The sequence below is a fragment of the Bubalus kerabau genome, chromosome 22 (genome assembly GCF_029407905.1).
Source record: "Bubalus kerabau isolate K-KA32 ecotype Philippines breed swamp buffalo chromosome 22, PCC_UOA_SB_1v2, whole genome shotgun sequence".
NCBI lineage: Eukaryota > Metazoa > Chordata > Mammalia > Artiodactyla > Bovidae > Bubalus > Bubalus kerabau.
Genome location: NC_073645.1, coordinates 22,981,822 through 23,039,131, shown reverse-complemented (window position 1 = coordinate 23,039,131; position 57,310 = coordinate 22,981,822). Strand labels below are relative to the sequence as shown.

The following is a 57,310-nucleotide window of genomic DNA, read 5'->3' as shown; positions in this document are numbered from 1 at the left end:
TAAACCTGGGTCTCCTGCATTGCAGGCAGATTCTTTCAGTTCAGTTCAGTTCAGTCGTTCAGTCGTGTCCGACTCTTTGTGACACCATGAACCGCGGCATGCCAGGCCTCCCTGTCCATCACCAACTCCCGGAGTCCACCCAAACCCATGTTCATTGAGTCGGTTATGCCATCCAACCATCTCATCCTCTGTCGTCCCCTTCTCCTCCTGCCCCCAATCTTTCCCAGCATCAGGGTCTTTTCAAATGGGTCAGCTCTTCACATCAAGTGGCCAAAGTATTGGAGTTTCAGCTTCAACACCAGTCCTTCCAATGAACACCCAGGACTGCTCTCCTTTAGGATGGACTGGTTGGATCTCCTTGCAATCCAAGGGACTCTCAAGAGTCTTCTCCAACACCACAGTTCAAAAGCATCAATTCTTTGGTGCTCAGCTTTCTTTATAGTCCAACTCTCACATCCATACATGACCACTGAAAAAACCATAGCCTTGACTAGAAGGACCTTTGTTGACAAAGTAATGTCTCTGCTTTTCAATATGCTGTCTAGGTTGGTCATAACTTTCCTTCCAAGGAGTAAGCGTCTTTTAATTTCATGGCTGCAGTCACCATCTGCAGTGATTTTGGAGCCCCCAAAAATAAAGTCTGACACTGTTTCCACTGTTTCCCCATCTATTTGCCATGAAGTGATGGGACCAGATGCCATGATCTTTGTTTTCTGAATGTTGAGCTTTAAGCCAACTTTTTCACTCTCCTCTTTCACTTTCATCAAGAGGCTTTTGAGTTCCTCTTCACTTTCTGCCATAAGGGTGGTGTCATCTACATATCTGAGGTTATTGATATTTCTCCCGGCAATCTTGATTCCAGCCTGTGCTTCTTCCAGCCCAGCATTTCGCATGATGTACTATGCATATAAGTTAAATAAGCAGGGTGACAATATACAGCCTTGACATACTCCTTTTCCTATTTGGAACCAGTCTGTTGTTCCATGTCCAGTTCTAACTGTTGCTTCCTGACCTGCATACAAATTTCTCAAGAGGCAGGTCAGGTGGTCTGGTATTCCCATCTCTTTCAGAATTTTCCACAGTTTATTGTGATCCACAAAGTCAAAGGCTTTGGCATAGTCAATAAAGCAGAAATAGATGTTTTTCTGGAACTCTCTTGCTTTTCCCATGATCCAGCAGATGTTGGCAATTTGATCTCTGGTTTGTCTGCCTTTTGTAAAACCAGCTTGAACATCTGGAAGTTCATGATTCACGTATTGCTAAAGCCCGGCTTGGAGAATTTTGAGCATTACTTTATTCACGTGTGAGATGAGTACAATTGTGCGGTAGTTTGAACATTCTTTGAGATTGCCTTTCTTTGGGATTGGAATAAAAACTGACCTTTTCCAGTCCTGTGGCCACTGCTGAGTTTTCCAAATTTGCTGGCATATTGAGTGCAGCACTTTCACAGCATCATCTTTCAGGATTTGAAATAGCTCAACTGGAATTCCATTCTTTACCATCTGAGAAACCCCATGTTTTGGGGCCTCTCTCAAGCCTTTTGAGACAGACCACATTCTGTCTGTGGAGTGTGGGGTATATTTCTCTCAATAAATCTATCACTCTGCCTCTTACTAGGAGGCAATCAGGAAGCTGAGATATAAAACACCTGAGCTTCAGTAAGTCCTGAGGCCAGGTGTGCAATTTCAATGAAAAGTAAATGGGTTCTGGTCTTAGCTCATGGGTTCAAGTCCCAATCTGAATTTTGGCTGGGTTTGAATATCATGTGACCTGTGCGGTTTCAGAGTTAAGAATGTGTTCAAACCCTAGCAATGCCCATCACTAAGTGGCTGTGAGACTTCAGGCTGGCCAAATCGGTCCACACCTCCAAGTATCATTTCCTTCCTATATAGGGTTTCAGGGAAGATCGAAGAGGTACATACACACAGCATTCAATAACCTCTCCCATAATGTTCTGCTATCAATGAGCCTGAGTTGGGTGTCAATACTCCAGTTTCACAGATAAGGCAGCCTTTGAAACAAGGTCTGCTGTGATCAAGGCCCATGTTCTTTCCATCTCCCCACTGCTGTGACCCTCATGTGAGCACTTGTTCACATACTGTCTTGCACCGTTACCAGACTGTATTTGAGGAGGCCAAAACAGCCTTAAGTAAACAATTGTTTGAACTGCATGCATGAATGCCCATGTTAGTAAAAGGAGAGGAAATGATTTGAATTTGAGAGACAGAAAAAGCTCTGTACCAGAGGCTAATAGAGTAATTCGTTTAGACAGTCAGTTAGTTAATATTTACTGAGTATTCATAAGATACCTGGCCCTATTCATATAGATTGTACAATTTTGGATGCCTGGAGGGAGTGGGTAAGGCAGGTTAGGGGGATTGGAGGAATGGGGAAGTTGGCCTAAAAAAATTCTGAATTATAAATTTTAATATTTATTATTATTTTCAGATAATTGGAAACCTCAAACTGGGTTAAAAACTATTATTAGAGATAGTAAAGACTGATATTATAGTATGATTTATAATAAATATATTATTAACATAATAAATGTATTAATAGTAGCTGTTATGTGAAAACATTTCTGTCCTCTTTCTATTCCCAAATCTGGTTGCTTGCAAACTTTGCATAATCTCTCAAAACTAGCCATTTTAAATTCTGAATTAGCCAAGTGCAAGTAAAGGCTTTTATTGGACTGTTGCTATGGGCAGAAAATACTTGAAAAGAAGACTTCACTTCTTGGATAGGAGGTGCACAGAGTCTTCCAGAGAGCAGGACTTCAGGTTTGGAAGGAGGGTTATGTCATTCAGTTTATGAAAGAGACAAGCAGCACAGGTAGGAACCCAAAGGTCCCAGGTACGTGTAGTTAGTTGAGGGTAACACCAGCCTTGCTGGTGGTTAAGTCAGGATGTGGTTAAGTCTGGATGAATTGGTAGAAAGTGGTGAAGAGAAGCAAGAATCCAAGGCCAAGGATCCCTCCATGTCATCTGCAGGTTCAGGCAGGTAGGAGAATGACGGGTTAAAGCAGGTTGGATCACAAGTGACACAGTGAGGAAGGGCTCAGGGGAGTGGCTCCCAAGCTTGAATCCTCAAAGTGAGTGTTGAAATGGGAATGGGATGACTCTAGGGACCTCTCTCCTCTTTCTGTCATTCTTGACTCATTAAATGGATTCTAGGTGATGCAGAAAGGGGATGAAGGAAGGCAGTCTAATCAGGTGCCTCCAAGCAAATTTGAATCCCAGTCTGTCATAGGCTGAGCTATCTTGGTAAATCATTTAATCTTCAGGCTTCCATTTCCTCATCTGTAAAGTGGGGATAATAACAACAGTACCTTCCTCCCAAGATGGACTGTCACATGTTCAGCATTGTACCCAGCACCGAAGCACCTCGGTGCTCAGTACCAGGAAATGATGATGAATGTTGAACTGGCAGGATCTGGGGCTCCCACTTTTGGTTGCTAGCTCCTCCAGGGCAGGATTTAAGGTTTTATTTTTAGTGCTCAGTAAACTATTTAGTTCACCATCATGATTGTGAATAAAATAACATTCAGCTATTTTGTAACATGGCTTCTGCTCCCAATGATGACTAATACCTGATACCAAGCAACCTCTCTGTGGACTTGGAAGCAAGTCCTCCAGGTTTTTTTCTACCAGAACAAGAGACAGCTGAGCTATAGCAACACAGTTGTGTTTTCATGTGAGTCATCCCTGCTCCCACTGCTTATCCTTCCCTTAGTTCCTGAACCTCAGATCCTAATAAAAGAGCCAGCATAGAAAGAAAAAAGAAAGGAATATAACAGCAGAAGTAGAGAATGGTCCACCTGGAGGGTTGGAAGGCATTTCTGAAGGTTCTCCAGACCAACCACCCCATAGCCATAGTAACAGCAAAGTCCAGAAGGGGATGGAGAGAAGTGACAGGAGGAAGGAAGGGAGCCCTTCAAGGAAAGGCAGGTTACAGATGTTAAGGGGGTTCAACAGAAGCTTTGCTTCTAAATCTGATGTTAACAACTGATCTATGCTATGTTGGAATACCAGACCACCTTACCTATCTCCTGGGAAATCTATATGCAGGTCAAGAAGCAACAGTTAGAACCGGAAATGGAACAATGGACTGATTCCAAATTGGGAAAGGAGTATATCAAAACTGTACATTGTCACCCTGCTTATTTGACTTGTATGCAGAGTACATCATGAGAAATACGGGGCTGGATGAAGCACAAGCTGGAATCAAGATTTCAAGGAAAAGTATCAATAACCTCAGATATGCAGATGATACCGCCCTTACGGCAGAAGATGAAGAGGAACTAAAGAGCCTCTTGATGAAAGTGAAAGAGGAGAGTGAAAAAGTTGATTTAAAACTCAACATTCAGGGGGCTTCCCTGGTGGTTCAGTGGTGGGGAGTCTGCCTGACAATGCAGGAGACGTGGGTTCAGTTCCTGGTCTGGTAAGATCCCACATGCGAAGGAGCAACTTAACCCAAGCTCCTCAACTATTGAGCCTGTGCTCTGGAGCCTGGGAGCCACCTACTGAAGCTCCCATGCCCAGAGGCTAGGGCAGTGAGAGGCCCTCGCACCACAACTAGGGAGTAGCTTTCCACTTGCCAAAACTAGAAAAAGCATGCATGCAGCAACGAAGACCCAGTGCAGCCAATAAATAAATAAATAAATAACATTAAAAAAAAACTCAGCATTCAAAAACTAAGACCATAGCATCCGGTCCCATCACTTCATGGCAAATAGATGTGGAAGCAATGGAAACAGTGAGAGACTTTATTTTCTTGGGCTCCAAAATCACTGCAGATGGTGACTGCAGCCTTGAAATTAAAAGATGCTTGCTCCTTGGAAGAAAAGCTATGACAAACCTAGACAGCATATTAAAAAGCAGAGACATTACTTTTTACAAAGCGCCATATAGTCAAGCTATGGTCTTTCCAGTAATCGTGTATGGATGTGACCATACACGATTGGACCATAAAGTTGGACCGTAAAGAAAGCTGAGCACTGAAGAATTGATGCTTTTGAACTGTGGTGTTGGAGAAAGACTCTTGAAAGTCCCAGAAGGACTGATGCTGAAGCTGAAGCTCCAATACTCTGACCACCTAATGCAAAGAACTGACTCATTGGAAAAGACCCTGATGTTGGGAAAGACTGAAGGCAGGAGGAGAAGGGGACGACAGAGGATGAGAAAATTGGATGGGATCACTGACTCAATGGACATGCATTTGAGCAAGCTCTGGGAGTTGGTGATGGATAGGGAAATCAGGTGTGCTGCAGTCCATGGGGTCAGAAAGAGTTGGACACAACTGAGCGACTGAACTGAACTGAACTGATGCTATGTTGTAGAGGCTGAGATTCCTGGGGAGTAGACGGGAGGTCTCTTCCCCAGATTCTCTGACTGAGAATCTCTTTTGCAAAGAGTCATGTAACATCTTCTGTAGATATTCTCATCAGATAACTAGCTTAAATTATATTAGACTTTTTTCTCAACCCTAATTACTCTTTTCCACTTTGCTATTGTAGTACTCAATGTATGTTACTACTTTTCTTTCTTTGCCATCCCTTTCTTTTTTAAAATGTTGCTTCTCTACTTCTCTTTCATTCAAAGTATAAACTTTTTTTTTAAAAAAAGTCCCTTCATTTCCTTCTTTTCTCTCCCACTGCCTCTTCAACTCTCTATCTCCTGCCCTTTGCCCTTCTGTTCTTTCTGATTATTTATTTCCTTTTCTGTTTTACTTGCCATTTATCTTGCTCTAACACTGCATATGAGCCTCTACTCATATTCAGGTCTACATCTTCAGTCCAAGATAATTCCATCTCTTCACAGGGAGGAAAAAACTAGAAAAAAACGCAGAGCTGTGGGTTCTGGCTCTTCCCTTATTGTGTAGCTCTGTTATTCCCTCATGCTTTTGATTCTTAGTCTTAGCACTGAAAAGAGAGAATGATGCAGGAATACTGCTCAGCAATGTGCTTCACTAATTGTGTTTCAACTAAAGCCTTAGAAGGCACAGCTTCGTTATATAAGGTGCAAGATGTTCCAGGATGATATTATGCCACTGATATTATGCCTTTCAGGACTAGGTAATCTGCTAAAGTCCAGCCTCTGCCACTCTACTGCCCACATTGGGACACTATGTGATTCTGGGATTCACTTTGGAATTACAGAGATTTTGACAGAAAGCTTCTTCAAAGTCATCAGAGTCAATCTAGCCACTTGCCATTTATGTCCCTGAAAAGGGAAACTCACTACTTCTCGAAGCAGCCTAATTCATTCCATAACCAAATAAGAAAGCTAGGTTAAAAAAAAAAATTCATATATTTTATCTTGGTGGCTGTTTGCTTAGCAAACTCTCCTTCCATGAACTATAGTTATTTGTAATCTTCGGAAGCCATAGGTCATTCCCCTCCTATCAAAGTCTTTGCAAGAGAGGGCTTTAGAGTTATCAGAATACTGGATTATTTGTCTTTTTCAATTTTATAGATGTGGTAGTAAAAATGTGTTTGTAGTGCATGGATCCATCCTCAACAGCCTCATTGTCATGTATGATAATAATAGCTAATATTTCTATAGAATTACTATGTGCCAAGCATTATGTTTAGCATTTTGCATATATTAAATCAAGTAAATGTGATTTCTCTAAACAACTTTTCCTATTCGCTTCCCTATTGGGGAATTTGATGGCCTATCAAGAAAAGAAGGAATCTAGATGTCATCTGGAGAAGGAAATGGCAACCCACTCCAGTGTTCTTGCCTGGAGAATCCCAGGGACAGGGGAGCCTGGTGGGCTGCCGTCCACTGGGTCGCACAGAGTCAGACACGACTGAAGCGACGTAGCAGCAGCAGATGTCATCTAGCCCAATCCTCAACTTGTCCCATAAATCCCAGAGACGGTGTGTACCTTACCTTAGGTGGTAGTGTGGGATCTCAAGCATCTTACTAACAAGTTCATTGCTCATAGCCAGGATTAAGAAAGGTATTGTAGGAACCTGAGGGACTCTTTCATAAGAATTTGCCTTGCTTTGCTCTACTCGTGGCTAATACTCTGCCACAGGGTGCCCAAATCACCTACCTTACCTTGTTATCTTTTAAAGTAAGTCCTTCTTTGAATTTCTTTTAAGGCCCTTATATTATCTCTCTTTCCAGAATTTCCTTCCAAGCCATTGAGATTTCTGATTTGGAACAAAACCATTTCAACTGCTCTTCCATTAACTCCCCTATCAGAACAACTAACAGACACAGTTCAGTTGACCTATTAGAGGTCTGCCAGGTCTTTCTCCTGCCTGGCTTGTGGAAGGATGTAAGAAGCAGTGGGAGAACAGGTATCAGGAGAGGGGAACCCTGGGTGGAATTCTGAGACGTCTTAGCAGGCTTCATGTGAAACAGAGCACCTCTCTGGCAGGAAAGAAGGGAGCTGGATCCCTGGTTATTTGCTTCCATGGAAGTTCACCTGAATTCTCTGGGATGGAATTGGAAACTCCTGCCCAATGCTGATTGTGTACATTTCTTCTCAAGACACTCTCTATGACCCATCTACATTTGGAACCATGTCTGGCAGCATCAGTAGAGAGGAAAGATTTAAACTAGAAAGATGGAGTTTGTATGGATTTCAGGGTTACACACAGGTTTCCCTGGAGGTTCAGACAGTAAAGAATCTGCCTGCAATGGGGGAGACCTGGGTTGGGGAACATTCCCTGGAGGAGGGCATGGCAACCTGCTCCAGTATTCTTGCCTGGAGAATCTCCATGGACAGAGGAGCCTGGTGGGCGACAGTCCATGGGGTCACAAAGAGCTGGGCACAGCTGAGCAACTAAGCACAGCACATGATCACACACACATCTGTGTGTGTGTTCATTGTACCACTTAAAACTGTGGGAGCTTGTGTAAGTGACTTAATTCCCTGTCTCCAGTTCTTGCCTTGTGACTGATAGCACTGATCTCAAATGCCAAAGTGGGTTTCAAACGAGGTAACATGGAATAAATTTGCATAATGTTAGGTATAGACACTCAGTAAAGGTTAGTTTTCTTATCTCTCACTGTGTGTGTGTGTGTATGTGTGTTTGGAGAGAAGAGGAGGAAGATTTGATGAATATGAATTGGAGAGCTGGTCCAGAAATAAAGGATCTATAAATAGTCAAACACAAAAAGTCAAACACAAAACAGAAAAGAACAGAGGTAGAAGGAATGGAAAAAATAAGTTTAGAAAAATGTTACCTAAATTACCTAAATGCTACCTAAATGCTACCAAATATTAACTAAACACCTCCTATTTATATGTTTAGGTTCTCTACCAGTTAACCAGTGTATAGGACTAAAGGATTTTTTTTTTTTTTTGCTCTTAGTTCCCACCCGACTCCCCTACATCTGGCAGCCTCAAGTCTTAACCACTTGACCACCAGGGAAGTCTCAGGGTATTCTTGTCCTCAAAAAGCCTCAATACTTTTGAGAAGACAAAATTTATTCATTTGTAAAAGAGATAATTAAATTACAAAGGATCTGCTACTCTAGGAGTTAAGAGGCAAGATCTGTCTGTGTTTCTAGTCTCTGGAGACCAGACAGAGAATAGAAAGTTCATTGGTGCTGTGGGTGGGAGGCAAGGGAAGATGAGAAAATCTTTAAATGATTTCAGTCTGATGTCAAGGCTCCTCTTACACGGGGAGACCGTTGATTTTGTTAAAACTGCAGTGGTGCAAACGATCTTGGTATTCTTTGTGACAACAGAAAATCCCCAAACAAACCTAAATGGGGCCTGCTGAGGGGGAGGAGGGGGGTGGGGAAGGCTGAAGATGTCCAGTGCATTCTCCTGGTTTCCTTATTCAGTCTGAGAGATGCTGATACCCCTTGTTGAGTTACTTATCTAGATTCTCTCTAAGCTCCGTTTCTTTCTTTCCCCAGCAGATCCCTGGAGAGATGCCCTTTCAACCTTCCAACTCTGCTAAATGCCTTTTGGATCCCAGCAGTGCAGCCCATTGGGTGGTTGGATTGACTTAGAGCAGACTATTACTGAGGGCTGTTAGGGTTGGTGGAAAGAATTCTAGCCGAATCCTCTAGGTTAGAAGAGAAATGATAGCTCCTCCTCAAAGTATTCCCGTGACAAAGTACAGCAACCACCCTGCAAAGGGTTAATACCCCCCTTCCCTTGCCCCCCCCCCCACCCAACTTGCTGCCAGAGATCAGCTAATCTGATAATTATGGCAACAAACACAGTTTAGACAAACAAGACCTGACCCTGAGGGTTTGGAATGAAAACATTTACTCTCTCCCTCCCCAGAGAGGCTGTGCCTGGAGCATACACACAGAGAGACACTGGGAAAATACCCTTGTGCAGAGGGACAGGGTGAAAACATCTGTGTTCCTGAGCTGCTTAAGAAGATAGTTAATGGGGAGAAGGAAGGGGTGGGGGCGGTGTGGGGAGTGGGGAATGGTCCAGTCGGAGGGTGTGCATGTATGGAGCAGATGGAAAATGTACCCAGAACTGGAGATGTAAGCCAATTGTAATTGATTTTACAACAGAGGCAGAGTGTGAGGAGAAGTACAGAGGAATCTGCTGCTGCTGCTGCTAAGTCGCTTCAGTCGTGTTCGACTCTTTAGGACCCCCATGAATTGCAGCACGCCAGGCTTCCCTGTCCATCACCAACTCCTGGAGTTCACCCAAACTCATGTCCATCGAGTCGGTGATGCCATCCAGCCATCTCATCCTCTGTCGTCCCCTTCTCCTCCTGCCCCCAATCCCTCCCAGCATCAGAGTCTTTTCCAATGAGTCAACTCTTCGCATGAGGTGGCCAAAGTATTGAAGTTTCAGCTTTAGCATCAGTCCTTCCAAAGAACATCCAGGACTGATCTCCTTTAGAATGGACTGGTTGGATCTCCTTGTAGTCCAAGGGACTCTCAAGAGTCTTCTCCAACACCACAGTTCAAAAGCATCAATTCTTCGGCACTCAGCTTTCTTCACAGTCCAACTCTCACATCCATACATGACCACTGAAAAAACCATAGCCTTGACTAGAAGGACCTTTGTTGACAAAGTAATGTCTCTGCTTTTTAATATGCTGTCTAGGTTGGTCATAACTTTCCTTCCAAGGAGTAAGCGTCTTTTAATTTCATGGCTGCAATCACCATCTGCAGTGATTTTGGAGCCCAAAAAAACAAAGTCTGACACTGTTTCCACTGTTTCCCCATCTATTTGCCATGAAGTGATGGGACCAGATGCCATGATCTTTGTTTTCTGAATGTTGAGCTTTAAGCCAACTTTTTCACTCTCCTCTTTCACTTTCATCAAGAGGTTTTTTAGTTCCTCTTCACTTTCTTGGATTGTGGCTGGAGGGGGAGAAACATCTTAGAACTCCCAAAATAGGACTTCTCCCTGAAAACTGGAAGGGAAGATTATTCCAAATAGCCCATGATGCTAAGTGAATTTTTAATAATATCTACCTGCTAGGAGTGAGGCTCACAATGACTTGGTTGGTCATCCTTTTCTCATCCCCCGTTTTGCTTCTGAGCTGAACACACCCTTTCCCCCTCACTGTCTGCCTCAAAACTTGTCGAACTGATAATACTTTCCCCCCTTTAGGAATCTAAAATGATGCTTCCTAGCAGAAAACTTTCTGCTTAAACTGGAGATTCTGACCTTGGCTGGCTTTAACCTGGAATTCCAACAGTTTTTCCTTTCTCAACTACCCTCAAGTTTTGCCCCACGTACCCATGAACCTAATGTCATCCTAGAGCCAGATGTAATTTCTTTTTTACACACGGCTGGTGGTGTATCAGCTGGTAAACACGCCTTGCCCCTTAGAGCTCTCCAGAGGATCTCCAGGTATCCTAATCCTTGGAGATTTGCAGATCATATATATAGATGACATCAAGCTAAAAGGAGCAACTACTGTGATTGATGATAGGATCAAGGTTTAAAAGGAATTCCGTAAGGTGAAAGATGGCCTAAAATCAATAAGAGAGATGATGCGCCAGGAATGTGAAGCAGTGTGTTTAGGTCCACTAATCAATTTACGAGTATAGGATGGAAAGACCTACAAAACAACAGTTTATGTAAAAAACAAAACACAACAAACAAAACATTTTTTGGTCAATGACTAGTTCAATATGAGATAACAGTGAACCTATCTGTTTAAAGAGTGAATACAATCATGGTAAGTGTTAATAAATTACCATAATCATATTAACATTTTACTGTGTTCTAATCTAGGGAAGGGTAGAACTGAACAAACTTTTTTCTTCCTTTTTTTCCTAAAGTGTAACTGTTGGCTGACCAAATAGAGTCTAAGAGGTTATGCAGATCAATTTTCCTTTGTCTGTGTTTTAATTTAATTTCAGATTCAAGGGCCCAGTGGCAATCTACGTAGGATCCACCTTGGAAATCATCATGCCTTGTTCAGCTGGTTCCAATTGCCCCCGGCTTTTGAATCCCACTCGGGTCCACTTACCTGCTTCTCTACCGATCTGTTGGAGAGTCAGAGAGCCCTCTACTCCTCAAGGAAAGATGTGCCTATGTGTGTGCTCAGTCGCATCTGACTCTGTGACCCCACTGTGGGACTGTGTCCCACCAGGGTCCTCTGTCCATGGGATTCACCAGGCAAGAGTACTGGAGTGGGTTGCTATTTCCTCCTCTAGGGGATCTTCCCAACCTAAGGAAAGACACTTCTTTCCAAATAGGCCAGTTTTCTCACCTTTCCATGGTTGTTTGTTCACTTGTTCATTTATAAATTCGTTGACATCCACTATGTGCCAGGCACTGTACCAGGAACCAGGATTCACTAGTGTTAAGACCCAGTCCTTGCCTTCATCAGGCTTATGTTCTCAGGGGATTAAGCAGACCCTAAATAAAAACTAAGAACATTTCAGATAATAAAAAGATATGACAATTTGGGACTTCCCTGGCAGTTCAGTGGTTAAGACTGTGTTTCCACTGCAGGAGGTATGGGTGAGACCCCAGTTCCTGCAATGTGGCCAAAAAAAATGGTCTGAACATTTACACTGTACTTGAAAATCCTTGCATCTTCTGCCTAGAACTCTCAGAATGTTACCTTCTGCTTCCTAACCAGCTCAAGTTCCACCTTCCCCTTGAAGGCAAAATCAGGTCCTCCCTGATTTTCTGGTGTCCAGGGACTTGTAACACACAATTAACACTCAGTTGCTCTCTATTTGTTTCCCTTACACTAATTTTGCCTCCCAATAGACTGTAGGAGCCAGTAAACTTTGAAGTTAAAGGATATGCCTTCAATTTAAACATATTCGGTCAGTCTTTAATAATACACTGTTAAAAAGGAAATGAGAAGCACAAACATAACCTGAGGTTTTAAAGCTGATTCCCAGATAACAAGAGAACTTCTTCCAGTGTCTCCGAAATCCTCTAGAATAAGACAGTAAAGTCAAGATGGTAGTTTATTTGCTGAACTTAACTCCTCCAAAGAGTCCAAGACTCTGTAAGGAAGGGAGATCTTTAAAGCAACAAACATACCTTGAACAGTGTTAGTAAGATTAGAGAGAACAGCAGGAGAGAAACAGCCAGCAAGCTCAAAAAGGGAAAAAGGGCAAATTCAGAAAAATGCTCAGTCCAAAATGAAGCCCAGATAACATTCTTTTGGCCACTTCACACTCTCTAAAAGAAAAACGGCCCCCAAACAAAACAGAAATAGTACAAATGACCATCAATAGAGGACTGATTAAACAATAATGGCACCTTCAGAAGGTGTACAGGTATGTGGAAAGAATAAAGTGGGTAAAGCTATATACACGGATGTGAAGAGATGCCACTGTGTAGTTTAAGAAGCAATTCTCAGAATGATACAGATAATATGATTCTTTTCATTAAAAAATTTGTACTTGTGGAGAATATGCATTTAAGGATATATACACTAAATTGTTAACAATGGTATTCCTGGGAATGGGTTATAGACCATGGGTTTGGGGAGACAGGAGAGAATTTTAATAATTGTATAACTTTTATAATTTTAATAACTTTATAACTTCTGAACTGTTGTATATTCTTCACTTAATTATGAATACCTAGAGTGGTTCCTGGATTTGTATATGCCCCTTGTGCCTCATGGAAGGACTTCCGAAGAGAATTCCTGAGCACCTGCCGATGAACTGTGCATGGTTATGCTGTAGGGGCATTCTTAGGTAGAACCAGAGTGTGTCCCACCAGAGACGTGGCAGGGCACACGGAGAGCCATGAGGAGGTGACGAGAAGCGTGTTTTGTGTTTGCTTCCTTAATGCAACTCAAGGATGCACTGAACAAATTCCTCGACAAATTTCGTTGTTGTTGTTATTTAAAAGGACGCTGGGAAAAACATGTATAAATAGAATTTTTGCATCACCAGGCAGTAAGGGAAAACAATATTTAAGAGATGTTGAGGTCAAGAATGTGGCTTTGGAGGGACTTCCTTGGTGGTCCAGTTATTAAGACTCCACTGCAGGGGCCTCAGGTTCAATCCCTGGTTGAGGAATAAAGATCCTGCATGCTGCATGGTGTAGCCAATCAGAAGCAATTTAAATTTTTTTTTTTTTAAAGAGTGTGGCTTTGGAATGATGCAGACATTTTGAGTTCTAAGTTTGCTGCTTACTAGCTTTGTGATCTTGGACAAATTAAATCACCTCTCATTGTTTTCCTTCTCCTTCTTCTGAATCTTTTTGCTGCATTGACTCCTTTTCTTTCCAACACTTTCCTGAAATGCTAGTGTTCCCAAGGCTGCTGTCCGAGGCCCTCTTCTCCCTTCCTTGGGTGATATTATCTTCTGATGGCTTCAGTTACTACTGTATGCCTGTTAACATAAAAGGCAATGGATAAGACCAAATCTCTCTTCTCAGCTTCATGCTGTGCCTAATACCTTCTAATGGATCTCCATTTCCCTCATGCCAAAACCCTTTAACATGCATAATATAGTCAGTCTTTCAATATCTTGGCCAGGTTACTTTTCCAATCTCATCACTGATACATTCCCTCTTCTCTCTCTGCTCCATTCAGACCAAACTATTTTTCATTTCTTCCACTAACCATGTTATGTGCTCCTTGAACTTTGGACTTTTACAACTGTTTGGTCCTCCTGCTGTAGCCTACAGAGAAGGCAATGGCACCCCACTCCAGTACTCCTGCCTGGAGAATCCCAGGGGCGGGGGAGCCTGGTGGGCTGCAGTCCATGGGGTCGCTGAGGGTCGGACACGACTTCACTTTCACTTTCATGCATTAAAGAAGGAAATGGCAACCCACTCCAGTGTTCTTGCCTGGAGAATCCCAGGGATGGCAGAGCCTGGTGGGCTGCCGTCTACGGGGTCGCACAGAGTCGGACACGACTGAAGTGACGCAGCAGCAGCAGCAGCAGCTATAGCCTCCTGGTCTAGCACCTACCCTGGTGGGTTCCCAGTACTGCACTCTTCACACTGCACTGAATGACCTGTTTACACGTCTGGTTCGCCCATCAGATCATGAACCCCAGAAAGCTGGGACCATTTTTGTCTTGTTTGTCACTGTATACTTAGAATGTTATGCCACCAATACTGACACTTGATAGTCTATCAGTTCAGTTCAGTTCAGTCGCTCAGTCGTGTCCGTCTCTTTGCGACCCCATGAATCGCAGCACACCAGGCCTCCCTGTCCATCATCAATTCCTGGAGTTCACTCAAACTCACGTCCATTGAGTCGGTGATGCCATCCAGCCATCTCATCCTCTGTTGTCCCCTTCTCCTCCTGCCCCCAATCCCTCCCAGCATCAGAGTCTTTTCCAATGAGTCAACTCTTGGCATGAGGTGGCCAAAGTACTGGAGTTTTCAGCTTCAACATCAGTCTTTCCAATGAACACCCAGGACTGATCTCCTTTAGGATGGACTGGTTGGATCTCCTTGCAGTCCAAAGGACTCTCAAGAGTCTTCTCCAACACCACAGTTCAAAAGCATCAATTCTTCGGCACTCAGCTTTCTTCACAGTCCAACTCTCACATCCATACATGACCACTGGAAAAACCATAGCCTTGACTAGGCAGACCTTTGTTGCAAAGTAATGCCTCGGCTTTTGAATATGCTGTCTAGGTTGGTTATAACTTTCCTTCCAAGGAGTAAGCGTCTTTTAATTTCATGGCTGCAATCACCATCTGCAGTGATTTTGGAGCCCAAAAAAATAAAGTCTGACACTGTTTCCACTGTTTCCTCATCTATTTGCCATGAAGTGATGGGACCAGATGCCATGATCTTTGTTTTCTGAATGTTGAGCTTTAAGCCAACTTTTTCACTCTCCTCTTTCACTTTCATCAAGAGGCTTTTTAGTTCCTCTTCACTTTCTGCCATAAGGGTGGTGTCATCTGCGTATCTGAGGTTATTAATATTTCTCCTTGCAATCTTGATTCCAGCTTGTGCTTCTTCCAGCCCAGCATTTCTCATGATGTACTTGGCATATATGTTAAACAAGCGGGGTGACAATATACAGCCTTGACGTACTCCTTTTCCTATTTGGAACCAGTCCATTGTTCCATGTCCAGTTCTAACTGTTGCTTCCTGACTTGCATATAGGTTTCTCAAGAGAAACCTCTAATTATAGATATTTGTTAAATAAAGCCCTATTGTTATTAACATGAGCAAGGTAATATAATGGGTAAGAATTGTGAGCAAGGTGATATAATGGGTAAGAATCGGGATCTGGGTTCAAATTTTAGTTCTACTGCTTAACAGCCGTGCAACTTTTGGTGAGTGATTAACTCGTCTGTGCCTCAGTTTCCTGTTACCTTCTGTGACTCCATCTAAAATGCTTAGAGGAAATGAAGGACTAAATGAAATAATTGTTTTTATTACCAAGCAAGTGCTTAGTAAATATCAGATAATTTAACACTTAGAAAATGCTTAGAACAGTTTCTGTAACATAGTAATAGCATAATAAACATTATTTATTATTATTACTATACTTTTTGTAATGATAAAAATAATCTCTAGTTTTAAAACTTTAGATTTCTGTGTATAGCTTTCACTTAAACCACAGAATATTTGTGTTTAGTAAGTTAGGTAGTCTGATATCTTTTCCCCTCTAGGAAGGTATTTGAATGCTCGAGTGGAAAGTTATTAGGAACTGTGAGACAGCAAGGGAGGAGATTCAACTGTGTTTGGTGTTAATAGTGTAGATTTCAGTTTTTCAATACAGTGGTTGGACCTTAATGTTTCTATGATTGTTGCTTTTGGTCTGATGTCTGTTCTCAAGCTTTGGTGTGCATTGGCATCACCCAGTAGCTTGTTAAATTATCCATCAACTATCTCCATTGCTGGTTCTGGGACAGGGCCTAGGTCCATGGACATTTACAAAGAGCCCCTGGTCATTCTGATGCAAAATGAGGTTTAAGACCGTGTGAGCTAATAAAAAGCAATTGGTTAAAATCAAGAACTACTATGTCTGGGTGGCAGCTTCAGGCTCGGTAGGACTTTGTTGAAGTTGCCTTCTGGAAAGGGCCCTGAGAGATTGGTGTCCCAGAGATGCCTCTGCTGGTGGGCTCGATCTTTTCCTCCAGGAGACTCCTAAGGATGGCTGGTTTCACCTCTAACAGGAACAGCTGCCAAGGAACCGCCCTAGGCTTGTTAGGGGAGGGGAAGAGGAGGTCCCCCAGGAGGTGTGCTGGAAGCACCATTGGAAGCCCTTGTGGAGGCGCCATCCTATAGCAGCAGGTAACAGCAGTGCTTCTCAAAGCCAGACCCCAGGATCACCTGCATCCAGAATCACCTAGAGAGTTTGTTAAAATGCAAGTCCTTTGGTCCTACTCCATACCTACTGAATCAGGATCTGCACTTTAAACAAGCTTCATAGATTTGTCTGAGACATGTTGTTGTTCAGTCACTCAGTCATGTCCGACTCATTGAGACCCCATGGACTGCAGCACGCCAGGTTTCCCTGTCCTTCCCTAACTCCCGGAGCTTGCTCAAACTCATGTCCATTGAGTCAGTGAGGCCATCCAACCATCTCATCCTCTGTCATCCCCTTCTCCACTTGCCTTCAACCTTTCCTAGCATCAGGGTCTTTTCGAATGAGTTGGCTCTTTGCATCAGGTGGCCAAAGTAGAGTCAGAGAACTTGAGTTGATCCCAGTGCATCCCAGCCTCTGCCATCTGAAATGGAGAGGTGTTTTTGTTTTGTTTTGTTTCGTCACACTCTCCTTCCCAGCAGACTGCACAGAACCTAAACTGACTTCTCGGATTGTATTTTAACATTTTATTCACTTATTTATTTTTCAGCTGTGCTGAGTCTCCACTGCTGTGCGAGGGCTTTCTGTAGTTGCAACGAGCGAGGGCTACTCTTTGTTGTGGTGCACAGGCTTCTCACTGCAGTGTCTTCTCTTGTGGCGGGGCAGCGCTCTAAGGCCAGGCTTCAGTAGTTGCAACACATGGACTTCAGAAGTTGCAGCATGTGGGCTTCAGGGGTTGCAACATGTAGGCTCAGCAGCTGTGGCGCATGGGCTTAGTTTCTCTGTAGCATATGGGATCTTCTTGGATCAGGGATCAAACTTGTGTCCCCCACACTAAGGCAGATTCTTATCCACTTTGCCACCAGGGAAGCCCCAGACTTCCCAGAGCTTACATGATCACCAGCCCTCAAAGACCAGGTGGAAGGTGTAACTTCGAAAAGACTTTTGTAAATCAAAGCATAAGTTTCTTTGAATTTTTAGATGTTATGCCCTTTTCTGAGGGCAACTTGAGTGGGCATTTGGTTTTCAGGGAGTGTCCAGTTAAAAGGATTTTCTGTAGAGAAATCTCAATTGTGGGCCATGTCTGGATTCCTCCTGTGGGTCCTGCGAGGGCGGCAGGGCCATCCTGGTGCACTTGGCTCCGCTGAGTGAAGTGTTTTGTAGGTGACATCTATTCTCCTTATCTGTCAAAGAGACATGAGCCGGGACTGGGTTGCCGCGGGGGATGTTACCGCCTTGGTTTTCCCATCAAACTCTGTCAAGCTTTGTAACTTGAAGAAATGAAAGGGGGGAGTGGGAGAGGGACAGTTTCTAACAAGCTGTCAGCAGGGCCCCACCAGCTTGCCTCTGCCCTGACTTTGTTCCAATGCTATTAGGGTAAAAATCTTTGAGTTTCTCTCAGAGAAAGAGAAATGGCCTGGGGCTGAGAGGCACAGATTCATTAGTAATTTCCCTCATAATACACTTCCAGTGCTTAATCACCATTTCAAAGAGGAAGAGCCATCTCAGCAGACTTTGAAAACTGCCCGAGACAGGATGCACTGCCCTCGCACTGTAGCTTCATCAGTGTGCCCTTCTCAGCTGCCTAAACGGGGGGAGACCTGGCTCTCAGCAAGGCTGAGATATAGGAAGCCTTCTCTCCCTAGTGATTCTTAGGACTGGGACAAGGCCTAAAAATGCTTGTCCCACTTTTACAAAGTGCTCGTGCGGAGATCGCTCCAGAAGTAGGATCTGCTTGCACGGGTGAGTTTTCCAAGGAACCACAGAGGTGGTCTGAGTCAATGCCAAGTGTAACATTGGATGGGAAGGTATCTGGAAAAGTCAGAGCAACCCAATTCCAGTAATCCCAGAGTTGAAAAGCAACAGGTTTAACAGCAAAAACCTCTGTACACTAGCCGTTTTTGTTTGGTGTAGGAATTATAGATTTATTTTTGTCAGTCACTCTATTATTTATTATAAAATTACACACTCAAGATTATAATGTTAAAAAATCATAATTATCTTAAATAATCTGTAATCCAGGATTACAGATGGTATGACAACCAATAGCCCTGGAATGCACTTGGAATATTTACACAAGTAGTACATGGATACATTCTTGTAAAATATTTAGAAGTTTACACAGCAAAAAGTCCCTTTCCCTCCCATTCCTCTTCCCAGAGGTAACCGCTGTCAACAGTTTGGAAAGTATCCTTCAGTCATCTTTCTAAACATTTATATACACATGTATGTATATATGCACACTCATCTTTTCACATAAATGAGAATATATATCTCATATTGTTATGTAACTTAAAAAACCCCAAATAGTGTATATATCTTGGAGATATTTTTATTTCCTCATTCATTTTCACATCAGCACAGTACTGTATTATAGGGATGAACCCTTCTTAGGGAATCACTCACTAACTGGTGGGCATCAACATTTTTTCCAATGTGTTTGCTATTTTAAACTTTTAAAAACAATGTATGCCCAAGCTGCACCCAGACCCACTGATTAAGAATCTTTGAGAGTAGGGTGTACATTTTGGATTTTTTTTGGAAAAAAAAAAACAACAAAACCTGGAAAATTCTAATGTGAAGCAAGGATTGAGAATCATGATCTATACATCAAACAAAATAGAACTCTAGAGCATTTTAAGGTAGTACAATTACTATGGAAGCAATCAGAGACTATCAAATAGTCACTGATGAAATTTGAATCATTTACTTTGAAAACAGCTTGAGTGAATCAAGTTATCCAGGTGAAAATAAATTTGATGTTTAATAGCTGCATAACATTTTTAATCTTTGGAAATGCTTTCCTTTTTTATCTCAGCATCTTGGATTTGAAGCTGTGAGCAAGGTAGGCCAGGAATGAAACAGTCCAGGAAGCTGATGGGGGTAAAAATGATGCTTCTCAATTTTAATGTGCTTAGTAAAAGTCTGGGAATCTTCTAAAAATTCATATTCTGACTTAGCTGGTCAGGGGTGGGGCCTGAGATTTTGTGTTTCCAACAAGCACGTGTGTGACACCGATGCTGCTGCTGAGGACTATACTCATTACTAGTAAGCACCTGGGTAAAAGGTAGTGCATACAATGGAGAACCCAATTCAACAGAAGAAACTGAGTGTCATCAAATGATGGACACTTGGCATGACAAAGAAAAGGATGAAAGGAGAAGGGAATACAGGGTGGGGAAGGATGAAGGGCAAAGAAGCTCTTCCTCTACATTAGCTAAACAAGGATACCTTCCATCTTGGAATCCCATGCCCTAGACAGGGGCACATCCTGAATATGGTACTAAAAGCATTCCAAGACTATTGGCTGTCATACCAGCTGTAATCCTGGAGCTTGCCCAGTACTGTTTCTTGTCTCTGTAACTTTCCCTTCTGGGGAATCCTGATGGTAGCCCATGGGTCCTGACGTGCTCATGCCACAGCCTTCCACCTCAGTTGCAACCCACTCCCTCCCCTGGGAACCAGAGGCCTAACTCTGAACTTGACTTGCGTCTGCCCATCATTTACTCTCTTGGTCAGTGGTCTTCCAGAGGAGACTTTGCGGCCCAGCACTGGCTGTCATACCCATCAGACATGAAGTAGGCACCACAAGTCTCTTGGCAGTACCCACTCACGATCTAGGATAGTTCTGGCCTCTTTGGGCAGTGCCTGTCATCAGTTTTCCTCTCACCCTTTAGAGATTCTTGTTCTGTGTAGAATAAAAATAATAAGCATGTAAGTACGTGTTTCTGATCCTTCCTTTTTCTTGATGTTTGTTTTTTTCTTTAAATTAATAAAGATCTATATGATTCACAGTACACTTTTTTACTTGCTTCGCACTTCTTAACTGAGTCACAAAGATAATATACTTGTATCTTACTAATAGAAATTAGATTTTTATTTTATTTTTTTTTGGTTACATTTCAATTTAAAAAAAATATGGAACGCTTCACGAATTTGCATGTCATCCTTGCGCAGGGGCCATGCTAATCTTCTCTGTATCGTTCCAATTTTAGTATATGTGCTGCTGAAGTGAGCACAGAAATTAGATTTTTAAAATACTATTTTTGTGTTTTTATCATTGGAAGCTGGGAGCACTAATACAATGATAAAGGTATTATTTTAATGGTCCATTTTCTCTTGAAAATATTGGCCACCAAAACAGATTCCAGAAATTCAAGATTAATGTGTGCAAGCTGTAAGGTCTGAGAGGTGCTACTGGGGTGGGAATTAGAAGGGGAATGCCATCCATACTGGAGGGAACATTCTGAGGGGGAAAGAACTGGCCTCAACTAGATGAATTCCTTATTATATGCTTTCAGTTCCTTTTCCATGAAAAGACAAACAGCACTCACTATGGCTGTAATTTTAGTAATTTTATTTGTACCTTGCTTTTATTGTCTGTCTTCTCCATTAGATTAGCGAATTCATGAGGACAGGTACTTTGTCTTTTTTTTTTCCCCATGTAATCTCTTTTTGGCCCTGCTAAATGGCTTGTGGGATCTTATTGTTTCCCGACCAGGATTGAACCCAGGCCATGGCAGTGAAACCACCAGGTCCTAATTACTGGGCTGCCAGGGAATTCCCTCACCATGTTGTCTTTAGAACCTAGTGAAGTGCCTGGCACATAGTATTAACAGAAGGTCAGTAAGTATTGATACAATGAATAAGTGAATGGGAAAAATAATGAAGAAAAGAAACAGTGCTATTATAAGATGAAGTTAAACTGGGTTAAACTAAAATTAAAACTAAAAAAAGGCTCTCAAGTTTACAAAGCTAATAAATGTATTATTGCCTGCCATATTAATAAACAAAGGACTACACTGTCATCAGTGACTGGGGCCACAGCCTAGGTTGAACTGGTGAACCCCGAGGAAACTCAGGAAGGAAAAGAATACCAGCCATCTACCTGCCATTAGACTGCAGCTACTCTCTATGGTGAGCTCTGCGAAAACTCAGGATGTGAAAACACAGTATATTGGCCCCAGATAGCTGAGTACATATCAAAGGAATGATTTCAATGAGCCCAAACTCTTGCATCTTCCTATATAGAAAAGCGCTAGATTCCTTAACTTGCAATTTCTATTAGTAATTTTCTTTAATTAACAGTAATCTTTTGTTCCTACTACCTGCCCTTTTTGTGAAACTCCTATATATCCTAGCTCCCTGCTCACCTCCTTGGAGCAGTTTTCTCAGGGTTCCTAGAGGGTTGCTACCTCCCTGGCTTGAAGTCCTAAACATTCCCACCGAATGAAACGTAACACTTGACTTTTAGGTTGTGAATGGTTTTTTAGTTGACAAAGCTTAGCTTCGGAAGAAAGATTCCTGATTCGAAAAGTTGGAGACCCATTCCTTCAGTCATGTGGAAGATTGAAACATAGCGTACCCCTTTCAAATAATTTTGACATTGTTATGCCATTCTTTGTAACTCCTATGCCTCTTCCATGTCTAGAGCACAATATTTTTCTGTTCAGAACTTGGAACTCTTGTATGGAAATTAATATGATGTCAGAAAGCAAATACAGGGACTTCATTACAGAATAAGGACTTCCTGTGGTCTTTTTAAACACAATTAATGAACCAGTAATACATTTAAAATGTTTTTTTAAAAATACAATTTAACTTAAGGAGAAATTATCAGATTAATATTTGGTATGCATTAACATAAAATATTCTTTGCTCCCTGGAATAAAAGCATAATATGATATCTCATATCAGAGCATCTCATTCACCCTCTCATTCAAGAAAATTTTTTGAACCAGAGGCCACATGGCAGAGTGGAGCAGGGACCCTGAAGATAGACTACCTACATTCCTATCCCCACCATGGTATCAGTTCAGTTCAGTTCAGTCACTCAGTTGTGTCTGATTCTCTGCAACCCCATGGACTGCAGCACACCAGGCCTCCCTGTCCATCACCAACTCCCGGAGTTTACTCACACTCATGTCCATTGAGTCAGTGACACCATCCAACCATCTCATCCTCTGTCGTCCCCTTCTCCTCCTGCCTTCAATCTTTCCCAGTATCAGGGTCTTTTCCAATGAGTCAGTTCTTTGCATCAGGTGGCCAAAGTACTGGAGTTTCAGCTTCAGAATCAGTCCTGCCAATGAATATTCAGGATTGATTTCCTTTAGGATGGGCTGGTTGGATCTCTTTACAGTCCCAAGAACTCTCAAGAGTCTTCTCCAAAACCACAGTTCAAAAGCATCAGTTCTTTGGTGCTCAGCTTTCTTTATAGTCCAACTCTCACATCCATACATGACTACTGGAAAAACCATAGCTTTGACTAGATGGACCTTTGTTGGCAAAGTAGTGTCTCTGCTTTTTAATATGCTGTCTAGGTTGGTCATTACTTTTCTTCCAAGGAGTAAGCATCTTTTAATTTCATGGCTGCAGTCACCATCTGCAGTGATTTTGGAGCCCCCAAAAATAAACTCTGACAGTTTCCACTGTTTCCCCATCTATTTCCCATGAAGTGATGGGACCATATGCTATGATTTTAGTTTTCTGAATGTTGAGTTTTAAGCCAACTTTTTCACTCTCCTCTTTCACTTTCATCAAGAGGCTCTTTAGTTCTTCACTTTCTGCCATAAGGGTGGTATCATCTGCATATCTGAGGTTATTAATATTTCTCCTTGCAATCTTGATTCTAGCTTGTGCTTCATCCAGCCCAGAATTTTGCATGATGTACTCTGCATATAAGTTAAATAAGAAGGGTGACAATATACAGCCTTGACATACTCCTTTCCCAATTTGAAATCAGTCCATTGTTTCATGTCCAGTTCTAACTGTTGCTTCCTGACCTGCATACAGATTTCTCAAAAGGCAGGTCAGGTGGTCTGGTATTCCCATCTCTTTAAGAATTTTCCACAGTTTGTGGTGATCCACACAGTCAAAGGCTTTGGCATAGTCATTAAAGCAGAAGTAGATGTTTTTCTGGAAGTCTCTTGCTTTTTCTATGATCCAACAGATGTTGGCAATTTGATCTGTGGTTCCTCTGCCTTTTCTAAAACCGGCTGGAACATCTGGAAGTTCACAGTTCACGTATTGCCAAAGCCTGGCTTGGAGAATTTTGAGCATTCCTTTACTAGCGTGTGAGATGAGTGCAATTGTGCGGTACTTTGAGCATTCTTTGGCATTGCCTTTCCTTGGGATTGGAATGAAAACTGACCTTTTCCAGTCCTGTGGCCACTGCTGAGTTTTCCAAATTTGCTGGCATATTGAGTGCAGCACTTTCACAGCATCATCTTTCAGGATTTGAAATAGCACAACTGGAATTCCATCACCTTCACTAGCTTTGTTCGTAGTGACGCTAGAAAGGCCCCACTGGACTTCACATTCCAGGATGTCTGGCTCTAGGAGAGTGATCACACCATCGTGATTATCTGGGTCATGAAGATCTTTTTTGTATAGTTCTTCTGTGTATTCTTCCCACCTCTTCTTAATATCTTCTGCTTCTGTTAGCTCCATAGCATTTCTGTCCTTTATTGTGCCCATCTTTGCATGAAGTGTTCCCTTGGTATCTCTAATTTTATTGAAGAGATTTCAAGTCTTTCCCATGTTTCCCTCTATTTCTTTGCATTGATCACTGAGGAAGGCTTTCTTATCTCACCGTTGTATGGATGTCCCTCTTTTGGCAAATTGTTCTAGTGCTTTTTGCCTCAATTTGTTCATCCGTTATATGGAATAATAAGACCACCTACTTCAATTGTTTTTGTAATTTAAATGAACTAGTTTTTATTGAGCTCTTAGGACAGTACCTGGAGTATAATAAGCAATATGTGCAGGTGTGCTCAGTTGCTCAGCAGTGTCTCTTTGCAACCTCATGGACTGTAGCTCACCAACTCCTCTGTCCACAGGATTCTCCAGGCAAAAATACTGGAGTAGGTTGCCATTTTCTTTCTCAGAGAAATTTTCCTGACTCAGGGATCAAACCTGCATCTCCTGCATTGCAGGTGGATTCTTTACCCATTGAGCAACTTGGGAAGCCTGTAAGCACTATGCACATGGTTTTAAATAAACAAACTCCTGTAATGTGCCAAGCAGGTATCAAGCACCAACAGGCTCCCGGGAAAGTTGTGAACTAGTATCTACTGAACACTTGCGATATATCAAGCACTAATCTGTAGCAGTTTTGCGTCAGTTTTTATGACAATTCTGACGGCGACATCATCCTTCCTCATTCCTTCAGCCAGTACTTACTGAGTGTCCACTAGATGTCAGGGGCTGTTTTCGGTCCTGAGGCATAGCATCTTGGGATTTATGTTTTTAAAAATTATTATTTTACTAACAAATGATTTTCAATAGCGCCCTCAATTTCCAGATCAGCTCTAAATTGTAGTGTATCTCACTAATCTCTATTAAAACATTCTTATAACTTCTGAAGTTTTAAATTACTACATTCCTAGAGCTTTGTAGAACTATTTTTTTCGCGTGTCTGTTCTACTTAATTATCATTGTTAGAGACTGTCTTAATTTTGTATTCTTGTGAAATAACTTTCAAATCTGTTATTTTTCAACAAAAACTTGATTTTTTTAGGTTATAAAACAATATATTTGTTGGAAAGTATGTCATTTTTCTATTGAAGCAATGCTGTAATGCATAGTTGTATATCTCTATGCCTATCTATCTTTGTAAACTTATGCAGAAGTCTTTAGGATAGATTCCTAAGAGGAGAAATTGCTTGGTGAAATGGTATATTCATTTTAATTTTGACTGATATTGCCAAAATGCCTTCTAAGAAGAGGCTTTTATCTATTGACACTCTCACCAATAGTGCACGAAAGTGCCTACACCCCTACACTCTCAACATGATTTAACAATATTTATAAATATTTTTGTCAGTCTCATAGGCAATAATGGATAAATTGGTGTGGTTTCAGTTTTATAATGAGAATGATTTTTGGTCCATTTATTGGCTATTTGTATTGATTCCTGATTGATTTCTCTATATCCTCAATTCATTTTTATACTGATACAATGAAGCTCTGAGTATCTAACAGATGTGACTGATAAGCAGGCTGCAAGTATTTTTTCCAAGTCATCATATTTTAATTTATGGTATCTATCATCAATTTTTTCTTTAGGGCTTCTGAGATTATGTCATGATTGGGAGAGTCTATTCCACCCCAGTACTCTTTCAAAAATCTCCACTATCTTCACTATTTTGTTTGTAGTTTAAAATATTTAAATCTCAAAAAACTGCTGCTGTGATAGCAATAATGATTAACAATAGTACTTAGTTTTCAGTCATTAGCAGAAGTCACATATTTTGAAAATCAAATAATAATAAAGCGAGTTTGTTTTAACGTGGTAAGTTTCCTTCATATAAATGTTTAATTATGTGCTAGACATAAATGACTTGTGAAAGCATTTTATAGAGGCGCCTCCTGTTTCTTGCATATATTCCCATGTCTACAGAAAATGGCTGGGGAGAGACCAGGGCAGAACCTCTATGAGGGGAATGAGAGTTTAAAACAGAGTAGAAGTCTTTTGATTACTTTGTTCTTCACATCCCTATCCACATAGTGAAAGTCCTATATTTTTTTCCTGTTTTTGCCCAATCAACAAAGACGTGCTTTGGAAAGCAGGTGATGTGGAAGATGGTTATTAAGAATTAATTCTGGGTGAAAAAGTCATAGAGATCTGCTGCACACAGTGTGCATGTAGCTAAATCGACTGTATTATACATTTTAAAATGGTTAAGATGGTTAGTTGCACGTTATTTTTTTTTACCATAATTAAAGAGTTAATTCTGCATTATAGTGTATGTTTTTAATCAATCAACTAGTATTTGAGTACCTATTATGTATCAAATATCTTGTGGTGGTGGAAGATACCGGGAAATATAATTGGTGATTTCAGTCCTCAGGGAACTAACAAGCAATCAAGTTGGAGAAAATAGTTGAGTATGCATGAAAATGTACAGTCTCAGGCAGTGTAATGATACCAAATGAGAAGAGACACAAATTCTTATAGGAGTTTTAAAAAAGCAGAAATCTGACTACAGTGATAGAAATGTTAGATACTTAAACAGCTTTCAATACACTTTAACATATATTTTCCAAATTGACCCTTTTACCAGATCTAGGAGGCATTATCTCCATTTAACAGATGAGGAAACAAAGGCTCAGAGGTTGTAATTTTTCCGAGTTCACATGGCAGAGCTGGGAACTAGATCCAGTGTTTTCCAGTTCTTACTCCTAGTGGGCTTTTTTTTAAGCTGGCACTGAAGATTTATTGCCTGAAAGTTTTGAAGGTTAGAGCAGAATACAAATGTGCTAGGGACACTGTGGTTATGTATTTGTTAGAATTATGATTATTCTCTCCTCACTGTCATCATGCCAAAGAATATAAAGTAATTTTTATTTATTTATTGGTTATGCTACACAGCATACGGTGTCTTAATTCTGCTACCAGGGATCAAACCTGGGTCCCTTGCATTGGAAGCTCGGAGTCAACCACTGGACCACCAGGGAAGTCCCTCAAGTAACTTTTAATATAAAGTAAGGAATCTTTTTTTTTCTTACTATTTACTGTATAGAGAAACTCAAATCAAACTGCAATTGAATGAGGACTAACATGCAAGTCTGCAGTCTCACTGCTGTATATACACAGCCGTTTGGCCAACTGCAGTCCATGACAGACATTCCTTACCCATCACGCCTGACATCATTCTTTAAAGTAATAATACATGCAGTACAGTTAAAATCATTCTGATCTGACCCAGGTGTGACAGAAAGGAAAACTAACACAGGTAACAGAATAAAGTCAGTGAATTCTAATTTAAAAGCAGTTCTCAGGGCTAAGACCACATGAGTTACACACATTTTCTTAAACCACATCCTGCTGGTTCAGAGAACTGACTTCTACCCAGAAAGTGCAGAGCCTTAGGTCTTTTCATACAATAACCCTATCTGATTGCCCAGGGTCAAGCTACTGTTTATCTTTGCCAGACACAACCCATATCCTGAACAGAACCCATATCCTAAAACCTGTGTTTTCACCAATTACTTCAGGGCAATACAGGCTCTGACATTCTTTCTACATAATCACCTAAACAAGAGAAATACTCTAATATTTTGTTTTTGTTTTTTTAAGTATTAGGTAAAAGTAGCTCAGTGGTAAAGAATCTGCCTGCTAATGCAGGAGCTGCAGGGGCTGCAGGTATGATCCCTGGGTCCCGAGGATTCCCTGGAGGAGGAAATGGCAACTCACTCTAGTATTCTTGCCTGGAGAATCTCACGGACAGAGGAGCCTAGCGGGCTATAGTCCATGGGGTTGCAAACAGGCAAACACGACTGAGTGACTGAGCACTACTACAAACACACGCACAGCGGTCAAGAGCTTTGCTTTTCATTTTCTTTCTCACGAGTGCTCAACATTTTGCAAAATAAGGGCCATGCTGCCCTCTACTGCAGGATGTTGAAATGTTCACAATACACTTTGATATCCGCCTGCCACCCCACACCACAACCCAGCCATGTGGGATAGAGGAAGACAATCTATTACAATTTTTACACTATCCCTTTAGGAGGTGTTTAAAAGAAATGTGAACAACAACAACAACAAACAAACAAAAAAGAAATGTGTTCTTGGAAAATACATTGAATTTGTTTCCATCATTATTTCTTTATCTACCTTCATTTTGTACCAAAGCGTAGGACTTTAGGACATGATCTAACAACAAAAAAAGGATATTACAACTTGGGTTGGGGGGAAGCTTAAGACATTGCTCTAGAGGTAAGAGGCTGTGTTTTGGTGCATTTAGGGAGAAACAGTGCAAAGGGAGGAAATTTAATTCTGACTTTAAGGTCTGTGATCTTTTGGTCTCCTTTCATTTGGAGTATTGTCATTAGCTTTCTGCTAATGGCACCCCACTCCAGTACTCTTGCCTGGAAAATCCCATGGATGGAGGAGCCTGGTGGGCTGCAGTCCATGGGGTCGCTGGGAGTAGGACACGATTGAGCGACTTCACTTTCACGCATTGGAGAAGGAAATGGCAACCCACTCCAGTGCTCTTGCCTGGAGAATCCCAGGGACGAGGGAGCCTGGTGGGCTGCCGTCTATGGGGTCGCACAGAGTTGGACACGACTGAAGCAACTTAGCAGTAGCAGCAGCAAGGTGATCTTACTAAGTGTCCAGTACAATTTTAAGCATTTTAGAGTCAATCGTTTAATAACATTAAATCATTTAATCCTCACAGCAATCCCATGTGGTAGAATTATTATTATCTCTGTGTCACAGGTAAGGGAACTGAGGTATACAGGGGAAATCTAGTCCCAGAGGCCATGCTTTTAACCATTATACTACACTGCTCCTTTAAGTAACATACAAAAATTATATAATGCAACAATTTTTAAATGGTGCTCAAGAACTTAGTTACATTAACAAGTAGATAAAGCCCAGCCATACTTCTCAGTCTTGTTGAAATCTCTGTTATACAAAGGCCTCAGTGGTTTTTAAAAAGTTCTGCCCATGTAGGTGCCTAGTTTAGGAACTAATGTTAGACATTGTCCACCCCAGGCCTCACTAGACACACCCTTCTATGAAACAGGAAACAGCAAGAGACCTTCACTTGGTCTAATCCATGTGTGCAGGTGGGAAGAGAAGTCATACATAGGGAGGGAGCGACTTCTCTGGTGGTCCAGTGGCTAGGACTCCAAGCTTCCAATGCAGGGGGCTCAGTCTGATCCCTGGTCAGGGAACTAGATCCCATGTGCTGCGATGCAGAGTTCAAATGCCACTGAAGATCCCGTGTGCTGCAGCTACAACCTGGCGCAGCCAAATAAATAAATACTTTAAAAAGTGTATGAGAGAGGAGAGAAGTGAGGGGAGAGATGCAAGGAGATGGTTCCACCAAGACACACCCAGGAAACAAACGAGTTAAGTTGAAGAGAGTGGTTGATAAGCGCTCACTTTCCTTAGCAAGCGTAATCTCAATACAGAAGGAGGACAGCATCAGCCTAGGGCCTCTACACTTACCTTCTCGGCCACAATTTAGCCACATGGTGACTACTGAACAGATCTCTTCTTACAGCTTTGATTTTTATTGTTTAGCACACAACTTAGATTCTAAATATCCTACCCTTTATGACAGCATACCCCCAAACACAATCATTCCAAAGTGCTTTTGTGCTTGAGTGCAAAGTGTGATAAACTCCTCTGTCCCTTGACTTCTTGCTAAGTGTAGATCTGGGTATCAGGAGCAAGATTGACTGCAATAAGCAGGTGTAGATTTACTTAGAGGTCCATGCAGTGCCCACTGCTGCCCTGGCTTGCCTCTTACACTACGGGGCAGTGCTGTCTAGCCCTGAAGGCTTCAGATTTCCAAGCGAGTATATTGTTAAAGGGATTCATTCCTGATCAAGTTGTTGCTGTATGGTTCCCACCTCTTCCCTTTCAATTCTTTTGAAGAAAAAAAAAAGAAAAAGGCAGAAGGGAGATGGTAGGTACAGACAGTCCCTTGAACAGATAATCCTAATGAAGTCAGGAGGCAGGGGAAATACCTGCCAGTCTTCCTTCTGACCCTCACTGCCCTTTCCCTGGACTCTTTTCCCTGGCTGCCTATTTGTCTGGGCAATGCTTGCCTCTCAAGAATCCTTTGAATTATCCATTGGCGGGGAGGCAGTCTTAAATCCATTCTAAGTGTTAAAATTAGCGATGGCCTGGAAAGCATTTTGTTTACTTCAATACACGGAGTTTGGTTAGAGGGGCAGCCTGCACGAGTACTGAACTTAATCTCCAAGAAACATATTCACGAGGAAAAAAGCTTGAGACTTGGATCCCATATAATACATAATGTCCTCCCCTAACACCCAGTAACTGTCCCTTTCTAAAACTCAGAACAGATATTATGAAGACATGAAGAAAAACTGCTTAAGGTACTTTACCCTTATCAGCACTGATTTGATTATGGGGTTGTTTAGGTTGCCAATCAATATTTATTTGGACTTAGCTAAGTTGATAATGTTGAGGTAACCTAGGGTTGTTTTCCCCTCAGTGAATGACGTAAGTAGTGACCATGATATTTTCGGCCAGTGCTGTGAAGACCATACTTTTAAATCAAACTTTGGGAAGGCTGGGCTATAGAACATCCCACTCAGCAGTTGCCCTTTGCCTCTGCTTAGGGAAGCACGTAAAGTTCATTGTCATTTCACCTTCAGTGTTGAACTTGCAATTTTAAAGGAAAGTGCTGTCAATGAAACACTGTGGACAGTTACCTTTAAAACTAGAGGTTAAATTTCTGAAAAAGAGCAAATGATACAAAGGTTGGCAGCTGTTGCACAAAGGTCTTCTGGCTTTGTTACTCTGAATGAAAGATTCATTTTGAGATTTGTCATATTATCCAATGAAGCGAGGCTGAAGTATTGCGTTTTTTTCTGAAAAACCAAAAGAACAGGCTCTTCCACCATTTATTGAATACTTACTAAGTGCAAGAAATTAAGGGAGACTAATACAGACTAAGATCTCTAGCCAAGGGTGTGCAGATGTGCAATGATGATAATAGCCAACATTTAGTGAGTGCTTACTATGTGCAACTAAACACTTGATATTTATTAACTCATATAATCCCCACAACTCTTAAGGAAAGTACTATTGTCTCCATTTACTGAGCAGGACCCGAGAGGTTAAATAACTTGCCTAGACTTACCTGAGTTGGTAAGTGGTAGGGCTAGACTCTAAACCTAAGTAGTCTGCCTCCAGAGCTGGGTTCTTAACTGGGCGTTTTCTAAAATATTGCCAAGATACAGAAGCATAGGAAAGAGAGACGGACTTTAAGCAGAGTGAGGGTTAAAGCAAAGCTTTATGCTCTGGATCTTGAAGGTCAACAGGTGAAGACAGGGGCTGGGGAGGAAGGAACAGCCTGACTAAAAGAAGACACAGTTTGAGTACCGGCAAGCTGACGACAGCAAGATGTGGTTGAGTGCCCGCGTGGGAGAAAAGCTGGAGGGGGAGGCCGCGTAAGGGAAGGGGAGCAAAAGTCTCAAACTGTAAGGGTGGCAGAAAGGAATTCCTGGACACTTCTCCAATTAGTAGGATGGCCCCCTGTCTGAAACCAAGGCAGGTGGCCCACTAATATTTCTCTCTGGGGAAAACAGCCGATCGAGATGGTCAAGGTCGTCCACGAGGGCTCCAGAGCTGCACTTCCTGGCCGAGGACTCACGTCCCGTGCGCAGAGGCCGGATTTAGCTGCCAACCGAGCCGGGCCAGGCTGGGTCAGGAATGTGCGTACTCCCGGGCCTGTCAACGAGAACACCAGCTTCGCGGGTACTGGAAGGCCAGTCCTCCAGAATTCCCGTCAGCTACCTCTCTCTGGCCTCTTGGCCCTTAAAGGTCGAGGAGGCCACCTCCTCGCTACGCAGCTTGGCTCCTCCCCTCAGCCCCGGGAGGGCTAAGGAATAACGGCCTCAGCGATAGGAGCATGCTCTGTCAATCAGCTCTATCCCCGCCCCTCCCCAGCCAGCGTACGTTGCATTGGTTGCATCATTACCGGCCTCAGATAAGAGTCTTTTCTTTGATTGGCTAATATCATCCCCGCCCGCCTGTCTTTTTGAGTCAGAAGCTCGCGATTGGTTAACCGCGTTGCCAAGCTCCGGACGCGGCTCGACCATTGGAGGCCGCGGGCCCGCCCCCGCCGGCTAGGTGAAGGTGAGAGTCTCCTCCAGTCGCCGCGGTTGGACCGGACCGAGAGGCTTCAGGCGCTGAGTGGAAGCTTTCAGTCGACTCCTGCTTTCTAGCTATGGCGCCTCCATCAATCTTTGCCGAGGTTCCTCAGGCCCAGCCGGTCCTTGTCTTTAAGCTAACTGCTGACTTCCGGGAGGATCCGGACCCCCGCAAGGTCAATCTGGGAGTGGGAGGTAAGGATGCAGTGCCTAAGAATGTGAGCAGCGTGGGAGTGGAGCGGGCTGTGGGGACCGTAGGAGATGCCGAGGTCTAGCTTGGAGACGAGACAAGATCCCCGAGGCTTAGTTCAACCTGCCCCTTGTATATGGAGTCCCTGGAAAAGGGAGATGTATCTGTGAACACACAGAATAGGTGTAGCAGTCAAGACACAAACTCATGTTTTCTGATTCTGCATTGTGTATTCATTGTGTATTTCACTGCATTCTTTTGCCTCTTAAGAAATGGGGCAGTCAGGGATTGAAAGGAGAAGGAGAAAAATAAGCCTGATAGGCTTGGAGTCCTGGCTACAGGGGAATGGATAAAGGAGACCTCTTAGCCCTACAGAGCTCTGGTCTGGGTCAGTGAATATTTGAGTGACTACAAGGTATCAGTCGGGTACTTTACCAAGCCTTGTTCAGGAAAGACTGAAGCTTGGTTTTAGCCCCAAGGAGATTAAAATCAGCAGGTGTTAAGTGAAATAATAAAGATCTAAAATGCTTCTGAGACAGGATAATGCTCCCTTGGGATCTGGGAAGAATGTTTTGGCTGTGGTGGGAATGGGTAGAGATGGTGGAAAAGAGAGGAAAGAATGTGGACAGTAGAAGCTTACTTTCCACACATCCTTGTCATCATTTCTTGCGTGTATCTCTTGGACCTTGGACAGCTGAGAGCATTGGGTTCTTTTTTTTATTACTACCAAGAAAAAGATCTGGACTGGAGTGCCTCTGAAGTTCTTTTAACTCTTAATCTTCTCTGAATTTGTTATTTCTATCAACGTCATTGGGATGCTTGCAGCCGCACCGACACTTACCCAAGGGCATACAAAACAAGCCAAGGAAAAGAGCACGAGTAGGATCGTGTTCTGTGCTAGGAAACAGACAGAATAGAAGGACTAGAAATTCAGAAAGAGAAAAATTGAAGTGTTTTGTAGAAGAGAAGAAGTGGCAAGAAGGAGGTTCAGAATCAGGTGTCCCACAGTGAATCTGTTTAAAGGATCTGTTAAAGTTTTCACCAGGGAGTATGGAGTAGGGGTGAGGAAAAAGCAGGTAATGGGTACATGGTAATGAAGCAGCAGGTAATGAAGCTGGGTAATGGGTACATGGGCATCCATTATATTATTCTCACAACTTTTGTATATGTTTGAAATTTTCCATAATAAAGCATAAAAAGCCAGTTGTACATAGTTTCACCCACAGAGGGAAAGTGATGCTTTTAGCAGGCAGCAAAGTGGGGGTGATATTGAAAGACCTTGAATTGAATTGGAATGAGCGCTATTCAAGCTCTTAATTTAAAACCAATCCAGAACCTCCAGATATTTCTTCAGAGCTGGGTATAACATGATGAACTAGTATTGATGTTAATCTAAATACATCGTTTTAAAACTTCAGATTTTATTTGCTCAGTTACCTTTGAACTATCCTACAGGCTTTTGGTGAGGATTAAATGCATTTAAAATGCTTAGAACAGTGTCTTGCACCTACGTAGGAGTTATGTAAGTACTGGCTATTACTGTGGTTGTTTTGGCATTTCTTTGGGTGGGTCACATAAAAGATGTCGAGTAAAAATTTTCAGCTCAAGAACTGCAAAATGAAATAACCCTGGTTCAGAAATAAATTGCCCATGCAGAAATTAAGTACCCTGCCAGCTAAGGCCAGAAGTGATTGACTCAGAAGCGCATTCTGCGGCCCAGATTGGGGTCACTTTAACGGTGAAAGTGCCTTTGTCATGTGAGAACTGAGGAATTCTTTCTCTTTATTAGAAGCAAATGGTTTAAGTGCTCAGGATGACTCTGGAGGGTTGTTTATTACTATTACTGTTTTAGAGGTAAGAAAGCTGAAGCCCAGATTGATGAAACATTTTGGCCCAGGCCATAGGCTGTAAGTGGGAGAGCTGGGATTATAGGCCATGTCAGGTACCTGGGTCTCTGTCCCCTTCTCTATTTTGGGCAGCTTCAGGTGGTCCAGATAGAGCCAGTGCCCTGTAGTGGGAAGAGTGAGAAGACTTGGGTACAGGCCTGGGTCTGTAGTCCAGTGATGTGACCTTGGGAGTGTTATTTAACATCCCAGGCGGGACTCCGTCTATTAAGTGAGGAGCCAGAAAGGAATGACCTTCCTCTAAAATTCTACTCTTAAGATTCACAAGCATGTTACATGACTGTAATATAGGATAATAATGTTACTGATCTAATCAGATGACTTTGAAGTAAATAATTATGTGTGAAATGTGACATATAAATGAAAAGTGCTATATAAATGTTATTTTTATTGATCACTGTGACCCATTTTTTTTTTTTTTGTGGATAGTAAGTGTTCAGATAAGGGTCTCATTAAAGTATAGTATTGTGAGAAGTCTCTTTATGGCTTTCTTATGTCCTAGCTCTGTTTATACACATCCCAAAGTATATCCTTTGTGAAGGAAATGTAATTAATCTTGCTGACTTTGGGGAAGATGCTTTTTTTTTTTTTCTCTAAGTTAAGATAAAGCCTAATGGAAGTTATCCAGTTCAAGTTCTAGTGATGCTGGGCATTTAAAATAAGCTGCAACTATAAGCTCGTTAGCTCATTCCACTTGCAGGTAGTTTCCCCAGGAATTTTTCTTGCTGTTACTATTTGCATAATTTCCATGTAGTAACAGAGCAGAGCATTGTATTTTCCAGTGTTGAATATGATGCTAAGTTTCAGAACTTTAAGGGCAGGGAAAATATGTGTCTAGCCTGATGCAGCCTGAAGCAAGATATTTCTTCACAGACTCTAGTCTGTTTATCATGTAAACTTTGTTTTGTTCCAGATAAACTGTGCTTGATTTTATATTTGTTGTTTTTAATGTGGTTTCCTAGCATTTTCAAATAAAATTGTGGGTGAGATGTGCTGTATCAAGTGTTTCTGAGTACCCCCGGCCCTTTCCCAGGGACCCTAGTTGGAGAAGGGCCTTAAAAAGGCATATGTTCATGGGCTCTTGGATGGGGATGGATGAGGGAAGGGGAGGTGATGGTTTGATCACTTAATTTTCCATGTTCTTTTGGAAATTGAGACCGCTGTACTCACCTGAACCTGTGTGACTCCTTTAGAGCTGGTCCTTGGGGAGAAGGCAGTGGTGCATGGAGTTGGGGTGGGTGTGCTGGTAGAAAGATCTCTTGCACAGTCAGTCCCCTGGGGCCTGCTGGCTTCAGGCTTTCCCTGAACATCTCTTGCTCATTAGAAAAAACACAGGGATCCATGCACTTAATAGTATGGCAGCCTAGCCCTTATCATCCTGTGATCTTGGGGAAACTTCTGGCCTCAGTTTCCAGATCCCTAAAATAGAGATCATAATATTATTTTGTGAGTTGTTATAAGACTTAAATGACAGTTTTTTTTTTTTTTAAAGGTGAAGTGTTTAGCACAGTGCCCTGTATGTACTAACTATTCAGTAAGTTCTTGTTACGACTGTGGCTTCAGCCACCGTCCATGTCTATAATTATAAAACCTTTTTCCATCCTGTACTACTTCCCTGGATGCTGGACCCATACTTGCTACAGTTTGCTGGACACGTTGTACAACCACCTCAAATTCAGTGTGTTTAGAACAACACGTGAATTCTACCTTCCCCCCCATCTTTTCTTTTTCTCTTCTGCTTCCTTGGTTGCCCCCTCTCCCACCTTACCCCCACCAGTCTTTATTCACACTGGAGAGACTTTGGAGGTCGTTGGTGACACTTTCATCAATTCTACATCTATTTATTTGGTCATTCAGTTCAGTTCCGTTCAGTCGCTTAGTTGTGTCCGACTCTTTGTGACCCCATGAACCGCAGCACGCCAGGCCTCCCTGTCCATCACCAACTCCCGGAGTTCACTGAGACTCACGTCCATTGAGTCAGTGATGCCATCCAGCCATCTCATCCTCTGTCGTCCCCTTCTCCTCCTGCCCCCAATCCCTCCCAACATCAGAGTCTTTTCCAGTGAGTCAACTCTTCACATGAGTTGGCCAAAGTACTGGAGTTTCAGCTTTAGTATCATTCCTTCCAAAGAAATTCCAGGGTCGATCTCCTTTAGAATGGACTGGTTGGATCTCCTTGCAGTCCAAGGGACTCTCAAGAGTCTTCTCCAACACCACAGTTCAAAGGCAGCAATTCTTTGGCGCTCAGCTTTCTTCACAGTCCAACTCTCACATCCATACATGACCACTGGAAAAACCATAGCCTTGACTAGACGGACTTTTGTTGGCAAAGTAATGTCTCTGCTTTTGAATATGCTATCTAGGTTGGTCATAACTTTCCTTCCAAGGAGTAAGCGTCTTTTAATTTCATGGCTGCAGTCACCATCTGCAGTGATTTTGGAGCCCCAAAAAATAAAGTCTGACACTGTTTCCACTGTTTCCCCATCTATTTGCCATGAAGTGATGGGACTGGATGCCATGATCTTCGTTTTCTGAATGTTGAGTTTTAAGCCAACTTTTTTACTCTCCTCTTTCACCTTCATCAAGAGCCTTTTGAGTTCCTCTTCACTTTCTGCCATAAGGGTGGTGTCATCTGCATATCTGAGGTTATTGATATTTCTCCCGGCAATCTTGATTTCAGCTTGTGCTTCTTCCAGCCCAGCATTTCTCATGATGTACTCTGCATATAAATTAAATAAGCAGGGTGACAATATACAGCCTTGACGTACTCCTTTTCCTATTTGGAACCAGTCTGTTGTTCCATGTCCAGTTCTAACTGTTGCTTCCTGACCTGCATACAAATTTCTCAAGAGGCAGGTCAGGTGGTCTGGTATTCCCATCTCTTTAAGAATTTTCCACAGTTTATTGTGATCCACACAGTCAAAGGCTTTGGCATAGTCAATAAAGCAGAAATAGATGTTTTTCTGGAACTCTCTTGCTTTTTTGATGATCCAGCGGATATTAGGTTCTGTCTTTTCTTTTCCTCATAAGTTTATCGTGAATGTCTCCCCTTTCGTTTATCCCTGTGGCTGCTGCCTTAATTTAGGACATCATTATTTCCTTTGTGGATTATTGCAGAAACCTCACTTAACCATCTACCTCTGTCCTCCTTCCAGTTTGTTTTCCATCATGTCACTCAAATGATTCTGTTTAAATGTACAGCTGTCCATGTCACTCACTTAAATGCTTTCAGTGGTTTCCCCATTGAGACAGACTCCCAAGACTCCTTGAGCCATTCCTTGCTGCTTCTCCATGGATCTTATTTCCGAGCCACGAAAATGCAGATCCTCATAAACCTCATCTCTCCAAGCCCCTGGATCTTGCACAAGTGTTCCCCCTGCCCGGAATGCCCCCTTTCCTTGTCTGTCTTTGAAACTCTTATCATCTTTCATACTCTGTCTTTTGTAAAATCTTCCCTGATCACTTACAGGAGAATTAAGGACTCTATGCTGTGTTTCCTGGGGGGAGACCAGACAGTATCTTGTTTTATCTTACTCATCTCTGCGTAGCTTTTTCTAGTCAGTGCCTGGTTCATGGTGGATTCAGTGAGTACCTGTCAAACACATGAGAGAATGAAAGAATGAATGAGAAGCTCATAGATCCAACAAACAGGAATAGAATCCCTCTGGCAGAGCAAGAACAATGGTTGTTGATAATGCCTCTTCCCTCACTGCTCTGATCAACTCAGAGTGACTGCAGGACAGTTAGGACATTCAGCAGGACAGTTAGACAAGGCATTGAGAACAAATCTAGAACTGAATCTGGGGGAGCCTGGACAGTGAAGAAGGAAGCAGCAGTGTGAACTGGCCAATTTCTCTTTTGTCACAATATGGACCCAGTGCCTTCCTGACTCCAGTCATATAACAGGATTTTTTTATAGTTGCACGGAGTATGTTTGTTACTGGTAAGAGCATTCGTACTAGGACTTTTTCTTTATTTTTCATATTTTATTTATTTATAATACATGATTTATAAATGACATAAATCTATGTAGCATAATTATATAATATATTAATAGAAATCTTCTAAACATAGATGGGAAGCATAATAGAATTAGTTTTTCTATGGGCACCCATATTCTTGTACATCTAAATAGTATTCCCTCAGTGCTGTAGTCTGGATATACTGCTATTGCCCAGAGTTTTCTGGAAACCTTCTTTTCTAGAGCATGTTGGACCCACAGAGGAGGCCATCTTTTTATAGCTGTTCTCCATTCATATTATTCAGTCCATTCACCCGCCTACTCTGCTGGGCATAATGCAAGTACTCTTTTCAAAGATTAAATTTATGTTCAAAGGATGAAAATATGGGACTATTGAGGATATGCAGAATAATGAGATGTTGCCTCTAAAGACAATTCCAAGAGAATAATTCCAGGAATATTTAGAACAATGGTAGCATTGTGATCGTAGATGGGGTGATCTCTTTCAGGGACAGTGATTATTTGAGAGTAAGTTATTTTGGTATCTCTTTGAAAAACCAGACCAAACCTCGCCTGATAAAGCAGGATTTTTGAACTCGTTGAAAGGGAGTTAGTTTGGTGGGCCAGTGGGTCTCGTGTGACTGATAGGACTGTATTGTGCATCAGATTCACCTACCCAGAGACTGGTTGTTGATTCGTGGCTGTGTCAGTCTGGAACTCTGTTCACATTTTTATTACTGGCTTGATATCCTTATCAGATTTGCAGATGACACATTCCTGGAGGACAGGGTTAGTGGACGGAATAGAAGACAGACGCAGAATCAAAATATCTTATTAAGTCTTATTTGTTGTCTGACTTTTGATCTAGTAATTTTACATCTAGAAGTTTTTCTGAGGAAGCCCTCATGAATGTGTATAAAGATACAAAAACATTTGTTACCTTGTTTATATTAGCAGATAATCAAAAGTAACACAAACAGTTACTCAATTATATGTAGAAAGGAATATTGTCTAGCCACTAAAATTGTGTTGTAAATGGCTCATGTGTATGAAAAATGCCCAATTACTTCTATGCTAAGAGAAAGGCAAATTTAAACTATGCTGAGATAGCATTTGCAGTCTTAAGTTGGCAAAAATTCACTCAGTGGCTGAGGATGTGGGGAAGCAGACACTCTTATACACTCATGGTAGAAATGTAAACTGATAAAATCCCTAACCTATGGTAGGAATGTGTGACTCAGACAGTATAAGAATCTGCCTGCAATGCAGGAGACCCGGGTTTGATTCCTGGGTCAGGAAGATCCTCTGAAGGGAATGACTACCCACTCCAGTATTCTTGCCTGGAGAATGCCATGGACAGAGGAGCCTGGTGGGCTGCAGTTTATGGAGTCGGAAAGACTCAGACACAAGTGAGCAACTAACACACATGGTAGGAAAGTAAACTGATAGAATCCCCGTAAAAAAGCCAAGGTGGCCATATCTATCAGAGCTACAGATAACATAAAGTGTGCTTGAAGGTAACATATTTGCATTTAAAAGGGCCATATTCTTTAAACTGTTCATCGATCGCTACCAGTTTCTTCCAGTCAGTTGTCTTAACCATATTTGTCATGTGTTATAAGTGAAAATCGGTTGAAAGTAGTAAACTAATGTATACCCTCAAAAACAACAACGAAGCTACAAATACACATACTTCTCAACCTATTCTTCCATTTTCAACCCTGCCTCTCACAGCTGTATTTACGTACATGTAAGATGACGTATGTACAAGGCTCACCGAGGAATTGTTTTCTAATAGCCAAGGATTAGAAACAACTCCAGTGTCCGTCAGCAGGAGTCTGACTAAACAAATGATGGTGCATATATCAGTTATGCAGCTCTGAAAAGAATATAGACATAGTACAGAGATTTAGGTAGTTAATGGTGATGAAAGATATTCATAATATACATTTAACAAGTGGAAAAAAGCATGCTGAAAATTCTATATAAAATTGATACATAATTGATAAAAGAGTATACTCAGGTAAAGTTTGGAAGGTTATACACCAAAATTTTTATATTCCTCATCTCTGGGTACTGGAATTACGTGTTAATTATAATGTTTATTATTTTGTTTCTAGGCTTTTCTGAATTTTCTGCAATCAACATGTGTTGTTCAAAAAACATCAACTACCCTAAAAAGTGATTAGGGAAAAAAAAAAAAAGTCAGGGATTAAGGTTTAGCAGAAATCAAGATAAGAATTATTTTTAAAATGTCAGTTTCACCATCCCTTGCCAAAGTATAGGCTTATTGGAGACCTAAACATTCCAGCAGAAGCAAATTCCTGTCAGGAATCCTGCTCAGAGAGGTCACTGGCTTGGATACAGGCCAAAGCAGCTGTCCTCTCAAGCTGTAATCTCAGAATGATCATAAGGTACTATAGGGAGAAAAAAGTCAGTGATAGGGTAACCCAAAGTAGACTGAAAATAATTGTAGCATAGAAGAAATGCTTAGAAATGTGCTTTAATCACTATTAAACGTTATGAAATAGTTAAACTTACATCAGTGAAAGTGTGAAGCTGAGGAAGTGAGTGGTAAGAACAGTCAAATTGGTAAACACTGGCTGTTATCAAAAATCAGCAAGAGGACAAAGATGTGTTTAAACTGGATGTTGGACGACTGTGTAACCAGTTGTTGGAATCTCCAGTCACAGAGTGTCTCCTTGCCCTTTGTCCCGTTTCTGTGTTTACAGGACCTCCCTCTAGTGCCCTCTTCCTCCGTGTTTGTGTTTGCGGGTGAGGCGTTCATCTAAAGTAGCACCGAGCCCTTCTCCCGGGGAGATGCAGAAAGAAGGCGGTTGCAGGGCCACTGGCCTGGAGACCTCAGTGCCCTAGTAATATTGACATAGCTAGCATTTGTACGGTATTTTTAATTTGCTAAGTACTTTTGCGTGTGCTCTGTCACTCAGTCAGGCTCTGTCATATCCCAGTTTTATTTCAGCATTCTACTCGTTGGAGGTAAGAGCTGTAATTTCCAGAAGGATAGGAATCACATCTGTCCTTCTGCCTGTCCAGCACCTAGTCTGGTGCCTGCTAAAAGCAGGCAGTCAGTGAGTGAAAAAATTTTAATTCCCTCACAGTTCTGCTTTGATTGGAAGGTGGTAGAACTCCCCCTGTTCACAGTTCCAGACTCTTCCTTGGATCAAGCCTAAGGCTCCCCTGTTGTATGTCTCTTTCTTGTGTCCTAGCTTATCGCACCGATGATAGCCAGCCCTGGGTTTTGCCAGTCGTGAGGAAGGTGGAGCAGAGGATTGCTAACGACAGCAGCATAAACCATGAGTATCTGCCCATCCTGGGCCTGGCAGAGTTCCGAACCTGTGCTTCCCGCCTGGCCCTTGGGGATGACAGCCCAGCTCTGCAAGAGAAGCGGGTGAGTTTTGGGTGAGGATCTGTTTTCTCTTTAGAAGCTGTGAGGGTAAAAAGAGGTTAAAAATTAGGTATCATGTCTATTGAACTGTCAGTGAATAAGGGTTTAAAGAGTGTGACCTCAGGAACCTGATTGTGGAAGTAACATGCTTTTGTATAACGCATAGGTTCTTTAGTTGTACACTTTTGCCCAAGAAATGGTCAGATTTCAGCTGCTGGGTTTGAAGCAGTCAGTGGGAATACCAAGCCAAGGGAGTTTAATGGAATGATCAAGACATCAGGGTCTGGATCCAGCTCTGCCACTACTTTTGACCAAAGGCAGCCCCTCCAGCTCCTACGACTCATCTGTGAGTTAGAGAAAGACTAGTTTATGGTTCATGGTCCCATAAGGAGTATTTGCATAGGGAATCATTTAAGGGACCTCTGAACGCCCCACATTCTGAATTTCAGAATTCTGTGTGTATGTGTATTCCATACCTTTAATCAGAGTTTCTGAAGGAGCCTGTGGCCCTCCTAAGTCTAAGAGCCACTAGTCTAGATGCTCGAAGATCCTGCCAGTTCTAATATTTGATTTTTAGAGTCTTGATCTCAGCGTCTCTCATTTAAGTGCTTCCTGGTACATAGTCTAAGTGTAACTAGAGATACATGGAAGAACACATTTGGCGAGAGGCTGTGTGTGACAGAAAGGAGTGTGATAGAGATTATTTATCAGTGTTATAGGAATCCAGAGAGAGAGACTGGTGGAGTCTGGAGGTGGGGCTTGAGCTGAACCTTGGGGCATGAGGCCAGGGCTCATTCTGGTTCTGTACTCTGACTCTGTTACCTAGGTGGTTTTAAAAGCATACTGGTGGCAGGATCCCATACCAGGCTTGTTAGATCCAAGTCTTGGACAGTACCACCCTCCTCTGCCCTTTTATTTCCTTTCCCTCCAATTCCCTTCCCTTCAAGGGTATTTTTAAAAAGCTCCTCAGTGTGACTCCAAAGGACAGCCAACGTTGAGAACCACAAAGTGCAGAGGAAGAGAAAGGAATATTTGTCTAGAACACTAGGAGTCCAGGGACAAAGGTTGGAGGTAAACAGGTCTGGTGCTGCTGCTGCTGCATCACTTCAGTTGTGTCCAATTCTGTGCAGACAGCACACCAGGCTCCCCCGTCCCTGGGATTCTCTGGGCAAGAACACTGGAGTGGGTTGCCATTTCTTTCTCCGATGCATGAAAGTGAAAAGTGAAAATGAAGACGCCTCTTAGCGACCCCATGGACTGCAGCCTACCAGGCTCTGCTGTCCATGGGATTTTCCAGGCAAGAGGACTGGAGTGGGGTGCCATTGCCTTCTCCGAAGCAGGTCTAGGTTGTAAAAAGACCTACCTGAGTAGAGCTGGGAACATGTTGGATAGATCAGGCAGGCTGATTTGGCAGCCAGGGCAGGGGAAGCCCCTTGAGGGTTTGCGCAGAGGAGTTACCCAATAAGGGTATTTGAAGAAGATAGACCTGGTTGGAGTGTAGGAGGGGATGAGCTCAGGTTTTTGCAATAGTCCAATTAGGTATTGTGCAATTTAAACCGACTGCCCTATTGCTCTGCTGGGCCAGTGTCAGGCCATTGGAGCAGCCTTCATGCAGGTGCAGCCTTCATGTATGAGAGGGACCATGTCTTGGAGTCATTGATTTATTCTCATGCTGTCACCCACACGCCCTGATAAGCACACGGCAGGGTAAAATGAACATTGCACACTCTTAGATAATGGAGGAGACAGGGAGGCTCTGGATGAAGATCTTGGAATTCAGATTAATGATTAGGTAAGTATCAATAATTAACTTGATGAGGGTTTTATCTGGATTGGTATGAGAGACTGTGAAGGAATACTGATAGACACAGGATAGAAATGGTAGAGATTGTGGTTAGCATTGGGCAGTTGCTCTGAAAATCCAGGGTTTCCACGGAGGAAGAGAGAGAGTCCCGATGAAGTTTGAAAATAGGGATCTTTGGTAACTGGGGGTGATCTTTTGAGAGATGGTTGATAAATTAGTTTAAACTCGATTGTTAACAAATGCAAACAGAGATTCTGTGTTGGCAAGCTTCTTCCTCCAAGACTGTACATTTCTTCTATGCTTGTTAACTGTGCCGGCAGATAGATGCTCGTTCCCCTGCCCGGTGTTCCCTGTTTTCCTCACTTAATACCCAGGGCTGTTGCTGGTGGAACAGAGCCCTTCCTCTTAGTCTAGTTCATCCTGTGTTGTGTTTTTGATCATAGAACAACTTTGAATGGCAGTCCGTAAACATTTGAAGACTTTTACTGTCTTTTTTTGGTAATGGTTTAGGGTACCCTCTTGGCATGTCCAACACCCTAGGTACCCATTGATACTGAGTTCTGAGTACTTCCTCTTTCCCTGCACCTCCCCCAGGTGACTATCTTGTTCAGCCCATTGTTATCCGATTGGATTCTCATAATAGCCTCTGGCCTCTAGTCTCTTCCCCATTCTAGTGTGTAATGCACAGTGCAGCTAGAATGATCTTCCTCAGCAAAAAAAAAAAAAAAATAAGCTGATCCTGTCACCTGCTTCCCCTGTCACACACACAGTGTCTCCTCCATTATCTACAGGGTAAAATGCAGACTCTGCCCTGGGCATGCTGCGTGTTTTGTAGCCAGGCTTCATCCTGTTCTTCCAGTTAGTTACTCTTGCTCCCAGGTCCTGCCGTCCGAAGAGCCTGCTTTCTAGATCTGCTGGGCCCTGCCATGACTTGGCACTTTAGCCTCAGCTGTTCCCTCTGCTGGGAATGCCTCCTTTACTTCTCAGACTCTCCAGTCCCACCTCCAAGTCCTTTAAGGCCTCCATGTTGAATCCTGAGCTCTCTCGGGTGGAGCTAGCTATTCAAGTGCTCTGAGTCATCACAGGACTGCATCGCTGGGGAAATAGCAGTGCTTTCTGGATTTAATGTACAGTTCTGTAAGCCTGTCCCTCCCACAGACCCTAACTTCTTCCAGGGTAGGAGTGATGGCTTATTTGCTGACCTCGCAGATATTCAGCACTTAGCTCCTAGCCTGGCACCTCAGAGACCTCGGATGTTTGAGTTCCCTCATTCGCTCAGTTAACAGATGAGTGCTTACCACTAGGCACTGTTCTAGATGCTGGAGCACAGTGGTGACCAAAACACCCCAGGGTCTCTGCCTGGCTTACAGTTTTGTGGGGAGAAACCAAGATTAAACATAATAAATAGGAGCACAGTATAGTATATTGAAAGGTGATAAATGCTAAAAAAAAAAAAAAAAAAAAAAAATAGGGCAGTGGAAGGTGTATTAGGAGTGCTGAGGGTTGGAGTGAAAGTTTAACTAGGGTGGTTGTGGTAGAAATAGAAATGACATTGGAGCCAAAACTTGTAGGAGTTGAGGCATGAATGAAAGAATGAACCAGAAAACAAACAGTAATCATGTCTTTTCTTAGACTGTTCTCAAGATTTCACATTACCATGTCCATTAACCACTTTGAGGAGCCCTGTTTTCTAGACTCGTCACCGCCTCCTACTGCTTTTCCATCTTCAGATCTTAGAATCTGGACTAAATGTCCAACTTTCATCTCAGCTGATAAACATTTCAGCTTCTGAAATTACTGGGCCCCTGCAGGTAGGAGGTCTTGGTGAACCGTGAGACGGCATCACAGTTTCCTGGCTTGGACCATTGCCTTTCGGAGATTTGGGGTTTTCTCTGTGGCTCTCACCTTGTTATTGTTGTTCAGTCGCCCAGTCATGTCCGACTTTGTGTGACCCCATGGACTGCAGCGCGCTAGGTCTCCTGGTCCCTCACCATCTCCTGAAGTTTGCCCAAGTTCATGTCCATTGCTTCGGTAATGCCATCCAGCCATCTCATCCTCTGATGCCCTCTTCTCCCTCTGTCCGCAGTCTTTCCCAGCATCAGGGACTCTTTTTCTTCATCTAGTTCAGTCCATGTTTATTTAGTGCCACGTGCCAGATACTGCCCAACTAACTGGGGACACCCAGATCAGCACATCATAGCATTGACTACAAGTGGCTCCTAAACGGCTCTCCTGTTCCTCACAGGGAAGTCATTACATCAGCAAATCGTGACCTTGGACAGGCGTTCTAGAGCCAAGTGGGGATTTCTTCCGGCAGTGTGGCTAAGTTGGGAGTACAGATCATACACTGCCATAGTTTTCTGCCAAGTCTTAACTGCATTTCTCTTGTTCTGGATACCCCTGTTTAGCCACCCAGGCCCCACTGCCTGCTCCCCTTGAAGTTTGCATTTATTTTCTTTGCTATTATGGTTTTTTCCTTTATCCCAAATACAAGACTTTCTTGGGCTTTAGAGCAGTTTGCCAAAAATCAGTTCACAGAATGATCAAACTGACATACTATTGATTCACCCAAAGTTTGTTCCTGCTAGTTGTCGGTACAGTTTAGAGCAACTTGCATTTCACTGAATTCATCTAGTGTACAATATATTTTTAGAGAGAATGATAATTTCTTGAGAATTTGATATGTCACTGTCATATACATCATGAATGTCAAGGATTGGTTAATGTTAGTGAAGTGGGTTTATCTCTTCCAAACGTTTTTAATCTAGTGTACTGACTTTCTAGGGAAGCCCAGGTGGCTCAGTGGTAAAGAATCCACCTGCCAAGCAGGAGTCATGGGTTTGATCCCTGGGTGGGAAGATCCCTGGAGAAGGAAATGGCAACCCACTCCAGTATTCTTGCTTGGGAAATCCCATGGACAGAGGAGCCTGGCGGACTACAGTCCATGGGGTTGTAAAGAGTCGCTCATAGCTTAGCGACTAAACAGCAACAATTGACTTTTTGACTTCTCTTAGTTAACGAATTTGCTTTCTGGAGTGAGAAAGGGTGGAGTTGCAAATTGAGCACAGAAAATAAAACCTATGCCTGAGAATGTCTTCACTGATATCCACATGCCCCTGTCACATATCCATGGTAACTTAAAAACCCTATTCAAGGGAAACCTTGCTCATTTGTATAGGAAATAACACGCACAGTGCTGAGGTGTTTGAAATATGAAATAAGGAATAAAGTTGACATTCAATTTAGTTGATGAGAAATCCATGAAAAAAAAAAATGTACATATGGGTTACATGACCCTTGGTAGCCATTTGCACAAGAAATCCAGGTAGATCATGCTGTGAAGCCGAAACCTTTAATGGGAAAGTACTGTTGTTCAGGGGCGGGGTGGGGGCGACTCCTGTGAGGAGCCGCGTCGGATCTGCACTGACCTTTTCCACTCCCGTCCGTGGCCTTTGCTTCTTGCAGTGGACGCCGTGCTCCATTCCTTGTTTCCCTGAACGTCAGTCTCATTTCTGTTTCATGTTTCAGTGTTCTCTCACAGATGCTCAAATCTCTGAATAAAAATAGAGCAGTGGGGAATAAGAGCGACAGTTGGTATCATTGCATGGTTCCGAGCTTACAGGGGATTTCTGCTCATGATTCAGTGTTTATCATGACATGTGGCTGAATCAAAATTTTTTCAAGTTGTTTTTAGGATGTCTCCATTGGTTCTTGTTTTACTGAGCATTTATATCAGAAATAGCTCTATTTTTCTCTCCTGTTATGATGGTCATTTGGTGATCATTTTCTTTATCTAGCAGTATAACAGACTTAATATTTCTTTTCTCTCTTTTTTGAACATGAGAGAATCAAAGTTTAGTGACACATATACATGGGAGAGGCCTAGGAAAACTGACTCACTCCTATATTTGTTAATAATCACATATTCAAGGGATAACTCATTTGACCAAGGGGTATTTTTAAATGTACTCTTGGATGCATAGTGTTTATTAATATTTATTTGGGACATTAATATCCATATTCATGAAAGAGAGCTCTCTTTTTTGCTTTGTCATCTTTTCGCATTGATCTTATGCTAGTTTAAAAAAAAAAAAGATTTTGGAAGCTTTTTTTCTTTATCTACAAAGATTTGTTTTTTTCCTTTTTTTGTGGAAAATTTCAAACATATATAAAAGTAGATAAAACAATGTAATGAACAAACCCCCATGGATCCATCAGCTAGCTTCAACAATGATTTATATTTGGTCACCAAAGTGGAATTATTTTACAGCAAATTGCAGAACATCTAAATATACTTTTTTAGTTATTAAAAAATTTCCAACTAATGCATGAATAGATTCTCCTTATCTTAAAAAAAAAGAAAAAACATAGATTAGCCCAAAGTCCCTTTGACCACTATTCCCACCTCCTAGCTCCCTCCCCAGAGCTTGTCGCTGGTATTACATGGTACGTGTACTTCTTCGTCAATGGACTTCCTTATGTGATCTTTTTCTCTCTTTTCTTCTTTAGATATTTAAACAATATGTAACTTACGACATTTCTCTAGTTAGAATCGTGAAAGGGCAGGATTAAAGATGTTCAGACAGAACAACAGAAGTGGGGCCCCGTGACTAGATGTAGACTGAGGCGATCTGGAAGTGTGCCCAGCTCTGCTACTCACCAGCTATAAATCCTCTGGCAAACCACTTCTCTGAGTCAGTTTCCTCATGTATAAATTGGGGATCTAGTACTTATTTTATAGGGCTATGTGAAGGTCAGATAAGTATGTGTGTGAAGTGAAAATCGCTCAGTCGTGTCTGACTCTTTGTGACCCCATGGACTATACAGTCCATGGAATTCACTAGGCCGGAACACTGGAGTGGGTAGCCTTTTTCTTCTCCAGGGGATCTGCTCAACCCAGGGATCGAACCCAGGTCTCCCACGTTGCAGGTGGATTCTTTACCTGCTGAGCCATCAGGGAAGCCCAAGAATGCTGGAGTGGGTAGCCTATCCCTTCTCCAGCAGATCTTCCCGACCCAGGAATCGAACCGGGGTCTCCTGCATTGCAGGCTGATTCTTTACCAACTGAGCTATCAAGGAAGCCCATGTGTGTGAAGGTATTTTGTAAAAGGCAAAATATAGGACTTTAATTATTGCTCAAGTGAGGGCATTCTAAGCCTGAGGAGAGAAAAGTAGTGTTTGCATAGCACCTTTGTTCTATGAGGACATTTCTAAGGATTAATAAGCCTTCATTATAGTGATGAGAAGGGGCATTGCAGATTGATGTTGATGGCAAGCTCAGAACATTATTTTACAGGCTACTGTTGGAGGGCAGTTTTGATCTTGGGATGGGTGCAAAGGAATAAGTTTGCCTTGAAGGCCACACTTAATATGGCCTAGGTATGTCCTCTACCTCTGTTCAGAGGGATGCTCCCTTGGGAGTCAGACTTCAAGACTGCCTGGGTGAACACCTGGCCTTTCCGCTCAATAGGTGGTAACTGAGGAGAGTGCTTCACTTCTTAGCCTTTGTTGTTGTTCAGAAGATCAGTCGTGTCCGACTCTTTCCAACCCCCTGGATTGCAGCCTGCCAGGCTTCCTAGTCCTTCACTATCTCCCAGAGTTTGCCCAAACTCATGTCTATTGAATGGGTAATGCCATCCAACCATCTCATCCTCTGTCGTCCCTTTCTCCTCCTGCCCTCAATCTTTCCCAGCATCAGGGTCTTTTCTAATGAGTCGGCTTTTCCCATCAGGTGGCCAAAGTAGCTTAGCCTTAGTTTCCTTATTTGTAAACGTGGGCAAATAATACTTCTTCATGTACTTATGACATTTTATAGAGAGAACACATTTAAGGAAGTGCTCATCATTACTGTGTTTTCCCTAATGTTATCTGACCTCACCCTTAAATGACCAGCAACCCTGCTGTCTCTCTTTCAGGTAGGAGGTGTGCAGTGCTTGGGGGGAACAGGTGCACTTCGAATCGGAGCTGAGTTCTTGGCGCGCTGGTACAATGGAACGAACAACAAGGACACGCCCGTCTATGTATCCTCGCCAACCTGGGGTGAGTCCTGTAGCTGTAGTGAGAGGAGAAACAGAGGAGCCAGGGGAATTATCCCCACGAGTCTCACTGCTTACACTGAAAATGTATCCCAGCCCTGGATCAACTAACGGTGAATGGCTTGAGTAGTGGATTATGGCAGGACATGGGTAACCTGATGCTTAAGTTCAGATTGGCAATGCTTTTTCCCAAGATTCTTGGCGAACTTGTGTTTTAGTGAATGTTGAACCTTCCTGGAGGAGGGAGGTCCCTCTGTAGTGGGGTGTAAATCAGCATGACGACAACTGGTTGAACTTGTTCTTGGTTACAGTCATTCCTCTCGATCTTAACCTCTCACCTCTGTGCCCCCAGTGGACGTGGAGCCTGTGACGGCCCTGGAAGCTGCCCTGTGTCCTTTCCATTTATGCCTCCTAGTGTCTGTAAAACATTTAACGTTTTACCCCTTTGCTTGCAGAGAATCATAATGGTGTCTTTATTGCCGCTGGATTTAAAGACATTCGGTCCTATCACTATTGGGATGCAGCGAAGAGAGGACTAGACCTCCAGGGTTTCCTGAATGATTTGGAGGTGGGTGATTAGAAGAGAGAAAGTGGACAGAATGCCAAGGTTTCAGGCAGAGTGGGGGACAGTCTTTGGATCAGTTGATAAGTGAGAGAGTCTGAGACATCCTCCCCAAGCCAGGTGCTTTTCTCTGAAACGGCGCTTAAGGAGGGAGTGCCTGTCCTGTGTGCCCCTGACTCTGCCCCACCATGTCCCTGCTGGCGTCAGAGCTGACACAGCTTCCTTCTCCCCAGAAAGCTCCCGAGTTCTCCATCTTTGTCCTCCATGCCTGTGCGCACAACCCAACGGGGACTGACCCGACTCCGGAGCAGTGGAAGCAGATCGCCTCCGTCATGAAGGTAACTGCCTTTTCAGAGCCACTCTTACAGTGGTGTGTAGTAACAGTTGATGTATTCAAAAGAAGTACCTATTTACTGAAGAATTTGGAAAATGGAGAAAAGCCCAAAGAAGAAAGTAAGTATTAACTATAAATTCCATTACCCAAAGAAAGCCGCTGATAGCATTCTGGTATACAGAATGTCAGGCTCTTTTCTTTTTTAATATTTTTCGTGTAGTTATACATGCTTAAGTATGTCACATTACACATTGATTAAATCAGTTGATGGTTGTTTAGAGCCCAGGTTTCTTTTCTTGTGAACAATATATGTAATAAACTTTTTTATCATTTCTTTGGGATAACTTTCTACATTGGACTTTCTAGCTCAGGGAGTGTGTGTGTGTGTGTATTCATTAATGTGTTTAAAGAATGCTTCTTGATAAACTATTATGTACCAGGTGCCGTGGGGGTACAATAGTGAACAAAGCAGAGGTGGTTCTACCTTCAGAGAATATGGCCTGTTTGGGGAGATAGCCGTGTTGATGGGGTGCCGTTGAGGCACATATCCCAGACTTTGGGGAGTGTGTGTGTTTTGGGAGGGCTGATGGTAGCAGAAGAAGCTTTCCTGGAAGAAATGGTTTCCCTGTTTAGCTTTGAAGGATGAGGACAGGTTGGGGCTGACAGGGAAGGAAAGTTTCCCACAGAGGGAAGAACACTGTCAAAAGCCCAAGACAGAGGTCTTGGTCTATGTAAGGAGGAGAAAGTAATTCTTGCTATGGGCTAGAGTTCCAGGGGAGGGGCTGAGTGACAGGCCAGGCCCTGTGCTGAAGCCTCAGACTTGATTCTGAGGGCGGTGGGGAGCCCCTGGAAACCTTTGATATCCTGGAGTGACGTGATCAGTTGTGCCCTGTTGGCAGAGCAGCATCATGACACTCTAGGACTATGTACGTAAAGAAATGAGCTTTACTGATGTCATTAGATTTGTTGGTTGGTATTTAGGTGGACAGAGAAACAGACGTAAAGTGGAGTTGGATACAGAAAGGAAAGATGTAGGAGGAACAGACAGAATGAGACGTTCCTCCCAGGCACCAGTTGGGGAAGGAAGGCCTGTGTCTGAGGTTGGTTCCAGGAGCATTTCCTGCCCTGACTCGCTTTGCTTCCTCGCAGCGCCGGTTTCTGTTCCCCTTCTTTGACTCGGCCTATCAGGGCTTCGCATCTGGCAACCTGGAGAAAGACGCCTGGGCCATTCGCTATTTTGTGTCTGAAGGGTTCGAGCTCTTCTGTGCCCAGTCCTTCTCCAAAAACTTCGGGCTCTACAGTGAGTGCTCTCCTGCGTTACAGCCCAGCCACCCCGGCCCCACCCCCGCTGGAGCCCCAGGGCTGACTCCTGTCCTTCTTTTTAGATGAGCGCGTGGGGAATCTGACTGTGGTTGCCAAAGAACCAGATAGCATCCTGCGGGTCCTCTCCCAGATGGAGAAGATCGTGCGAATCACATGGTCCAATCCCCCGGCTCAGGGAGCACGGATCGTGGCACGTACCCTGTCTGATCCTGAGCTCTTTAATGAATGGTAAGGGGCTCACGCCCAATGGGTGAGGGGTGGGGATGCAGAACAGAGATTGTCCCATTTCATCTCACTGTCTCTTCCTTTTACTTTGGCAGAGGCAGGACAAAACTGCTTGAGCCTCTTTGAGTGTCAGTTATTTCTCTAAAATAGGGCTGGCATCTACATGTGTGTGTAACACAGAATCAGGAACGTAGGAAGGAGGCCTTGGGTAAATGGGAGTTTCCTCTCCTCTCCCGCCTCCCAGGCTTCCTCCTCTTAAAGTCAGGAAATACAGGGAGGGATTTCTGTTAGAATAGCATTAAGTTAGTGCAACAGTTTGGGGGCTCTTCGTTCTTATCTAATTTATATGTATTTTATCCTGTCCTTGAAACAGAGTAATTGTTGTGTAGTAGCTGAATCTGCAATCTCTACTTAATTAGGCCTGATAAAATATATTATTCTGTCTTGAGCAGCACCTTGCTGAAGTGTGAGTTAAAACATAAGTGGTATTACAGCCAGTCTACCCGAGACTAGCCATAAACTCCATCAGTGAATATAGTCCTTCTCTTCTGTCTAGTAAGTCCATGTCTCTGGTCCCCTTATCTACCCATCCATGCATCAACAGACCATAATAGATAGGTTCTGACTCTGTTTTTAGCTTATAGATTAGATTACATTTAAAAAATGTTTGCGTTTTTGTGTGCCATCTCTGCTGCCTGTGTTGGTATTCATATTGCTGTCCACTCAGGACAGGTAACGTGAAGACAATGGCAGACCGCATTCTGACCATGAGATCTGAGCTCAGGGCACGATTAGAAGCCCTCAAGACCCCAGGAACCTGGAACCACATCACAGAGCAGATCGGAATGTTCAGCTTCACCGGGTTGAACCGTAAGTGGCCCCACCACCTGGAATGCTCACCATTGGACACGGCACTCCTCACAGTCAGTGTTCCTGGGCTTGGCTCCCTGAGCCGTCGCCCATTTGGTCAGCCAGACTTTGGACTGGAACTAGTTTGATTTTCATAGTGTGGCTCCCCCGCCCCATCTCCTGGACCCCTGGGGCTTCAGAAGAGCATTGTTGTGGCCCACTGTCCTGATCATAACTCAGATATCTTCATTTTGGTGGGCTCGGGAAGTGGCTCAGGGCTGACTGGGAAGTAATAGGATATGTGCCTTGGAACCTTGATTTATGAAACATCTTTTATAAATGCTCAAGCACCTTTTGGCTTGTCCTTAATCTTAAGTATAAATATTACCTATGATTTTCCAGGGACTTAATTTCTTAACAGGTCTTTCCTAGTCTCCAAGCATTGCCTAGGTTATAACATTCTCTCTTCATAAAAAAGAACTTAGATTTGTAGTTGGAATTAAAAACCGATTGGAAGTCTAGTAGGCAGCCTTGCATGATCTTGGTCAGCCATCAGTGGACCATATCAGCGATGGGCCATCCCGTCCGATGAGAGAGGATGCGTTCATTTAGTAAATTATTCCCAAGCACCTCAAGTCAAGCCACTGTTCACAGGGTGCAGATACGACCTCGGGGTGGCACTTGTGTCTGAGTGGCTCTAGAGACAGACGTGCTTTTGGGTAGCAAGTGGGCCGTCAGAGGTGCTGGGAGGTCCTTTAAACCAGGGCCATCAGTGCACCTGTTTGAAATGGGCTCAGAAAAAAATTGGTAGAGATTATAGAGATTATATATTGTAGACCCACAGAGATACTTTGGGTAAAATGAGGCTACGTAAGAAAGTAAACGGGTAGCTTAGTTAACCTTGGGTGTCCTCACCATCCTGATGTGGGGAATTAGTGCACTGGGCTAAGGAAAATCATCCTTATACAATTTTTAAGATATTAAGTGTAATGGAAATGGTAGTAGTAGTAAAATGGAAATGGCTTAGTAGTAATATTCTGAAAGCTCACAAGGTGGAGATGTCGTCCCATAAAATATCCATATTGTCCTGCTGTCCAGAGTAGGGACTTAGTTTTATTTTGGATTGGAAAATGGTGAGAATAGACGTGAGCTTATAACATAAAGCTATATATTTAGAACTTGGCATCCTTTACCCACCCCTCCCTTTAAAAAAAGAAGAGAAGCATTTTTTTTTTTTTTGCTCCCAACATTTTATTAGGAAAAATTTTACACATACAGAGAAGTTGGAGGAATTGTACAGTGAACTCCACATGCACACCACCTCGTTTTTACCATTCTCATGTTGCAGAGCTTCCTTTACTACATTTCATCTATCAGGACAGGGGCTTTCATCCTGAAATGATGTTTTTAAAATTGTGTATGTAACCCTTTTTCTAGGGAAGGAGTCCCTAACTTTTACTCACTTCTCAAGTGTGATACTCCCCTCCCCCACAAAAGTAGAGGAGTTTCGTTTCTATTTAAAAAATGAAGGTGGAAGTCCTGTATCCACATCTACCCCTGGGGCATGGGCTTAACAAGCATGCTCTGTTGGGAGTTACAGTGCCTACCTCAGAATTCCAGATCCAGTGAATAGCTCTGTGGCCTTGGGAAGGTCACGTAGCTTCCATCTATGCCATCTGTAAAAGGGGGTGATAACTGAGCTAAGATAAAGTGAGTGGAGCACAGCCTGGCACAAAGTGCTTGCTCCTCTAATGATTATGATTTTATTCCCACGTTAGTCTGCTTGGGCTGCTGTAGCAAAATGCCATCGACTAGGTGGTTTAAACAAGAGGTTTCTCTCTCATGGTTCTGGAGACTGGGAAATCTGAGCTCAGAGCGCCAGCACCATCAGGTTCTGGTGGGGTTCTCTTCCTAGCTTGTAAATGGCTGTCTTCTTGCTGTGTCCTCACATGGGGTGGAGGAGGGAGGGAGAGAAGGGGGGAGAGAGAGAGACCTCGTCCATGAGTAGGCTCTCTGGTCTCCTCTTAGGAGGTCACTGCTCCCATCACACATGCTCACCCTCATGACCTCATCTAAACCTGACTCCACTTCCTAATACCATCACATTGGGGGTTAGGGCTTCAACATATGAATTTTGAGGGGACACATTCAGTCCGTAACTATTAATATTATCCATAACTCAAACTGATGGTGTCTTAAGAGTGCTAATTACTTAAGGGGGAAAAAAATCACCTAAAATCCGCTAAATGGCTTTTACAATAAATCACAAAAGCTATAGAGATTATGGCAGAAAGGAAGTACAGACAGTCCCTTCCCATTTTGTCCACAAGCGTTTCTGCTGACTCAGGGGAAAGCCCTCCTGCGTGTGTGTGAATGACAGTTGAGATGCGCCAGGCCTGAGAGGTCTCTGCAGTTTTCAGCCTGTGAGTTCACATACACAACATTTATCCAGTAGCTCTCATCTCAGGGCCTTGTCCAGTGTACTGTGAAAATGAAGTGTCAAAGGGAAGTTGCTCTAGGTGCTCAGAGTTAAGCAAATACAGTTGAAGAAACAGATAAATGAAGTGATTCTTAACAGTTTTTCATATCGGTGGGTTGGTCTTGAGTCTATGGGTTTGGTTGGGTTGATGGGCTATCCCAGTGAATGTAACATTCAAGGTTTGATGGACAGGTAGTCCCAGATTAAAATTCCCATCAGGAAAAACCATGTTAAGCTTTCTGGGGATTAGAAACTTAGCTCATGAGAATAGCTTCCAGAATCTGTTGAGCGTTAGTTACTTCTTGCTGTGCCAACCTAACAAATAACTCCTATTGTTTTGCTTCTCTGTGAAGGGGGAAAGAAGGAAATTGTCACTATAATGGACTCTTTGGACCTCCTTTGCTTAAAGGATTCCTTCTGCTCTGATTATATGCCTTTTTTGGTTTTCAACAGCCAAACAGGTTGAGTATCTGGTCAATGAAAAGCACATCTATCTGCTGCCAAGTGGTCGGATCAATATGTGTGGCTTAACCACCAAAAATCTAGAGTACGTGGCCACCTCCATCCATGAAGCAGTCACCAAAATCCAGTGAAGAAACAGCACTCAAACCAGCACCACCAAAGCGGTCCTCTGTTTCATGTGTTCCCTGCCTGCACAGACCTGGTTGTAAACATCACAACTAGATTAGAGACTACTGAGGGACAGAGAAGGCGCCTCTGGTGAAGTGGCTTCTGTTTAAACTGGCCCCTCAGGAAAAGCACATCTCTTGAAAAGAAATAGGGGCCTGGGATTAGAGCCATTTTGGAGGTCAGAGCAAATTAAGGTTTTTATTTGAAGAATAAAAAGGTACTTTGATAATGAAACTTAAGTGTCTTGCCCCCTCGCTAGAATCAGGAGTACTGCCCGTGTCATTCACGTGCTCCCGTGTGTTGGTTTACTTTGCATCAAGTCGAGTCCCAAAGATGAAGTTGTCTGAAGAGCCGAGTGTGATTGTGGGCGTTGGCTGTCATTAAAACTCCTCATCTCGACCCAGAGTGTCTGTCCCCCTGCTTTTTCTGCATGGTTGTGTCCCTAGCCCTACGCTTGAGTTCTTTAGGGTGACCCAGGTAAGAAATATATTTATATCTCACCCACACATTTAACTGAGATGGAAGTTTCACAGAACAGGGTTTACCCTTACTATGTGTAGTGGATTCCGTTTTCTGTTCTATCAATCATGTTCCATTTCACTAAAGTAATAAAAGTAAAAGTGCTGATCGAACCCATGGACTTGATTTTGTCATCCTCTAATGGGTTGTAACCCACAATTTAAAATGAATGCTATGGTGGGACTTACCAGTTGCCGAAGAAAATACTAAAATGTATTCTTGTGGTCTGCCTCCCTTTGTGAACTCACCATCCACAGCCTTTTGTCAGTTCTGTCCTTCAGGGGCCAGCCATTGTCTTATATTACATAAGAAACTGAACTTCCTGGATTCATAGAAGGGTTGACATCACTCAGGGTGATTCTAAAACAGTCTCTCCCTCTGTAGTTGGAGTACCTCAGTCTATTGAAACGATTAGAGCCACTTACACATAGATCATATTTTTCCAGGCAGTCCAAGGGCGTCTCCAGATGATGGTTTAGTAGAATTTCAGCCTTAACTCAAACAAGAGGGCTACTACTTCGCATTTTAAAATATTGAAAAATAACTCTTGTTATGTTAACAGGATCTGCTGTGTTATCCTGCTATAAGATCTGTTATGTTAACAGGCATCCTTTTTAGGATGCCTTTGAGTTGTTATAAAATCCTATAGATTTCTTTTTCCAGACTAGAAGAATATATTTGCCATGCATGTCACTGACAAAGGATTACTATTCTGAATTACAAAGGATTACAATCCAGGATTTTTTAATTTTTAAAATCCTACATATTAAACATTAAAAGAAAAATA

At 42.7% G+C, this 57,310-nt stretch overlaps 1 protein-coding gene, 1 long non-coding RNA gene and 1 other non-coding gene across 3 annotated transcripts; 1 reads left to right on the top strand and 2 right to left on the bottom strand.

Annotated features, from left to right (window-relative positions):
• Positions 1-20,569: 20,569 nt before the first annotated feature.
• LOC129637137 (U6 spliceosomal RNA) lies at positions 20,570-20,676 on the bottom strand. Its single transcript, XR_008707347.1, has one exon. It is a non-coding gene; the product is annotated as a U6 spliceosomal RNA (small nuclear RNA).
• Positions 20,677-28,827: 8,151 nt separating this feature from the next.
• On the bottom strand, positions 28,828-32,009 carry LOC129636658 (uncharacterized). The gene is made up of 3 exons (XR_008707066.1): positions 31,291-32,009; positions 30,860-31,018; positions 28,828-29,411 (listed from the first exon to the last, which is right to left on the bottom strand). It is a non-coding gene; the product is annotated as an uncharacterized LOC129636658 (long non-coding RNA).
• Positions 32,010-32,277: 268 nt separating this feature from the next.
• On the top strand, positions 32,278-56,644 carry GOT1 (glutamic-oxaloacetic transaminase 1). The gene is made up of 9 exons (XM_055561065.1): positions 32,278-32,497; positions 41,585-41,766; positions 49,483-49,606; positions 50,058-50,170; positions 50,398-50,502; positions 51,648-51,798; positions 51,884-52,049; positions 52,774-52,916; positions 55,828-56,644. Exons 1-9 carry the CDS (start codon positions 32,380-32,382, stop codon positions 55,965-55,967), a joined length of 1,242 nt encoding a protein of 413 aa, XP_055417040.1. The 5' UTR covers positions 32,278-32,379; the 3' UTR covers positions 55,968-56,644.
• Positions 56,645-57,310: the final 666 nt, after the last annotated feature.

Bases quoted from the DNA above. Each gene is read 5' to 3' on its own strand.
- GOT1 (XM_055561065.1), top strand. From the start codon at position 32,380: ATGGCGCCTCCATCAATCTTTGCCGAGGTTCCTCAGGCCCAGCCGGTC. The intron at 32,498-41,584 runs GTAAGGATGCAG...CTTGTGTCCTAG, and splicing joins GGTCAATCTGGGAGTGGGAG to CTTATCGCACCGATGATAGC. The intron at 52,917-55,827 runs GTAAGTGGCCCC...GGTTTTCAACAG, and splicing joins CAGCTTCACCGGGTTGAACC to CCAAACAGGTTGAGTATCTG.